The sequence below is a fragment of the Papio anubis genome, chromosome 9, assembly GCF_008728515.1.
Source record: "Papio anubis isolate 15944 chromosome 9, Panubis1.0, whole genome shotgun sequence".
NCBI classification, from domain to species: Eukaryota; Metazoa; Chordata; class Mammalia; order Primates; family Cercopithecidae; genus Papio; species Papio anubis.
In genome coordinates this window covers 108,375,424-108,447,512 of record NC_044984.1, presented here as the reverse complement: position 1 = coordinate 108,447,512, position 72,089 = coordinate 108,375,424, and the positions used below count along the sequence as shown (strand labels likewise).

The following is a 72,089-nucleotide window of genomic DNA, read 5'->3' as shown; positions in this document are numbered from 1 at the left end:
AGGAAACTGGTTCAGGCTCACCTGACCAGTCACTTCCTAACCTAAAATCCTGAACTGGGTCCTCGGAAGCATTACTTGATAACTATGGGCATGAATGTGGAAGTCTGTCTTGGAGGGAGAACAGGATGTCCATCTGTATTTCCTTAGGCATCACTCTGGGTTCCACTGTTCCTTGGTTCATTCTCATTTGCTGTAAGATTGCCCCTGTATGCAGACTTGCAGACTTGGTGGTAGCCTCCTGTCTGCAAGGCAGGCTTCTCGATGATGTCAGCACCATTCTAGGTTGCAGATTCTACCTCCTAGTGGTTAAGGGAACATCCTGTCATGACAACTGGGTCTCATCAGATGAACCTGACGTTCATGAAGTGACTCCTTGGTTAGCTATTCACGGCAAACATGTCATGAGTAACTTCCAGATGGCTCCTAGAAGGCTTTAGTGTTTGCTAATACAGAAGTATCCAGAGACCTATCCAAGGTCCATGCATGTCAGCATGAAATTCTTGCAATACCCAAGAGATTGTTCTAAGTGACATAAGACTACTCAGGACAATAAGAAAATATCTCTAGAGGCTTTTGCAAAACTGCAGCCCACAACATGCACTGGTCTCCTGGGTGACATGGGAAAGGTTGGTTTAACTTTTTAAAAACCTGTTACAGAAAACACTTAGCCATATAGAAGAGTGGCCTTAGTCCTTGAAAGTATAATGCATATCCACCTGTGACCCATGGCAAGTCGTCTTGTTTGCCTCTACCTACTCCTATTCCTGCAGCATTTTGTAGCAAATATCCAACCCCACATTTCCTAGAAACATTGTAGTATGTATGATTAAGTTTTCTGAACATAGAGATATACGATACCTTAACCATACTTAAACTGGCTCCTTTATCACTAAATAATCGTAAGTAGTCAAACTTCAAATTCAGGTGTCACAATCTTGCAAACTAAACTAGGATCAAAATTGTATCCATACTTGTTGCTGGTTGATGTGACAAGCATCCTCTAAATTGTAAGGTTTTTCACCCTGGCTACTTCCGTCTATGAAGGATGGCCAATATCCTGCGGATGGCCAAAACTCAGGCTTCCTGTGGCTCTGTTCACATGCCTCAAATGTTGATACTTCTCCCAGTTCCTAGAGAATATGATCTCAGTCACTAATGCCTCTGCAGTTAGTCTGCCAGGTAAAAGCAAGAAATGTAGCTGATATGTTAAGGATAAACTGGATACACAGACGTTGGAAACCTTGCGGTGAAGTGACCTCTACAGGCTTCTCTAATGCTTAGTCTCTAAACTCTGAAGAGCAGCTTAGAAGGCAAAACTAAGTGAGGCAGAAAGGCTGCTGTCCTAATGCTTTGAAGAGTAAAATCCTCTAGCTAGAGCCGCGAGGTTTACCTGGGCTTGCTCTAAGCCCACAGCATGTAGTTGAGAGGCTTGTAGGTAGTACCTAGTTCCAGCTCAGTGACCAGAGGGATCTGGTTTGGTCACTCTGATTGCCTGCTGAGAGTCAGGATGAAAGCCTTGGCAGACACATCATAACTGCCATGTGGAGCTCCACATCCAAAGCTCCCAAAGGGCTGAGGTTTTTCCATGCATTCCTGATTCCAGGTTCATATGCAGGGAATATGGTCAGAGGATAGTGTTGAATTTCAAGTACACAGAGGAAGGGCCATTGCAGGCTCACCTGATCGCATCCCCCAGGGACTTATTCTAATTCCTGAGAAATCCTGATCCTTTACCAGGCAAGATGATTTGGCAACTGGGGGCACGGATGTGGAAGTCTGTCTCGGAATATAGGATTCCAGCGTACATTTCCTAGGGTATCTGTGTGTGCCACTGCTGCCTGCTTGGTTCTTCCTCACCTGAACTTGGGAGATTTCCTGGGTTATGCAGACTTAGTAGAAACTTTCTTGCTTTGTCGGACAAGCTCCGTGATGGTGTCTGCACTGTCCTGGGTTAGATTCCCCACCCCTATTGGGTAAGGGGACACCTTCACAGCCAATCACTGCATCGCCTGTGTTGGGATGAGCCTGATGAATGTCTATGAAGCAACCATCCTGGGGTTACCATTGCTGGTCCTGATACACAGACTAGTCTGAAGGGTCGCCTACATGCTCACTGACACTTCCTGATTCAGAAAAACAAGGCAAAAAGCCTTTAGAGTGCCACAGTAATATCCTCACACAGGACTTCAGCATGGACTTTCTATCATACCCAAGGAACTATCCTTTCCTTGAACTAAGGGACATAATAGGACCACAGGAAAGCAAAAATACTTCTGGGGACCTGCATGAAATGGGGGGTCACAATGCACTCTGGTCTTCTGGGTGATTTGGAAAGGATCTCTGGTTTTTCTTCATGGCCTGTGATAAAATACACACAGGACCAGAAAAAAGTAACTCTAGCCCTCAAGCATGACCATGTCCTACAACTGACTCATGGTAGTCCTGTATCTTGCATGTTTCTACCCATTCCTAACCCTGCAGCATTTTTTTTCCCAGTAAACACCCAACCTTGAATGTCTTCAGGCAATCACCTTGGTATGTACGTGTGATGCTAGTCATAATTACTAGAGACACAGTACTTTCCCTCTTACACTTCTGCAAGCACTTATAGATTCAGATTATCTTAATCTACGTGTGATCCTCTTAGGCAGTTGGTCTATGTTATCCTATATTTGGATGATATAAGCCTTTCTAACTAGAACTGACTTTTACATTGTCTCTCCGCTTTTTGTTGCTTTAGAGCAAGACATCCATGTTTAACTAGTTTATCGTACTCCAGATGCTTAACTGGCCTCTTATCTGGAAGACATTGTCCACATTTGGTGGAAAGCACTTGAAGACATAAGTAGTAGGCAGTTAACTTGCCCTTCTCATAAAATGAGCAATTATGGTCATATTCATTTTTCCCTAAAAAGAAGCTCTTCTTAATGACTCTTGCCAGGTCCCTGCAGAATCAGTTTTGTGACTTCTACGGAAGTTCAGGGACTTCCACAGGAATAGGAAAGATCTGTCACTGTCCTCCATGACTACACATTGTGACATTAGCAGTTGCTGTCCTGGGGTAGGAACAACGTGTTCATGGGGATCATAGCAAGGTGAGGGCATCTGATGGAAATGATCAGTTATTCCCTTGACTTCCATGGATGAGCCTGGGAAGGGGCCAGCCAGGGTCTTCCAAACTCTGCCAGCCTTGAAGGTCTGTCAGTACTGCTTGACCCTCAGTTTCAGGCTCAAGTTCCCTATCATATCAGGTGAGATGGTAACCACACGAGAGTAACAACGAGCGTCCATCCTGAAAGCATGGTCTCTGAGGAACCAACATCCAAATCCAGCCAAACTCTGGTTATAGACTCTGTAGGTCTGGATCCTAAAAGGGACATGACTTCTCTCCTCAAACTGCACTGATGATCCTAAATCCTGGCACTCTTTCTGATCAGAATCTGCTCTTGGGGGGCATGTGTTGGTGACCTTAACTCTCTTGGTAAACCCCACAGAATTCTGCCTAAAAATAGTTTAAGTACAAGGCCACATGAGGTAAGGCTGGGAGTCCCTTGCCTGGCTTAAGCTTACTTTGATCATTCCCCACCTTCTGTTTTATAAAACATCACTTATCTGGGTAAGCTCAAGGCAACTTCAGGTCCAAATCCTGACCTTTATTTTTTTTTCTTTAAATTCTATGGTATATGTGCACAACGTGTGGGTTTGTTACATAGGTGTATACATGTGCCATGTTGGTGTGCTGCACCCGTTAACTCATCATTTACATTAGGTATATCTAATGCTATCGTTCCCCCATCCCCCTACCCCATGACAGGACCCAGTGGGTGATGTTCCCCACCCTGTGTCCAAGTGTTCTCATTGTTCAATTCTCACCTATGAGTGAGAACGTGTGGTGTTTAGTTTTCTGTCCTTGAGATAGTTTGCTCAGAATGATTGTTTCCAGCCGCATTCATGTCCTACAACCTTTTTTATGGTTGCATAGTATTCCATGGTGTATATGTGCCACATTTTCTTAATCCAGTCTATCATTGATGAACATCTGGGTTGGTTCCAAGTCTTTGCTATTGTGAATAGTGCCACAATAAACATACGTGTGCATGTGTCTTTATAGCAGCATGATTTATAATCCTTTGGGTATATGCCCAGTAATGGGATGGCTGGGTCAAATGGTATTTCTAGTTCTAGATCCTTGAGGAATCACCACACTGTCTTCCACAATGGTAGAACTAGTTTACAGTCGCACCAACAGTGTAAGTGTTCCTATTTCTCCACATCCTCTCCAGCACCTGTTTCCTGACTTTTTAATCATCACCACTCTAACTGGTGTGAGATGGTATCTCATTGTGGTTTTGATTTTCATTTCTCTGACCAGTGGTGATGAGCATTTTTTCATGTCTGTTGGCTGCATAAATGTCTTTTGAGAAGTGTCTGTTCATATCCTTTGCCCACTTTTTGATGAGGTTGGTTTTTTTTCTTAATTATTTGTAGATTCTGGATATTAGCCCTTTGTCAGATGAGGAGATTGTAAAAATTTTCTCCCATTCTGTAGGTTGCCTGTTCACTCAGATGGTAGTTTCTTTTGCTGTGCAGAAGCTCTTTAATTAGATCCCATTTGTCAATTTTGGCTTTTGTTGCCATTGCTTTTGGTGTGTTAGTCATGAAGTCCTTGCCCATGCCTATGGCCTGAATAGTATTGCCTAGGTTTTCTTCTAGGGTTTTTATGGTTTTAGGTCTAACATTTAAGTTATTAATCAATCTTGAATTAATTTTTGTATAAGGAAGGGATCCAGTTTCAGCTTTCTACATATGGCTAGCCAGTTTTCCCAGCACCATTTATTAAATAAGGAATCCTTTCCCCATTTCTTGTTTTTGTCAGGTTTGTCATAGATCAGATGGTTGTCGATGTGGTATTTCCGAGAGCTCTATTCTGTTCCATTGATTTCTCTGTTTTGGTACCATTACCATGCTGTTTTGGCTGCTGTAGTCTTGTAGTATAGTTTGAAGTCAGGTAGCATGATGCCTCCAGCTTTGTTCTTTTGGCTTAGGATTGTCTTGGCAATGTGGGCTCTTTTTTGGTTCCATATGAACTTTAAAGCAGTTTTTTCCAATTCTGTGGAGAAAGTCAATGGTAGTTTGATAGGGATGGCATTGAATCTATAAATTACCTTGGGCAGTATAGCCATCTTCATGATATTGATTCTTCCTATCCATGAGCATGGAATGTTCTTCATTTGTGTCATCTTTTATTTCATTGAGCAGTGGTTTGTAGTCCTCCTTGAGGATGTCCTTCACATCCCTTGTAAGTTGGATTCCTAGGTATTTTATTCTCTTTGAAGCAATTGTGAATGGGAGTTCACTCATGATTTGGCTCTTTTTGTTATTGGTGTATAGGAATGCTTGTGATTTTTGCACATTGATTTTGTATCCTGAGACTTTGCTGAAATTGCCTATCAGCTTAAGGAGATTTTGGGCTGAGATGATGGGTTCTCTAAATATACAAGTGTCATCTGCAAACAGGAATAATTTGACTCTTTCCCTAATTGAATACCCTTTATTTCTTTCTCCTGCCTGATTGCCCTGACCAGAACTTCTAACACTATGTTGAATAGGAGTGGTAAGAGAGGGCATCCCTGTCTTGTGCCAGTTTGCAAAGGGAATGATTCCAGTTTTTGCCCACTCAGTATGATATTAACTATGGGTTTGTCACAAATAGCTCTTATTTTGATACGTCCCATCAATACCTACGTTAGTTTTTAGCCTGAAGGGCTGCTGAATTTCGTTGAAGGCCTTTTCCACATCTACTAAGATAAACAGAACCAAAAACAAACCATATGATTATGTGATGGATTACATTTATTGATTTGCGTGTGTTGAACCAGCCTTGTGTCCCAGGGATGAAGCCAACTTGATTGTGGTGGATAAGCTGCTTGATGTGCTGCTAGATTCGGTTTGCCAATATTTTGAGGATTTTTGCATCGATGTTCATCAGGGATATTGGTCTAAAATTCTTGGTGTGTCTGCCAGGCTTTGGTATCAGGATGATGATGACCTCAAAATAGGGGGAGGATTCCCTCTTTTTCTATTCATTGGAATAGTTTCAGAAGGAATGGTACCAGCTCCTCTTTCTACCTCTGGTAGAATTTGGCTGTGAATCCATCTGGTCCTGGACTTTTTTTGGTTGGTAGGCTATTATTGCCTCAATTTCAGAACCTGTTATTGATCTATTCAGGGATTCAACTTCTTCCTGGTTTAGTCTTGTGAGGGTGTATGTGTCCAGGAATTTATCCATTTCTTCTAGATTTTCTAGTTTATTTGCATAGAGGTGTTCATAGTATTCTCTGATGGTAGTTTGTATTTCTGTGGGATTGGTGGTGGTATCCCCTTTATCATTTTTTATTGCATCTGTTTGATTCTTCTCTCTATTAGTCTTGCTAGTGGTATATCAATTTTGTTGATCTTTTCAAACAATCAGCTCCTGGATTTATTGGTTTTCTTTTTTTGAAGGTTTTTTTGTCTCTATCTCCTGCAGTTCTGCTCTGATCTTATTTCTTGCCTTCTGCTAACTTTTGAATGTGTTTGCTGTTGTTTCTCTAGTTCTTTTAATTGTGATGTTAGGGTGTCAACTTTAGATCTTTCCTACTTTCTCTTGTGGGCATTTAGTGCTATAAATTTCCCTCTATACACTGCTTTAAATGTGTCCCAGAGATTCTGGTATGTTGTCTTTGTTCTCATTGGTTTCAAAGAACATCTTTATTTCTGCCTTCATTTCATTATGTACCCAGTAGTCATTCAGGAGCAGGTTGTTCAGTTTTCATGTAGTTGAGTGGTTTTGAGTGAATTTCTTAATCCTGAGTTCTAGTTTGATTGCACTGTGGTCTGAGAGACAGTTTGTTATAATGTGTTCTTTTACATTTGCTGAGGAGTGCTTTACTTCTAACTATGTGATCAATTTTGGAATAAGTGTGATGTGCTGAGAAGAATGTATATTTGGTTGATTTGGGGTGGAGAGTTCTGTAGATGCCTATTAGGTCCGCTTGGTGCAGAGCTGAGTTCAATTCCTGGATATTCTTAACTTTCTGTCTCACTGGTCTAACATTGACGGTTGGGTATTAGTCTCCCATTATTGTGTGGAAGTCTAAGTCTCTTTATAGGCCTCCAAGGACTTGCTTTATGAATCTGGGGGCTCCTGTATTGGGTGCATATATATTTAGGATAGTTAGCTTTTGTTGAATTGATCCCTTTACCATGATGTAATGGCCTTCTTTGTGTCTTTTGATCTTTGTTGGTTTAAAGTCTGTTTTATAAGACTAGGATTGCAACCCCTGCTTTTTTTATTTTCCATTTGCTTGGTAGATCTTCCTCCCTTTATTTTGAGCCTATGTGTGTCTCTGCATGTGAGATGGGTCTCCTGAATTCAGCACACCAATGGGTCTTGACTCTTTATCCAATTTGCCAGTCTGTGTCTTTTAATTGGAGCATTTAGCCCATTTACATTTAAGGTTAATATTATGTGTGAATTTGATCCTGTCATTATGATGTTAGCTGGTTATTTTACTCGTTATTCCTAGCATCGATGGTCTTTACAATTTGGGATGTTTTTGTGGTGGCTACTACTGGTTGTTCCTTTCCATGTTTAGTGCTTTCTTCAGGAACTCTTGTAAGGCAGGCCTGGTGGTGACAAAATCTCTCGGCATTTGTCTGTAAAGGATTTTATTTCTCCTTCACTTATGAAACTTAGTTTGGCTGGATATGAAGTTCTGGGTTGAAAATTCTTTTAAGAGTGTTGAATATTGGCCCCCACTCTCCTCTGGCTTGTAGAGTTTCTGAGGATCTGCTGTTAGTCTGATGGGCTTCCCTTTGTGGGTAGCCTGACCTTTCTCTGGCTTCCCTTAACATTTTTTTCCTTCATTTCAACTTTGGTGAATCTGACAATTATGTGTCTTGGAGTTCCTCTTCTCAAGGAGTACCTTTGTGGTGGTCTCTGTATTTCCTGAATTTGAATATTGGCCTGCCTTGCTAGGTTCAGGAAGTTCTCCTGGATAATATCCTGAAGAGTGTTTTCCAACTTGGTTCCATTCTCCCCATCAGTTTCAGGTACACCACTCATAGATTCGGTCTTTTCACATAGTCCCATATTTTTTGAGGCTTTGTTTTTTTTTTTTCTCTCTAAACTTCATCTCATTTGATCTTCAATCACTGATACCTTTTCTCCCACTTAATCAAATCGGTTACTGAAGCTTGTGCATGTGTCATGTAGTTCTCATGCCAGTTTTCAGCTCCATCAGGTCATTTAAGGACTTCTCTAAACTGATTAGTTAGCCATTCGTCTAACCTTTTTGCAAGGTTTTTAGCTTCTTTGCGATGGGTTCAAACATCCTCCTTTAGCTCAGAAGTTTGCTGTTACCAATCATCTGAAGCCTTCTTCTTTCAACTTGTCAGTCATTCTCCGTTCAGTTGCTCTGTTGCTGGTGAGGAGCTGCGTTTCTTTGGAGAAGAGGTGCTCTGATTTTTAGAATTTTCAACTTTTCTGCTCTGGTTTCTCCCCATCTTTGTGGTTTATATCTACCTTTGGTCTTTGATGGTGATGCACAGATGGGGTTTTGGTGTGGATGTCCTTTCTGCTCGCTAGTTTTCCTTCTAACAGTCAGGACCCTCAGCTGCAGGTCTGTTGGAGTTTGCTGGGGGTCCACTCCAGACCCTGTTTGCCTGGGTATCACCAGTGGAGGCTGCAGAATGGAAGATGTTGCTGCCTGATCCTTTGGAAGCTTCCTCTCAGAGGGGCGCCTGGCCATATGAGGTGTCAGTTGCCACCTACTGGGAGGTGCCCTCCCCATTAGGCTACTTAGGGATCAGGGACCCCCTTGAGGATGCAATCTGTCCATTCTCAGATCTCAAACTCCATGCTGGGAGAACCACTACTCTTCAAAGCTGTCAGACAGGGATGTTTAAGTCTGCAGAAGTTTCTGCTGCCTTTTATTCAGCTATGCCCTGCCCACAGAGGTGGAGTCTACAAAGGCAGGCAGGCCTCCTTGAGCTGCAGTGGGCTCTACCTAGTTCGAGCTTCCTGGCCGCTTTTTTAAAATCTACTCAAGCCTCAGCAATGGTGGATGCCACTCCCCCAGCCTCGATGCCACCTCAGTTCAATCTCAGACTGCTGAGCTAGCAGTGAGCAAGGCTCTGTGGGCATGGGACCCTCTGAGCCAGGTGTGGGATATAATCTGGTGTGCCGTTTGCTAAGGCTGTTGGAAAAGTGCAGTATTAGGGTGGGAGTGTCCCGATTTTCCAGGTACAGTCTGTCATAGCTTCCGTTTGCTAGGAAAGGGAATTCCCTGACCCCTTGTGCTTCCTGGGTGAGGTGATGCCCCACCCTGCTCCATGGGCTGCACCCACTGTCTGACAAGCCCCTCTGAGATGAACCCGGTACCTCAGTTGGAAATGCAGAAATCACCGGTCTTCTGGGTCACTCACACTGGGAGCTGCAGACTTGAGCTGCTCCTATTCGGCCATCTTGGAACCTGACCTGCCACTGACCCAAATCCTGACCTTTTAATGTATACCCCCAGAGACTGATTCAGATATAGACCCATGCCTGTGTATTAGACAAATGAGCATAACGATTATGCCTGCTGGTGTCTGGGGCCATGGGTATCTTCAGAAGACTGAAACCTACCCAGGAGAACATGGGATGAAGCTGAGGACACCTCTGGGGCTTTGATTCTGTAGCTGATGTCTGCTCTCAGGGCTTGACTGGCCTTTCTGCTGTCCTTGCTGCTCAGACTCTGGTGGGCTCAAGCTCTATGCAGAAAAAGGACCAAAAGAACATGCCAGACAAGCCATCAAACGAGGTTCACAGCACCATTAGAACCATCCTTCCACGTGGAACCCCTAACTGGAAACATCCACTCTCAAAAGTTGACAGCTTCCACCCCATCGACAGAACTCTGCCTCCCTGTTCTTTTGCATCTTTTGACATCTCCAAGGTCATGTGCAGCCCATTCCTAGATTTGGGAGCTTCTGAATGACAGGAGATGACAATTCAGATAGTTATAGTCTTGATTCACAAGACAAAAGCTTAACTGTCACTCCTGACCATTCAGTGATACTTTTTCTGTCAAGATCCTCACCCCAAATACTATCCCCTGGAGCTCCCTCCTTTGGTAGAAACTGGGTTTTAGCTTTTGACCTAAAGCTGAAACTGTACTTACATGATTCTCTGGATTCCTCTTGGTCGTCTTGACGTTGTCTGGGAAGCCTGGGAGCATCATAGAGGCCAATAACAAGCTTTCTAAAGCAGAACTAGCTATTCCAGGTTGGATGGGGTCACATCTGGTTCACTCTCAGTCTAGAACGGTAAGCGATGAAACTTCTTGCTCTTATATCTTCAATACTCTACATCTATCTTCTGTGCTCATTAAATCCTGACCATACCCTGAAATGCAGGTGTGTCCTTAACATAGAGGCTAAGGAGCTGCAGTTGGCATCTGGGCACAGGGGAGGCAGAGGCTCAGAAGGGGTAGTATCTGCCCGAGACCCAACATGGGGAACTGAGCCTCAGGCCCCACAGTACAGAAAAAGGGCTGTCGTGGTCTTACCTGAACAGTCCCTCCGGGTCCCCTTATTTCTTAGAAATCTTAAACTTACCCCTCAGGTGAGAAGTAATTTGGCTAGTAAGGGCATGAATATTGACCTATTTGAGGGACTACGGGGCTCCTATGTACTGTGCCTCTATCACTGGGTACCATTGCTCTTTGAGTTCTCTCCCACTTGTGGAATCCACCTGTGGGTACAGAATTGGCAGAAGCTGCCTGTCAGGTCCCTTGCTTTATGGTACCACTGTTCAGGCTGCATTTCTCTGCATTGGGTAGAAGGACACCTTGTCCTTGCCACTGTGTCACCTGTATCAGATGTACCAGATGATGAATGTTCATGGACGACTATTCTGGTTTGCTTTTGCTTTGTCAGCATAAATGAAGATCACTTATGAGTAGGAGCCTCTGCCTGATGCTCTGGACAATGTCAGTAACAGCAAACAGTACTGTTTAAGGCTATATTTTCATATGGAATGTCAATATGGAACTCCTGCAACACTGGAGAGGTGCCTATTTCCTTAAAATGAATGGCATAATGGATAGGTCATAACCTTAATGAAGGCAGTAATCAGGTGCTTGTGCAAAACTAAGTGGGGTTACACTGTGCACTGGGCCACTGGGTGACCTGTAAAGGGTCCTAGGATGACTTAAAATACTGTTGTAGAAGACATCAATCATAGAACAGAAGCTCGTCCCCTCAAGTGAGCCTTACCCATGTGCACTGATTGACTCCTGGTTTTTTATCTAGTGTATGCCTCTATCAACTATATCCCTGTCTCAGTTTGAAGCAAAGAGCAGACCTCAACTTCACATGTAAATACTACGGTATAACTTTCTGATCTTAATCATAGTACCTTTTGACACATGAAAGAACTCAGCTAACCTTTTTGGTATGAAATAACCTGTAAATAGTCAAAATGTTACAAGTGTAATTCTTTTGGACGACTCTAATCAGGATCTGAATTGTCCATATCTGTGGCTGTTCCTATGATGAATGACCCTTCTAAATTGTAGTTTTCATCTTGTTTCCTGGTTATACTACTTTCTAAATGGCTGGTATCCTATAGATCTCACACCCCTACAGTGGCCCCATGTTCCTTTGTTCATGTCCCTCTAAAGATCTGTCTTCACTACCTGTTTCAGCTTTTTCCATTTGAGACTATCTTCTCCATCAAAAACTTGCAGGCTGGGTACAGTGGCTCACTCCTGGAATCCCAGTGCTTTGGGAGGCCAGAATGGGAGGATTGTTTGAGCCTAAGAGTTCATGATCAGCTTGGGCAATGTAGTTGAAATCTGTCTCCACAAAAAACACCTAGCCAGGTGTGATGGCATGCACCTGCAGCCCCAGCTACTCAGGAGGCTAAAGGAAGGAAGATCACTTGAGCCCGGGCTTGAGGCTGCCCTAAGCTATGATCATGCCATTGTACTCTAGCCTGGGCAACAGCAGGACCCTATCTAAAACTTGGAGTAACACAGGGACTCCATTTAGAACCCAGACAATGCTTTTCTATGTATTTGTGGCATTGAGTACTGAGATTAAAATAGGATGAGTCACCAGGGCACCCCCTTTGCAAAACAATGAGTTAGCAGCAGGTTCTTCAGTTGTAGCTGTGAATTTGGCTGTAACCTCAGTGCCCTTCTGACTGTCTCTTCCTTCCCTAGATCCTCAATACAGGAGGCTTACCATTAAATCTGACTCTTAATATTGAACACTTAATGGCTTTAGATTAAAGGTGAGGAAAGTGCATGTGGAAACAGGAAAGCCCAGTCTCCCTTGACACTGACCTGATCAGGTACCTGATACCTCTCAGGTGAGCCCCACTTCCAGCTGTGACCCGTGAGAGACACTTGTAGTATCACATACTCTCTTGATCCAAATATTCCTGGAGTCAAAAGACATATAACAGCTGAGGATGCTACTGTAGGGTTTCTCATTTGTTTTCCTTCTTGAAGGTAATGTCTGAGCGGCCCTCAGAATGAAGTCCCTTCCACCTGGGGTCAGGTGGGCAGCCATTAGATTAGACATCTTAGCCATCATAAGCTTTTCCAGAGGCATTGCTGAATTGCTCACCACTAGGGCTCTCCCTGAATGACCATCTCTGGATATGGGGTGTTGCTTTAAAATATGAATACTTAAATGCAATTACAACCAAATCTTTCCAGCATGGCTGGTAGTCAAAGTCTGAGCACTTCCATAAAGATCCCCATGTAGCCCATCAGAACTGGTTAGCAAGGGGTATTTTGCAATTAGTTCAATCTTACATCAAGTATCCCATCTTATTTCTGTATCTATCATGGCCCTGTCACTTGCAACTTCTCAGAGATAATGAAAGGAACTCTTCTATTCACAGCAGTCAAGATTCAAAGACTAAACTTATATTCCAACCACAGATCCCTGAAGACCAACCATTGAGGGAGGCGGGAATCTCTCTGTGGAAGAGACAGGTAAAAGAACGCTGGAATGTTCACCCCTCCCAACCATGCAAGATGTATCACCCATTCTTTGGGATGTTCATCAGACACTACCTCCCCTCCCTGTTGGTGGGTGAGTACATTAGCTCAGGTGCTAAAGTCCTTGTTAGCGTGTCAAGGCAAGGCTAACATAGGTGACACATCAGATGACTTTGACATCAATGTGAGGCTGAGGATCTTGCAGTGAAATGAGAAGCACTTAAGGCTTTTTATTGCTTGCTTCTCTAACAATCACATAAGGAAGCCTGAAAGGCCAAACCATGATAGAAGGGCCTGTCTCATTGCAGCCTCAGCTCAAAGGGGAGAACCTTTCTCATGAAAGGCAAGGTCCACCTGGGCTTGTCTGAGCCCAGAGCGGGCTGTGAGGTGAGGCCTTTGCCCAATATGCCAATCCTGGCACTGCCAGAGTCTGATCTTGGCTCATCGTGATTATGTGCTCTGAGAATCAGATGATGGGGCCTTGAAATACCACAGCTGCCCCACAGCCCCATGTATTCAAAATGCTTGGTCAATAAAAGGTCTTTTATTGTATTATCCGTATGAATGTGGTATAAACAAGGCACACTGACTTCAGTCAGGTGGGGTCTTTACCCCTAACTTGCAAGCACTTATGCCACCTACTAGGAAAGTAGGATCTTAGAAGGTCCACACCAGCTTGTCCCATCTAGTATCTCTTCCTGACCAACTAATCCCAAATACAGAATAACCTATAAGACACAACCTGGAAGATACCCAGTATCCTTCTAAGAGGTGGATAGAACCCTTCTTGGCAGGAATTCCATGGAGGTCATGGGTAGCTCCTGGCATCCTGCCTAGAGGTACATGACAGGGTGTCCCACAGCTGGGGATGCTGAGATTGCCACATTAAGCTGAACAATGTCCCTTTGTCATTCCTCCCCCTGCTTTGTGGCTACTATATAAGTGAGATTCTTTGTTTTTCCTGTTTTGTTAGATTCTGATATTGATGGAGCTTACAACCTAGCAGCTTAATTCCATAATCCAGTTCATACTTACCAAAGGCTGTCTAAAGATTTCCTTCCTGTACTCTTGATTAGCATCATGGACTCAGGGTGGCTCATGTTCTGATGGCTAAAGAAGAATCTATGACTTGGTACTGGAGAGTTCCTGGTCAAAGGATGCAGCTATTAAATGTGTTCAAGATCAGAGCGAGATGAAGGCATCTAGTGAAATGCTACTCTCATAGCTCACATGGATGAGCTGGGTGTTTGGCCAGCCTAGATTTCCAAAACTGAGTTGAGCCAGCATTAATCAGGCTTTGGCATTGTCTGATCTTCTGTCTAGGCTCTCCCTTTGCCCTATGGCATCAGGTATGGTGGCAACCACATCAGAGTTGCACTAAGCATCCATCCTGAGACTGGTTACTGAGAAACTGGCTCTAAAAACCTAGTCTCAAACTCCTGTTGACCCTACAGGCCTCGATCTGAAAGGGCCATCGCTTTCTCTCTCCAGTCTGTACCTGGGCTACGATTCTATGGTCTGGCATTCATATGCAGGAAACCTTGCTTTGCACTAGCAAGAATAAGTCTCAATGACCTCGGCATTATTCCTCAGTAACATCAGGGAATTTCTCCATAGGAATAAGCTTCCCTCGAATATGAGGCCATATAGGGTGAGGCTGGGTATCCCTTGTCTGACTCAGCTTCAACCGATTGGTGACATCAGACACCGTCATTCCCCAACTGGTATTCTTCAAAACTTTTATCTGGGTGAACTATGATGTATAAGCCAGAAATACCATATTCTGTCTCTAAGGATCATATTACAGACAAGTGTCTGTTTGCTATAGACAGCCTGGCATGTGTCCAGGTCCACTGGTTTCTTGGGTTGCTTGGGCTCTTGAACACTGGAACAACTTGCTCCTTAAGGAGATAATTGGGATAGCTGTGAAGACACCTGGGTTTCCACATGGCTGGTACAGATGTGAACTCACAAGTCTTGACTATCCCCTTCAGTCCTCCATGTTCATCCTTGGTGTCAGCTCCTGAAGCTGTATGTATTAGGTTGGTACAAAAGTAATTGCAAGTTTTGTCATAACTTTCAATGGCAAAACCCACAATTGCTTTTGTACCAACTTAATACTTATATGACCAAGAGACTCAGTCCAGACATGTAACGGGATAGAAAGAGGTCCATGGGACACAGATAATCTTTCCACATCGAATTCCCAATACAGGGAGCCTGGGAACCTCTGCCTAAGGGTACAGTTTCCTCTTCACATTGAAAGAGACTCTGCCTTCTGTGTCTCTATAGTCAGACCTCCAAGGTCACAAGCAGTCCTGTGGCTTTACCCATGTTTGGAAGTGGAGCTGCTAAACTAATAGGTTATGACACAGCAGACACAGGTCTTCCATCCCCTGCAGGCCAGTGAATTCTCACCTGCCATCATGGCCACTGAGGCAACCAAGAGTTTTCTCTAAAGAACGGAAACTAGGAGACAAAGTTGAGGGACTTGGAAAAAGAACTTGCCTCAAGGGAACAGAACTGCCTGTCCTATGGCCTAGGTTTTGACTTAATCTGTAAAGTTATTTTACATCCCAGGCTTCTGTCTTCCTTGATTTCTTCCTGGATCCTGGAGAAAGCCTTGGAAGCCCAATGGGAAGCCAAGAAGGAACTTTTAGGCCAATCAAAACTGGATGATGAGTGGGAGTTATGGCTCATGACCATCAAGCTTAAAGTGTAGGGAATGAAGTATCTTACATTCCTCTCCCTGCTTGTTAACTCCTGACCATCTTGTCAAAAACACAGCTGTGTGCTTAGTAAAAAGGCCAATGAGGAACTACACTTGTCATCTGAGTGCAAGCAGAGGTAGTGTCTGCCTGAGACTCCAGCAGGGGAAACTGAGCCTCAGGCCCTGGAGTCCAAAAAAATGCTGCAGACTCATCTGACTGGTTCAGAAAGATCTCTTTGCAGCTCCCTCAGAATCTGAACTCCTTCCATAGGTAAGAGTTAGCAAATAGGGGAGTGAATGTGGAAATCTGTCACGGGAGTGCAGGGCTCCAGTGTACACTTCCTAGGGTGTCCTTGTGGGTGCCGTTGTTTCTTGGTTCTTCACCTGGACTCTGGAGTCTTCACTGGGTAAGTAGACTTCATGGAAACTTTCCAGTTTTGTCAGGCAAGCAGCTTGCTGGTGTCAGCACTGTTCTGGATTAGATTTCCTACCCTCGTTGAATAGGGGAATACCTCTTCACAGCCACTGTTGCTTGTGTCAACGGACCTGGTGCTGAATGTCAGTGAAGTACTCATCCTAGGTTTGACACTGCTGCTCCCAATGTAAATGCAGACTTCTTGTAATGAGTGGGAACCTCTAGCTGGCCCTTTGGGCACTGATTAGCAAAACCTTCAGAATAATGAAATACATGTAGAAAATATTCACTGGGGACTTGCACAAAACTACGTGGGCTACAGGGCACACTGGTCTTTTGAGTGGCTTGGTGTAAGGGTCTCTAGTTAGCTCTTAACCTGTTACAGAAAAAGCCAGAATATCTTTAGCCTTCAAGCATGACCCATGTTCTACAACTGACTCAGGCAAGTCTTACATGCTTCCCCCCACTGCTATTCCAGTGGCATTTTTGCAAACACTTGACCTCAAATTTCATAGGAACACATATGTATGTGTGATGTCTCAAGTTACTAAAGATAACACATTGATGAAAATAACCCCATTATAATTAAACCTATGGGTCCTCAAACTTCCAATTCTCAAACATCAGAACTCTTGACTACACAAATGATCCAAGTGTCATAACATTTGTGGCTAGTCAGTATCACAAGTGTCCTTTAAACCATGGGGTTTTTTTTTTTTTATCCCGGTCCTATTCCTTCTGTGAAGGATGGTTAGCAACATGTAGATATGCACAGCTCAGAGGCTTCCTGCTCCTCTGTTCACATGTCCTTCCAAAAGTTCTGTCTCCCAGCCGTGAATAATGGAGGATGAATACTGCCTCATACTATTTCCTCCAACCTCCAGAGAAATATGTGATCTTAATTACCACTTAATGCCTCTGTGGCTATTCTAAGGCAAAGTGAGAGAAGTAGCTGACATGTAAAAAGATGAACTAGATTGAGATTGGAAGCCTTGCAACGAAACAAAGTTCTCAATAGGTTTTTCTAGTCTGTCCTTAGCTTCTCTAAGAATTCTAGAAGGTAAAGCCAGGTGACAGCAAAAAGGCTGCTGTCCTGATAAGGGTTCAGCTCAGAGGAGGGCCTCACTCTTCAAGGTCCATCTGGGCTGGCTTCTGAGCCCAGAGCAGCCAGGCAGGGGAGGCCTATGGTAGTGTCAGGGTTTGTGTATCGGTCAGAGGCGTCTGGCTTCTGTCACTTTGTGGTCTGAGTCAGTGGATAATGGAGACCTGGGAGACATATCCCAACTGCCCCATGGGGCCCCGTTTGACTTTATTAGTCAATAAAGGGTCTGTTCCCGTTCTGTACACATAAGATGTTGTAAGCGGGGGACACTGATTTCAGGTAGAGTCTTCATCTTCATGCCCTCTAAGCATTTCTGCCACCTACCAGGAAGGTAGGATCTTACAGGTGGTCTGTACTAGCTCTCCCAACCATGTCTTTACATTTTTTATGACCAGTTAACCCAGAATGATGGATAACCTGCAGGACTCTGACCGTGGACTCCTCACTGGTTCCTTGAGTGCAGGCCCTGGTAGAATGCTTTTTGGCAAGAAGTCAACGAAGATGAGGAGCTCTTGGGTGTCCTTTCTGGAGGTGATCTTTCCTCTATCATGGTAGTTCTCCATTTTTGTCTATTGAGGGGGATAAATGTATGAGATCCTTGGTTTCCTATCTACTTCACTGATGTATGTAATCTAAAATCATCCACCTAGAAACCCCATCTATAGATGTTAGAAAAAATCTCCGCTCATGAAGAAAATTTCTAGGTTTCTATTCCTGGAAAACACTATAGACTTATAAATTGTTTTTAATGTGTTGTGATTTTTGACTTCTAAGTTAGCCTATGTTTGGCAGATGTTCCCTTAACTGGAACTTGGTTAACTTGATCCGAAGCCCTATATATTTCATTGCTTTAGGGTGAAACATCCATGCTTATCTAGCATTTTTCCTTCCCTGGAGGATAAATTAGCCCCTTGCCTAAAAGGCATTTTATTACACTTGAGCATTCAAAGAATACATAGATGCTAGCTGAGTTCACTGTTCCAGACAGTAAGTTTGCCCTTTTATTATAACTTTTTATATTTTTACTAAAACTGTTTCCCTAAGAAAATATTCCTACCCAAGAGTATAAGTTTTGGGCAACAGTTGCCATGTTCCTGCAGAATCAATGGTTCTGTCACTTCCCAAGAAGCTCGAGGACTGAAGGCCAAGAGGGAAGAATCTTACTGTCCTGACTTCAAATTGTAGCATTGGCAGTCCCTATACTTAAGGGCTGATGCTGAATGTGTTCATGACAAAATGAGGACCTCTAGTGAAACAATCATTCTTACCACTTCCATGGATAAGCCTGGGAATTGCCCAGCCAGGTTTTCCTAAACTGTCAGCCTTAATTGAGGCTCTAGCACCAATGCTTGGCCTCTTAGTTCTAGGTTCTAGTGTTAACCTATAACCTCAGGTGAGGTGACCATACCAGTGCATCCATCCTGAGTGTGGTCTCTTGGATGGACATCTACATTCCAGCCCAAATCTCTAGTAATGGACTTTGTAGGTATGGATCTGAAGGGGACATGGCCTTCTGAGACTAAGATGATTCTAAAACATGGTACTGATATCTTCCCAACTGGAATCTGCTCCTGTAGGCAAGTCAGTGACCTTAACTCTAACTAGGTAAAACTCATGGAATTTCTCCCTGAAAGTTTTGTTTCTCAAAGACAAGCCCATATGTAGGAGGAAATCTTGAGGGTTCCTTACCTGACTTTGGCTCATGAGCCAGCTGTTCATACTATTCCACCACTTATGTCTATTCCTCACCTTCTGATCTTAACCTCATTTGGGTGAGCTCATGGCAACTTCAGAGCTGGAAACAAGATGTGTAACATGCCCCGACAACTGATCCAGGTATAGATTTGTGTTTGTGTATCGCTCAAGTGAGTATGACCTCTTCTGTGTCTGGTATCTGGGGCTGCCATCTCCTGAATGTTGGGAGAACCTGCTTGTGGAGACCATGGGATGGAATAGAGGACACCCAAGGCTTTGATTCTCCAGTTGCTCACATGTGTGTATGCTGGGCTTGACTGGCCCTTCACTATCCTTGATGTACATCCTTGGGGATTCAGATTTTAGTGTAGTTCTAGCCATGTGTGTACCCAAGGAATCAGTTATTCCAGAAAAGGAATGGAACAGGAGGTCCAAGACCACTGGAACTATCCTTCCGCATGGAATCCCTAATTGGGAAGAGAACCTAGGAACATGGATGCCCACAGGTTGAAGGTTCCTACCCCAGTGACTGAACTCTGCCTCCCTCTGAGTCATCTTGTGACCTCCAAGGTATAAGCCATCTCATGGCCTTTCCTAGACTTGGAGTGAATGCTCCTGACTGACGTCTGAGGTACATACAGGTTCCGACTTACTGCCAGACAGACGAAGCTAAGCTACCACGTGTGGCCACTGAGGTGTTATTTCCTTTCTCATGTAACTGGGAAGGAGGCTCTGGGAGATGCACAATACTGGGGTTGAGAAGGACTTGGACAACAAGGGTTCATCTTGGGTAGAAGGAAGTATACACCTATTATGTTCTAGGCTTTGACTCAGAACAGCTGTTAAAGCTACTCTTACACACTTCTCTGGGTTCTTGCTCATTCTTGGCCCTCTTAGCTCTGTCAGAAGCCTGGGAAAGGCCAAAAAAGCTTGCTCAGGAGGAACCATGTTGCTCCAGGTTGGAGGGAGTCATGACTTATGGTTCTTGGTATACTACTAGAAGGATAAGCAGTGAACACTTAACTGCGTTTACACAAATTCTCAGCATCTAATTTCTCCCTGCAGACTAAAATCCTGACCGTGTCTTCAGAGAAATGCAGTTCTATCAATGCCAAAACTGGCAAGAAACTGCCCTTGGCATCTTGGGATGAGAGGAGTCTGAGGCTCTAACATGGTAAACTGAACCTCAGGACCCCAACGGTGTGGAGGGGAAGAGCAGCCACAGGCTCATTTAACTTGTCCTCTGCCCCTTACAGTTTTATGAGAATCTCAACGTGTTTCTCAGATGAAGTACTTTGTGACAGCTGGGGGTATGATGGAAATCTGTCTTGGCAGGATACACTTTCCTTTATAGGTTAACAGCAGATTTAATCAGCAGAAACCTCACAAGCCAGAAGGAATTGGGGCCCTATCTTTAACCTCCTGAAACAAAATTCTCAGCCAAGAATTTTGTATCCAGCAAAACTAAGCTTCATAAAAGAACGAGAGTCTTTTTCAGATAAATGCTGAGAGAATTCACCACTACCAAGCCAGCACTACAAAAACAAAAACAAAAACAAACCAAAAAATCCCACCCTATACCTAGGAAAGGCCACAAAGCTGCTTCTGATCTTGGGGATGCCACAAGAAGATTCCAGAGAAAAGGGAGGAAGCGTTCTGCCAATAGGGCAGTATCCCTCAACCTTGGAACTAAGGGGATCCCTAGAGGACTAGACATTCCCAGGCTCTTACCAAATGAGAATGACACTTGTGGCAAGTATAGGTTTTTTGTTCCCTCTAAGGCAAGAGAAGTCTCAGCCATCACCTCCACCACCAGACACGTAAGAGTTTTCTTTTCCTGAAGGATGGGGATCTGGGAGACAATATTTAAGTTGGCAGGGACTTGTAGCAAGAGTTTACTGTCCGGATCTGCACGCCCCGGCCATAGCGAATAATAATTGACGATTAAAAACGCCTGAGCTTTATTCATTTCCACCTTACACCTCCTCCCTATCTTTGCCTTTTCCCCTGTATTAATACCTCATAAAAGATGGCGCTCTTCCTGCTGCTTCTTCACCCATTTTTCCCGCGCCCGCGAAAATTGCTACCTGACAGCGCAGGCGCCACATGACGTTCGACCAGAGAAACCAATACCTATCTGGCCACACCCTCCGCAATGAGATCATTTTCGCCTTGGCCCAACCCCTTCCCCTCCAAGTGTATATAAGGCACTGCATTACCGCCATTAAAGGAGAGACTTGATCAGAGCACTGTCTTGTCTCCATTTCTCGTGTCTCTTGTTCCCCAAATTCCCACTCCCTCCTCCAGGGCCTGCAGTGACGATCCTGCGGGCCGGGATAGTTTACTTAGCTGGAACAAGCATGTATTATCTAGGTTTTGACTTAATCTGGTAAAGCTGTTATTGTATGCTTTTCCTGGCTTATCCCTTTCTTGGTCTTCCTGGCTCCGTGGTGGGAGGCTGGGAGCCTCAGAGGAGAAGCCAGTAAACTTTCAGGTAAGACAGCAGCTATACCAAGTTAGAGGGAGTTATGATTTCTAGAAGTGTAAGGGATAGAACTTTACATCCTCAAATCCTTGCTTACTGAATCCTGAATGTAGTTTGAGCAACATGCAGCTGTGCTCTGAATGAAGAGGCTATGAAGGAACTATGCTTGGCATCTTTGCACAGGGAGGCTGAGGCTTAGAAGGGCAGAGGGAAATAAGCATCTCTCTGAGATCCCAACCTGGGAAACTGAACCTCAGACCCCATGGTACAGAGAAGAGCAGTTGCAGGGTCACCTGACCAGTCGCCCGGGGTTCCCCTTCCAGTTCCTGAGAAATTCTGAACTCACTTCTTGGGTAAAGATCTGACAACTGGAAGCATAAACATGTAAATCTGTCTTGGAATGCAGAGCTCTTAGAATGGGTGCCATTGTTCCTTGGTGAGTTCTCCCTGACCTTGACTCTCACATCTACCTGCAGGTACAGACTTGGTGGGAGCCTCCTGCCATGTAGGACAGGCCTATTTCTGGTGTCTACACTGGTGCTGAGTTGCAAGTTCCCTTCTGGATAGGGGAACACTGTCATTGCCACTGGGTTACATCAACTAGAAAATGACCCAATGGTGAATGTTACTGAAGTCACCATTCTTGGTTTATCTCAACTACTCCATGTATATACAGATCCCCTCGTGATTAGTGGGGCCTTGTGTTGATATAATGGAAACTTTCTATTGAAAAACATAAGGCATTCAGAATTCTGATCAACATAATATTTTATATAGAAAGGAAACTCTTGTGACAATAATTATGGCTGGACCACGTGGCATGTGCCTCTAGAGATGTTGTATTAGTCTGTTTTCACATCGCTGATAGACATACCCGAGACTGAGTAATCTACAAAGAAAGAGGTTTAATTGACTCTCACAGTTCCACATGGCTGGGGAGGCCTCACAATCATGGTGGGAGGCAAGGAGGAATAAAGGTATGTCTTACCTGAAAGCAGGCAAGAGAAGAATGAGAACCAAATGAAGGGGATTGAACCCTTTATAAAACTAGCAGATCTCATGAGAACTCATTGCCATGAGAACAGTATAGGGGAAACCAACCCCATGATTCAAATATCTCTACCTGGTTCCACTCTTGACACATGGGGTTATTAAAATTCAAGGTGAGATTTGTGTGGGGACACAGCCAAACCATATCAAATCCCTTACAAAAGTACCCAACACTATCTGGAAGTATGAAGACATACCCAGGCAAGTGTTCCACGTTGTACTGTATAAGATCCCTTACCCGAAGTATCCTCCCAAAAGTCTCAATCTTCCATTTTCCCCCATCATGCATCGTTCTGAAGTAAACAATTTGTACGCATGCTTATAAACAGAGCCATGCTGAGTTCTTTTTCAAGGCAATGAAACACTTCATGGTGAAACTTATCCCATGAAACTGACAAATTGCTTAAATCCACTTAGTCTCTGAAATGGCCCTAAGGTCATACAGCAAGAATTAATCTAAAACTTAAGAACTTGTTCAAATTACCACAAACTCAAGATCTACACCTGCTTTTCAGCTCAGCTCAGTGAGAAAGTACACTCCAACATGAGACAGCCAAGAGCAAGGGACTCCCCTGCACCCACCCAACTCCCATTTAGAGGACTACTTTTCATGGAGGGGCAGAACATAAGGATTTCTTGTCCTGCTTCTAGCCTACCTGTTGCTGAGGCTAATCCCATGTGTGCTTGGCTGGAGGGTGGAGCTCTTGTCTTCTATCCAGCTCCCATTTATGGGATAGAGGCTCTATCTTGGGCTAGGTGTTGAGAATACTAGGGTTCACAAGGCAGGGGTTTCATACCAAGAGGCAAGGTAAGGAAACCTGGAGTTGTTCTTCACCTTTCATCAAGCTCTCCTAAAAAGGGATGTCTGGGCTTCCCATTGTTATCCCTAGCACTAGTCACAGCTTGCATTTTTCCTTAGTGTGGAGAGAAATAGAACAACAGAGCTCCAATCCCCCCTCAAAAGAACTGACTTCATATGCAGTGGTGTGGAGAAGGTTCAGGCCAAAGGCCACTCGCAAGCACTGTGGAGGCTATGGGAAAAGGGGCATATTAGACACTAATAGCTTCACTGAAGATACAGGCTAACCTGGAGAGCTAGCTCTGAGAAAAACCAGAAGACAGCTGAAGGAAGCCCTCTTGGGGTGGGAACTTGCTTCAAACACTGCATGTAGATAACTAGAAGACAGATCAATCGTGCTTGAAGCAAGGAGGGTTTAGGTACTTGATCAAGTTTTGGATAAACCCAACCAGTTGCATCTCCAAGGAGATGTCTACTACAAAACCGACCATCTTGATTCAGATTAAGTCAAGAACTCAGAAGAGGTAGAATCACTGAGGTTGCTGCTATAGGATTTCTGGTCTTGTCCCCTTGCTTATACCTATGCTTATCAAACCTCTGGAGTAAAGGTTTTGGCTCAACTCCTAGAAACCAATAGGTAGAGGCCATAAGTTCTTGTTACTGTTGTAAGCTTTCCAGAGGCATTGCTAAACTGTTTACCACTTCAATTTTCCCGGATGTCTTTTGCCCATTTCTTACAAAGGTTACGAAGGGTAAACTTTGGAAACACGTTTGTCTTCATAGTCTCCACCAAATCTATTTCTGTTGGCTCTCAAATAAGAGTTGACATAAACTTCTTAAATGCCTGTGTTTCATGATGGGAAAGCAGACTGGTTGGCCATGGAAGCTTTGGGATTAGAGAAACTTGACACTAAGGAAGAACAGCTTTGTTTTCTGATGGTCTTATTGCCTCCTGGAAAAGGAGATCAAGGACTCTATCCTGTTTACATTTCTTAAACCTATTATCCTGATGTACCAACTTATGGATTCTTGGAGATCAGTAAGGGGATTACTCTGGAATGAAAGAAGCAGGGAAATGCTGGAATGTCCCCTTCTCCGAAGATGAAGAAACTTCTCTTGTGGGACCTCTAAGAACAGCTAACATGAGCCCTGATTCTTCTAGTCCTTCCAAATTTATGGTAGTGCAGTTACTATCTAATGTTTTTGTGGTTACCAGGCCAAAGAATGTGAACTAGAGCTGACTTAGCATGAAATGGACTAGCTTCATAATCTGAGTTTAGAAGCATTACAGCAAAACTAGAAGCACTCAACAGGCTACTTTAGTTATCTCTCCAGAAATAATTGAAGTAGCAGCTTGGAAGGTAAGATGTTAATAGAAAGCAGCTTTCTTAATGGACCACTATTTCAATTGGGTACTCTTCTTTATTAAACGAAGTGTACCTGGACTTGTTTCTGAGCCCAGAACAAAGTCTGAAGCTTGTGTGTGGTGCCAGGTTTTCAGCAACTGATGGGAAGGGTTCAGTTTCTCACTTCATGTTCATCGCCAGCTCCATCTGCATGACAGCTTGGGCTGCCCTGTAGGTCTCTCACATCAAAACGTCCCCATCACTCAAGGTGCTGAACACCACCTGTGAACTTGCCTTTCTCCATATGTTCTGACAATCAATCCCACATGGAGGGTATATTATAGATAGCATTTTCTTTTGAGTGGTGTCATGTCCAAGCACTTCTACAGGTCCAGAAGTTAGGACCTTAATATTTACACTAGCCCCTTCCATGCTTCTGTCACATTCTTATGACCAACTAATCCAGAATGTGCAATAACTCAAGATGTCTAACCTGGACTTTTTAAAGTTACTGGTGGTTGACTAAGTGTGACCTCTTGGTAACATCCCTCATGGGGAGTGGGTGTTTAAGGCATCATCTAGACACACAAGAAGCCCCACTATTGATGAGACAGAGGTTGATAATATAGTTTAACCCCTATCCATTGGAAAGCTGGCTTTTTCCTTTTCTTATGTCTGGGATGAATCTTGAGCCTATGGTTTACCTAGTATTTTACCTATTTTCTATAATATTGAAGCTACTTTTAAATAAAATTGACTTGACTTAGATATTGTCATCTTCAAGAAGGCTGGAAGTCCTTAATCCTAGCCAAAGATGGCTTCAGGAAAGACTAATGCCAAAGTATATGCTTGGCATGAATATGGATATGTCTTAAAAAGGGTAGGGCTCCAATCTACATTTCCTTGGGCATCCTTTGGTTGCTATTCCTCAGTAACTCATCCTTCACATTGACTCCAGAATCGATCTGCAAGTGCAGACGTGGTATGAGCTTCCATCCAGGCTTCACTGGGCAGGCCCCTTGATGATATCAGCACTGTCCTGGGTTGCAGCTTTCCCCTCCCATTGAGTAGGGGAATGCTCTGTCACCGCCATGGGGTCACTTGTGCCAGAAGTCTAATGGTGAATGTCAAAGTGACCAAGTTTGGTGTCAACTTCCCTGATATTGACTCAGTGTCAAGCACAAGAGCCTCCCATTTGCCTATGGATATCCTCTTAGCCAAAATGAAAACAAAATCATTCAGATCTTCTCAAGGTGAGATTTCAGTAAAATAAGTTTTACAACTCCCTAGAAATACTTCTCCTTGAACCAAGGAAGGAAACAGCTGTCTGAAGTCCCCAAGAATGTTTACCTTTCCTGTAGTCCCTGAACCTATGTAAACCAAAACTGTCCTGGCCTTTCAGGTGGCCTGGAAGTTTTGTTTAAACTTAAGTCCCCAGACATGTCAAACTCTAGACAGTAGTTACAACTTTCAAATGCCCACAATCAGCAATTACCATTCGTGGCTAATCTTGTTTCATATGTGCCCCCACCTACTTTTTCTGAGTCGTTTGAAGCCAATGTTAACCCTCAACCTATTCAGATATCTCTAAAGGATTTTTAACCATCATGTAATACTTCAATACCTAAAAAGAAGCTTAACCAGTTTCTTTATCACTAGATATAACCCATCAGTTTCCAAACTTCAAAGTGTCATGCATGTCATGACTTGATTTGAATCCTGATTAAAATAAAGTCAAATCCTGATTCAAATAACCTTAAAACATAGTTGGTTGTTACATCTTTTTTCCTTTTGCTACCTTATCTAGTAAGTTGCTACATCTTAAACTGCAGGTTTCTTTTTCTTCCCATCACATACTTCTCAAAGATGGCTGATTGTCCCACACACTTGTCCCACTTTGTATATCTTATTGCATGCCCATGCTATCATCTAAGTTTATTCTACTTAAAAACCTGATTTACACTTGCAGAATAAACAGGTCTATCTTTCTCTAACTTTCCTTCTGAGAGCACCTTTATCCTGGGTCTTGGAGCAGGAATCACTATGGGGGGTATCAATTCAGAACCCAGAGAAGGTAAAGTTGGTTATTCTCCCATGTCTGTGTGGCACTGAGCATTAGGCTTAGGATAAGCACTCATCAATCACTGGGGCCAACCCTGAACAGATCTGTGACCTTGTTGAAGATGCTGCAGTGGCAACTGAATCTGGTTGTAGCCTCACCTGAGTGCCTTCATGGCTACTTCTATAAGGTTCCTTCTCTATGGAATCTTATCACTAAATCAGATTTCTGAACATCGACAGCACAAATGTTGTCCTTAGTTTGGGGAGTGAAGGACTGCATGTGGGTAACTTCTACAGAAATCTTTCCCTTGATGCTGGGTTGGTCTGGTTACTTGAAAGGTTTTAGGTGAACCAATAACTATCTCCATGGAGACCTGTATCATGTAACACAGGCCATATTGAGCCAAATACTGACTTAACCTCTCAGGCCACTACTGTAGGACTTCAGCACTTTTGCCTTTTCTTGAAGGCAATGTCCGCAGACCTTTGGACTGAAGGGTTCACAAGAAATTTGGTGAAGGATTAAACCAAGAGTCCTTGCTGTTGTCTTAAGCCTTTCTAGAGGCATTGCTGAACTACTCTTAAGTTTCTTCCTGAATGACTTTCTTGCCCATCTCTAACATGGCGGGGGATTACTTTGAGGACATACATTGGCAATCTCTACATCTGCCTGTCTGTTGGTCTCAACTAACATAGCTGACACCATCTCTTAAAACACCGTGTTGACTCATGGGGAGGCAGACTGCTTGGCTATGGGGATTATAGCACTAGAAACCTAACACTTCGAGCAGTCCTGTCTTATGGTCCTAGAGCTACATGAAGGGAGACAGAATTATTCTGTTAACTTAAGTATCTTAAAGGCCCAGTTTCCCTCAAGTTCTCAGTGTAAATTCCTAAACACAAATTAGGGTGGATCTTATAGAAGGATCCAAGGAAACTTTGGAATGTCCACTTGGCCCAATGATGGAGGAAGGAAAAAGTCTAAAACTACCTGAGCCACGTTTTGATTTCTTCTGTCCTTTGAAATACTTTGAACTCCAGTCTGCTTAGAAGGATGTCTTTGGGGGTACACTTCCTATCATAATGAGAATGTAGCTCACATATTGGATAAAGTAGAATATATTCCCTGATGTGGTTAGAAATCTTGCAATGAAATTAAAAGCACATTTTCCTAAATTAAGAAACCTAAGTAGCATCCTAGAAAGTAATGTGCCAATAGAAGGGCCGCTACTACTTTTTTCAGATCTGCTTTAATAACCAGTGCCACCAGAAAATAACCAATACTCCCTTGTCAGTAACATGTTCAAGTTGACCAACTATTTGTAAACCTTCTTGTATACAAGTACAGGTGTCTTTTACACTACAGTCATGGGGCTCAGGTGACTGCTATAGCAATGACCAGTGTCTACCTCTCCAGAATAAGCAGGGCATAGGAAACCCTTAAGTGGTAATGGGGGAATAGCAGACCCAAATAGCCAACTTTAAGGACCACCTTCCTGATCTCCACTCAAAAGGAGATCCTTATTTCTAACCAGATTACTCACCTCGATCCTGGTTCTTGGTGAGTAGGACGGTTTTCTCTAGAAAAACATAGTTACGTGTGGTTGACTTGTTTTTATACTTAAACATAAAAATCTAAATGAAAACCCAAGCAATAAGATTTTTTTTTTAGAAGAGAGATCAACCAGCTTATACTCTGAACCTTGCCTTCAGGCAAGGACATTATGATAGGACTTTTTAGACCTTAGAAGCATTTTAGACCTTAGAAGCAGACCTCAAAACAATCTCATTCCCCTACTGCCTTTTCATTGCCTTTCTCTCCCCAAGGCAGGAATCTTCCCCTGCTTTCCTGTCTTGGAGTTAGCCATAAAAGAAATCGTCAGACCTACATTGTCTGATCTGTAGGTCACAAGACCCCATCTGAGAAGGGGTCCTGCCCCACACTTTGGAGGAAGGAATGCTACAGAGACGTTGGGAAGAATTGGAAGAGTTAGGCCTTGCTGAGTTTCCCTGCTCAGATAATCTTTATAATCTCATTAGGAGACACAATCACATTTCTACATGGTTGTCCATCACACCCATCTCATGTCTCCAAGAGGACCAGATTGGGGGAGCTTTTAGACAGCTGAACATGTGGAGTTCCCTGGAAAGTGTCCCAGGGGGAGGGCATGGCAGCTTCATACCTCTTCTGCCATGCTTAGTCTATGTGTGTCTGCTTCCTTTGTAATCTTTATAAAAGAAACATAAGTTTCCCTGAGTTCCCCAAGGTGCTCTAGCAAATTCACTGAACCCAGTTCGTGGTAGATCCCAACTGAAGGCTAGTCAGTTCTGAAGGCCCAGACTTGTGCCTGGTGGGAAGGAGTGGGGACAGTCTTTTGGGACTGAGTTTTCAATCTGGATGGGATGCCATCTCCAAGTGGATAGTGTCAATTTAAATTGGATCCTCAGCTGATATCCACTGTAGGACTGAATACTTGGAGAAACCCCTACACACTTGGTTACAGAAGTCTTTTGGGATAAGTATTGAATTAGAAGTGTTTTCCCCAACAGAGGCATTTAGACTTGAGCATGGGAAACACAGTAAGAGATCAAGGGCATTTTCTTCAATCTCTAGTTCTTTTTCCTTAACCTGAATGAATTTCTACTGAATGGAAAGTATGACCTCTTAAGAAATAGAACTTCCAAGATAAATCCTAACCTAATCATCAGACCCTCCCCTTTCATCAACCTCAAAAATCCTCCAGATATACCTGTCTGGATAGCTACATCTGGGCAAACATACCTGATTCCATGGAAGCAGGGGTCACTTTTTTCACCCCCATCATCACTAAAAATCACTAGCAAGCTTCAGTGATTAGAGGAAAAAGGTGAACGTGAGATAAAAACATGTTCCCTCCATCCTGGCCAGCTAAAGCAGGAGTTAATAACTGGGTATGAAAAACAGACTTTGACATTCTACCTTTTACCTAACAGCTACTAGGACAATTGGAAGAGTCAAGAGTAGGATGAAGTGGGAAGACTTTGAAAGGTGGTCCACTTAGCTTCATTATGGAAGGGCTCAATGCTAGCTTCATTGACATGTGTAAATGAAGACTTGTGTCACTGAAGAGCTCACAGATGTGACCACAGATGGTCTTCAGTTAATATGGGGAAGCTGGCCCCATGGGTGACCATGCCAGCAGGGAAGTTAATGGCTGTGGGTTTTGTGAATCTGGCTAGGCATTTGGTATTGTCCAGGACCATCTTGGGATCATAAACCTGAATAGGGCACTGATATCAGTGGCTTAGTCTTTCAATGGCTGCCTCAATGTATTTCAGCCTTCTCTTGCATGGCCTTGGTGCTGAACTTGGGATAACCTTCTGCACAATTCTAGTTACCAAGAATAACCACCTTTGATCCTAATCTATTGCTCCAAAGTATTCACACAATGCAGGATGAAATGGACTACCCTGAGAGGATCTCACTATGTCAATTGTTCCACATTTCTCTATCAAATTCCCACTGGGCTTTCCTGACCTTGGCATGCATCCTCACCATCCTGATGCCCATATATAGACTTCGTAGTGAGCCTCCTTGATATTCCTGCTGCAGTACGTCTACTTTTAAACTGCAGCAATATGAACCTTGGGACCCAGGGAAGTCATTGGAAAGCAAACTGAAGGGATGCCCATCTGCTATGAGAAACATATTCCTGTTCCATTCCAAATCAGGGATGCTGGTTGTTCACCATGTCTCTACCTATTTACAGGTGTGCCTTAAACTGATCTTTTATAGATTTTGGGGTATGCTTAGACTTCACAGAACACCAGCTGGCTCCTTGTAGGGGTCCTTGTAGGAAGAGTCCCAAAATGGCAGCAGGGATGAGATGTCACTGTTACAGGCTTCAGATTGAAAAGCACTAGAGCCATAAACTCCACTCACTCTACACACTTGGGCCCACTGTGCTGGGAGTGGACCTTACAGCATGATCCTCTTCTGATACCATCAATCCAAACATACATGGCTTGAACTCTCCCACTGTCTTAGTCCATTTTGGCTGCTATACCAGGATGTTTCAGACTGGGTGACTTAAGACAACTTCTCGTACAGTTCTGGAGACTAGGAAATCTAATGCCAAGGAACCAGATCCAATTGTATGAGAGCTGCTCTGATTCCAAGATGCTGCCCTGTTGCTGTGTCGTCACTCAGTGGACAGAGCAAAAGAGCCAAATCTTGTATGAAGCCCCACTTATGAGGCCCTGAGGCCCCATGACCAAATTGCCTCTTAAAGGCTTTACCTCTTAATACTATCACACACTGTCCTTAAGTTTCAATACCCAAATCTTAAATGGGATACAAACTACAGCACCCACCCTGAATTAGGAACACGTTACTTGTTTGACCCGTCTGTTCAAGTGGAAACTTGAGGTGGCCATGGTGGAAGGTGTTCTAGATGGCAAAAGTGAGGAGAAGCAGCCTGGTATGTTCCTCAGTACTCTATTTCCCTCCCATCTTCAGCTCTTGAAGGGCTGCTATCTAATGAAGCTGCATTCTACCATGTCTCATCTAAGTGCCTTTCTCAAAAGCAAGATTCATTTGGGCATATTCCTGTGTCTAGAGCAGACAGGTAAAGACTAGGGCAGTATCTACTCTTCACTGATTGGCAGGAAAGGTCTGGTCTTGATACTACTTGATCACCAGCTCTGAGACAGCTGTTTTTTGGAGCCCCCATATTGAGGAGTGTCATGCTCATTAGGAGACACTATAGACTCATGGGGAAAGGTACCCTCCAGGTTATATGAGGTTTAGAGGAGGTGTTAGGGCAAGTGTGGCATCTGCTTGCAGGTGGGGGTCTCCACCTTGTTCCCTTCTAAGGCTTGAGACTACATGTATGGATTGGAAAGCAGGATCTTAAAGGAGACTGATAGAATACTACCCCCACATGGTTTTTTCTAAGACTTAAGTTTTTGAAGAATCCAAAGTCATATCAACTTGACACACTGAAATTGTCTCCTTGTTTTGGTTGAGCTTATCCAACACCAATATAGTACTCCTACCAGAGGGCCTTTCTAGAAGCAATGCATCAGGTTATCTTGTCGTAAGTTATACCAAATTTGGTTAGGAGGAGCACTTTCAAGCTTGGCTGTGCTCTCAATGTTTCTCTTCAAGCACTTTTCTCATAATTTTATTCACCTTAGACTACCATTTTTGAAGCTGTCCTGGTTCCTTTATATAAGATAATAACTTTTGGAAATGAGGACCTGAATATTAAATATAATAGGAAGTTCTATAATTCTGTTCGAAATGCACATTGTCAATAGCAGAAAACCAGAAATACGTGAAATGGTAGTTCTTAGCTATGGTGAAGGAAACCTACATCAAGTCTTTCCAATCTTTTTAATCTTCAGTTCCAAGTATAACATCTAATATTGTTGGCTGATGGAAAGAAATCTGGCTTTCAGATTTCTATACTGACAGAAGTCTTAGGACCTGGAGAAGATGCCAGCTCCAAAATATGCTTGTGGTAATCATGGCAAGGTGACAAATTCCAGAAATATGGTCAGGTATTCCTTCTGCAGCCTCCTGGAATGGTCCAGGATTTTCCCAGCATTCATTTAAGCTGAGTAATCCTGAGCAGAGGACTCTCCATCCTGCAGTGTTTTGGCTTCCAATTCCAGCCTCAAATGTCACCTAAAGTGATAAGGCAAAACACCAAGCCATACTAGCTCTGGCTATTACAAATCTGGAAGTTATGAACACACAGCAATTGTTCATTCCCAGCTAAACCCTCTTATGTCATGGTCTCTGTAGCTCAGGTCTGGAACTAGGTCTTTGCTACTCAAACTTCATGATTTATCCTGAAGAACCATTCCTGTTGAAAGAATCAAGCTGAAGGATGAGTAAGAATGCTTTGTAATTCTGCAGTGCCTCACATCCACTACCCAGTATGGTCAGAAGCGCTTCCCTATGTTTTTTTCCCTAGAGGTGTAGACTAAATGAAGCATATGACATTATCACTTCTCCCTTCCAAAATACAGCTCTAGGTTCCTTGACTTAGGATCCAGTGTCTCCTTTGGGAGGGTCAATCCATCTGAAGTCTTAAACTTGCACACTTATTTCCCTACCTTCTACTCTTGTTCACTTTGACCACAGGTGGTTTTGCTTGAACTTAGGTCTAGAAACTAGATTATCTTGATTTTGGGTCAGTTAACCACAGAATCAAATACTAGTTCATTCAAAATGTGTGACTCTTTGCGTCTGTTGCTTCAGTATTGGCCACTGGGCATCTGATACCCCAATTGGACCTCAGGGAAAAATCCCTGAACTGGGCTGAGGGAGCAGTTGTTGACTGTCAATTCTACCGTAATCTAAGAGTGACTTAAACCCAAAGCAGTGGTCAGTCTCTTCTTGAGCCTGTAAACTTCTTGGAAAGTCTATAGACAATAGGGGTAGGTGAGGAAGGTGCCTGTGAGAAGATTGTCTCCAACATTGCCAGTGGGAAACACATGCCCTTTATCTGCCTAGGCACTTGTCATTTTCATTGGGGACAGATTATAAAACCTGGGAACTTCAATTCTGGAAACTTCTCAGAGGTCTTCGGTGTGACCTCTTGAGACAGTTACCAATAACTGTTAAAGTTGGTGTTGGCTCCATTCTGGAACAATTTAACTTATTATGTCATTGTCCTTAGAATTTTGCTTTGTTTTTGTCTAGATTATCATAAAAGCAAAGAAGGACAGTTACCTGGGGGGGAAAAAAGTCTGTTTCCAAATGGTGGAAGACAGTACTTATAAGGAGAGTTATTGGCCATGTGGTCAGGGAGTCTGATCATATGGAGCTTTGAGCAAGTCAGGATGTTGTCTGAGAACCCTTTGGAAGCCACTGGAAACCAGGAACTTGTTTGGTGTTGGAAGTCTGACTTGTAGAAACTCACGTTTGGTTGTTTTATTATACTTTAAGTTCTGAGATACATGCAGAAAGTGCAGGTTTGTTACATAGGTATACATGTGCCATGGTCGTTTGCTGCACCCAACAACCCATCATCTACATTAGGTATTTCTCCTAATGCTATCCCTACCCCAGTCCCCCGCCCTCCCCCACAGGCCCCAGTGTGATGTTCCCCTCCCTGTGTCCATGTGTTCTCATTGTTCAATTCCCACTTATAAGAACATGTGGTGTTTGGCTTCCTGTTTCTGTGTTAGTTTGCTGAGAATGATGGTTTCCGGATTCATCCATGTCCCTGCGAAGGACATAAACTCATCATTTTTTATGGCTACATAGTATTCTGCATTGTACATGTGCCACATTTTCTTTATCCCGTCTATCATTGAGGGGCATTTGGGTTGGTTCTTTGCTATTGTGAACAGTGCCGCAATAAACATACACGTGCATGTGTTTTTATAGAATATTTATAATCCTTTGGGTATATACCAAGTAATGGTATTTCTGGTTCTAGATCCTTGAGTCACCACACTGTCTTCCACAATGGTTGAACTAATTTACACTCCACCAACATTGTAAAAACATTTCTTATTTCTCCACATGCTCTCCAGCATCTGTTTCCTGACTTTTTAATGACTGCCATTCTAACTGGTATGAGATGGAATATCATTGTGGTTGGTTTTGATTTGCATGTCTCTAATGACCAGTGATGAGCTTTTTTTCATGTTTGGCCACATAAATGTCATCTTTGGAGAAGTATCTGTTCATATCCTTCATGTTCTTTTTGATGGGGTTTTTCTTGTAAATTTGAGTTCCTTGTAGATTCTGGATATTAGCCCTTTGTCAGATTAAAGACTTAAATATAAGACCTAAAAACCATAAAAACCCTAGAAGAAAACCTAGGCAGTACCATTCAGAACATAGGCATGGGCAAAGACTTCATGACTAAAATGCCAAAAGCAATGGCAATGAAAGCCAAAATTGACAAATGGGATCTAATTAAGCAGCTTCTGCACAGCTAAAGAAACTATCATCAGAGTGAACAGGTAACCTACAGAATGGGAGAAAATTTTTGCAATCTATCCATCTGACAAAGGAACTCATGTTTTAACAACTCGGCTCTAAGAACACTCAGGCTTATATAAAAACCATATGCTAGAGGTTTTTGCCCTTATTTAGTCACCAGTAGCTGAGACCCAGCAAGAGATTAGGATTCTCAGGCTGGTTTCAGAAGAGGGTTTTGTCAGAGCTGGACTCTCGAATACAGACTTTCTTGAGATAGCAGGTAAATTTTCAGGGCATCCTCCATTTACCTAATAAATAACTTTCTGGCACTTGAAGCCAGGAAATTCACAGAAGGATATTAATGGGCAAAGCCAACTGGCACCTATGTGTTGTTCCCAACTGGGGTAGGGACTTGACAAGGCCACATCTTAGCCCAAATTAATCTGGGCTCCATGCTGGGACTGCTGCTTCCCAATAAGGGGAAAAAGATCAAATTTTCAGTAGATGTCAGCTTAGACTGAGTATCTGCCTGGTCTTCACAATATTAAAGCTATTCTGAAAGACTAGAAAGAACTGCTAATGCCATCACTGGATCCAAATCAAGACCTATCCATATTCTCACTGCAGATAATCCAATAGAATCACAGAAGAACTTTGTTACTCAGAAAATAAATGCTTACTATAGATCTATTCTAGATGCTTCCCATGCTCTTAAGCTATAAACTGGCTGGTATGAAAATCCCACTTCTAGAAACTTAAGCTTAGGGCTTAGAATCTGGTGTCACATGATACATGTGAAAGAACCAGGATTTGCACCTGAGTTCAACTTCCAAGGCCTGTTCTCTCCTTTTGACTGAGATTTCCCTGGCTAATAGGAATCTAGAAACCAGCAAGAAGTTTTTGTACTGAAATTATGTTCCAGTGGCTATAGGCTTACACCTACTTATTTCAGCAGCTGCAGAAAACGATTCTCGTGTTTCTGGGATTTTGTCTGTGGTATCTCCAAAACACAAACTCTTGGAGAGACCCTTCTAATGATAGGGATGGGGGCAGAGAAATTCTAGGCAGAAAAGGGGTAGGTCTGCAACAAAACCCCACCTGTAAGCTGAAAGACCTGAAACTATGGCCCAAAGGGGGAACTTTTGTCCCTGTTTTCCAGCTTGAATGTTGCCTTTTCCTAAACTACCCATGACCTGCCCTGCCCCCATCCTGTGCCTATAAATATCCCAGACTCAGCTGGCAGAGACAAGTAGCTGGACATCAGGGACTATGGCCAGACATCAGAAGTGGCTTGGTTTCAGGGGGATAGCTTGATGGCATAGCTTCAGAGAAGAATCCAGCCAGAGACAGCCAGATTCCAGGGGAAGATTACCAACCCACCCCATCCCTTTTTCAGCTCCCCTTAGGGGTGTGAGCCAGTTTCATTGGCAATAAAATCCCCTGCATTTACCATCCATCAATTCACTCATGCAACCTCATTTTTCCTGGATGTCAGATGAGCTCAGAGCCACCAGTGTAGATACAGAAAGCTGTCAGCTGGCCCTTTGCCCTCTCTGGCAGAGGGCAGCTGCCTTATGTGAAAGAGTGGAGGGCCCATTGAGCTGTTAAAACTTGACCTTCCGCAGACAGCAGAGCTAAAAGAGCACTGTAACACACCCTCTGGGGCTTCAGAAGTCACAGGCACTCTGCCTGGATGCTGCTGCGGGGCCTGAGCCAAGTTCTCTCCTGCCAGTCAGTGCTCAAAAGTGCTCGCTCTGGCTCCTGCACCCTCTCACCTGCACTCCTCCTCCTCCCATGAGGGGTGGAATGCAGTGAGTCTGAGTGACTGGAGTGTGATCCTGCCCACACCAAGGCTGCCAGTCAATTCCAGTGCTCATGCACTTCAGTCCCCACCTTGTTCACTTGCATGCTCCTTCCTTCGAGGAGTTGTGGCAGACTGAGTAAACAAGGCACCCCTGTTGTGAGTCCCACGAAGGGGTCAGGGAAGTATCCTGCTTCAATAACAGTGACCTAGGGAGGAAAGTCCTCATAGTCACTCTAAGCAATGGTAGACCCAACCTTGAGTTCAAATTACTGATGAGAACTTAACACTCACGGAGCCCAGTTTGATAGGCAAGACTCATGGGTGAGACTCTTAGTAACTTGCCAAGATTGAGCCTATATGTTAGGAGTTGAAAAGAAATTGGTGGTTGAATCAAAAACCTGAGTCTCATTCAAAGCTTTCCATTATCGCTTATCCTTTTACCTTTAGTTTCAACAGTCACTTCAATACAAAACAGACAAAAGAAGCATACAAATGTGGCAAAACAACCAAAAGCTATCACAACAACTGGAACTGTGGTGATATTTTGGCACCCAAACTGCTTTTAAATGTCCTGTGTCTCCGTAAGCCTGCTGCAGTTCTTGGTATCATTCTTAGATCCACCAAACCTTGCCCCAGTCATCTTCTGACAAACATCCTGACCTTGCCTACTCAATTGTGTAGTCACTCCTGTTTGGTAACTGTATATACAAATCTTTATTGGAAAACTTCAAAAATCACTTAAGCTGCCAATCCAGCAACATCCTTTGGGATCTGGGAGGACTGTGTTGCATTCTGCTTCAGATTAATTCAGTGGAGAACTCTGCAGAGGAAGTCTTACCTGTGGATTTCGGGGAGTGATGTCCTATTGCAACAGTCTTGAGCAAAATTTAGATGACCTGTGAGAGCTCTTAGAAACAACCAAACTCAAGGGCAGCTGAACTTGCTTTGGGAAGATACCTAAGAACAACTGCCCGTCTTCCTCCAGGGGGCTCAATCTCACAGGCAGCTCATGCCTGGTGTCCAGGGCCATGGCGAACATCTTGTATTGTTCCTTAAAGCAGTCAGCTACTGCCTCAAAGGGGCTGAGCATCTTGATTTGGTGGCTGAGGTTGTCTGCCAGCTCCCACTGACCCTAGCTGAGGCCTCTGTGCTTCAGCTTTTTTCTACATACTGCTCTGCTTTTGAGCTAAGCAAGACTGTTCTTCTTTACAGTCAGCAGAGTCGATAGTAATTGGGACTCTTCTATCACTTTGAACAAACGGGTTCTCTGAGGGGCAAAAACGATGTGGACTTGGTTTCAACATTGTCTTTTCTAACTGGAGTCTTTCTGACCACACTTACCATGAATGGCTGAGCCAGGTCGAGGGAGTGGGGGCTGGGCTGTGCCCTAGACTGCAGGTTAGCCTTTCTGAACCCACTGCTATCAGCTCTGCTTTCCTGGAACATGTTGTATTTCCTTTTGCCTTCAGATAGCTTCCCACTCTGTGGTGCTTTTGTGTGGTATTTCTTTTTTAGGCAGAGTCTGTTGCCCAGGCTGGAATGCAATGGCATGCTTACTGAGCCTCAACCTCCGAAGCTCAAGTCATGCTCACCTAAGCCTCTTGAGAAGCTGAGACTGCAGGCATACACACACCTATGCCTGGCTAACTTTAGATGGTCTTTAGCATATCAGGTGCAGAAGACTTTTGTGTTCTTATACTGCAAGTATCAAGACTCAACTACTTTCCACTTTATACTCTTTTCACTTTCATTTTAGCACCACTAGGATCATTGGGACAAGCTGCAGAAGGCTACCAGCTTCCCGAGAAATACAACTTCCTGCCTCCTACTCCAAGTAGCAGGGACCTCTACCGCCTCACTTGTGGGTTGGGCCATATTGCAGAGCTGTGAGAGGAACGGCCATGGGCTAAATGGGTGCGTCCCCCCACCCTAAGATGTCTTATAGAGAATGTAGTGCTGAACTTCATTCAGTTCATCTGTCTTGAATTTCAGAGACATCAGTCTTGGTCAGTGTATTCTTGCTCATCAACTCTTAAGAACTTATCTAGAATATGAATCGGAGGTGGCCTGTAAATGAGAAGTTTGGAAAGAATCTTTTGACCCAAGATGACACCAGCCTTTACTGAATGGGGCCTTCTCTTCTACTGAGTCCATGTAGAAGACATGGACAAGACCTAACTGCTCTTGTGCATGTGAGACTATCAGCAGTGTTCAGGCAAAGAGCCATGAGTTTTCATAACTCAGAACTAGATGCTGTAGCCTTTTCAACCATGAATAGGAAATCTTAACAGTTGAGTCCTCAAATAGAGGTTCTTGTTTTGTGCTATCCTACAAAATCTCAGGAGACGTCAATGTCTCTGGGACTTATGTTGAAGCCACGTGGCATGATAGGCTCTGGTTGCCTAAAATAGATTTGGATTGACACTCTGACTAATGCCTTCATGAGTGCCAAAGTAATGAGACTACTGTGGTCAAGACATTAAAATGATTTCCTTCACCTAAAAAAAAAAAAAAAAAAAAAAAAAAACCATTCCTTGAAATTGCCAAAGGTATGCCTTAGTAGTGTTTCTCAGAAACAAATAGGCTGGATATTGTGGCTCATGCCTGGTGATCAGTGCTTTAAGAGGTTGAGGTGAGAGGATCACTTAAGACCAGGAATTTGAGACCAGCCTGGGCAGTGTAGTAAGACCGCATCTCTACAAAACACACACATGTTCAAAAATGCCAGTGTAGGCTGGAAGCAGTGGCTCATGCCTGTAATCCCACCACTTTGGGAGGTCGAGCCAAATGGGTCACCTTGAGATTGGGAGTTCAACACCAGCCTGGCCAACATGGCAAAACCCTATGTCGACTAAAAATACAAAAATTATCTGGGCGTGGTGGCACATGCCTGTGATCTCAGTTCCTCACAACGCTGAGGCAGGAGAATTGCTTGAACCCAGGAGGCAGTTTGTAGTGATCTGAGATTGTGCCACTGCACTCCAGCCTGGGCAACAGAGGGAGACTGTCTGGGGGAAAAAAAAAAAAAAAATCAGTGTAGACAGTAAAAGGCAATAGTATATTCTTGTGGTTAAGTACCCCTCTCATTGAAACCTAAGGCCCAGCTTAGCCTTTTCCAGAGCAGGCAGTTGAGCAGGATTGGTGGCAATGCCTAGGCCTCACCAGCTGGCAGGAAGGGGGCCCAAGTTTCCCTTTCCTAGAATGAGAGGCTTTGAAGGAGCAGAGTCCTGGCTGGAACTCCAGTTACTCAGTGGAGTCTCTATGTGCAGAATAGTTCGAGCCTTCACAGGAACCCCAAAGCCTACAGGGAAAAGCAAACCCAAATTCCAGGTACTGCATAAGGTGAGTCCAGGAATGCTTCCTGTCTTCAGGAGGGAGCTCAGCACCTGGATTCTCTCCATGCCCTTGGACCACTTGCTCCTGTCCAAGTCTGTAATCAAGTCAAGATTTGTGATGGGTGGTGTATCAGTTTATTAGGAGTCAACATCTGTGAAAAGGGTGTGAAAGTACCAAGTGGTGGCCCCAATGACTCCTGCAAACTCCAGACACCCTTTTCCATGCCCTCATGATATAACAACTCATGCCTCATAACCAGATTTGGCTGCCCCTGCAGGTATAACTCCTGCCTGCCAGTCTACTGGCAGAAACCTGGTCACTGCTATGGGTTGAACATCCCTTATTCAAAATGCTTGGGAACAGAAGTATCTTCAGGGTATTTTGGATTTGAGTATTTGCATTCACATGAGAGATCTTGGGTGGGACAAGTCTAAAAACAATTTCATGTACACCTTCACCTAAAGGTTACTTTATATTTGTGCTTGAAACAAAGTTTATACCAAACCATCAAAGTAAAGGTGTCACTATCTCAGCCACCCATATGGACAACCTATAGTTTAGCATCACCATCATTCTTGACTTTGAGTTTATATGCCACTGATAAGCAATCACTTGCTTATTTAATAGTAAAAAGACATACAACTAATGCAATGAAAAGTGCATGGGGTAACTACGCCCAGTAGCACCACCAGAATACCTGCATCAGCTATTAAACAGAAGTGGGCTTTCAGTCTACCTATGATGCTGTTTTTGATTAAAAAGTTACACTGTATTTTCTTTACATGAGAAAACATCAAGCAGTTGAAGGACCAGGAAATGGGCCCTTTAGCAGTGAGACATTCTGCTGAATGGGTTTTTAATGCTTCCTCCAGCGTCATCCACCTCATTTTAAACCATCATTTAAACCATCACTTTTACTGATAAAATGAGACTGATACAATTTAAGAACATACTCTGCTCTAGTTTTTAAGCCCATCACACACTTAACCCTTAACCGTGTCATCTGTAGGTACCACTTCTATACTATTTTGCTGTTTCCACAATCACCTTGATTCAGAGCCATTTCCGCTATTTCCCCAGCAATGAACAACTTTCTAAAAGTCAGCATCCATTTTTTCCAGCTTACTAATGGACTCTGAAGACATATCTTTTGCATATGTAAGGGTCACTTCCTGCACGAAAATTCTTCAAAGTCATTACCTTGTTCACCACTGAACATAATTGCAGCCCAGAGGTTGTATGTTCAGGCACACACTGATCACTGTTCCAAGCACTGACAACAGCATATAAGCATTTGCTATGCTGGGTTCCTTTTGAAAACCTACACCCATACTTCTGTTAACAGCGGCTAGCATGCTGTTCAAAGTGTTCATTTACTGGTCTAAGGCTTATCCTAGTCATGTGGCTGAATTCAACTGTGTTGTGAAAGTACATGGCATAAACACTTTTTAATAACTTCAGCTGGAAGATAAACAGAACAATTCTCAAGGAATAACAATCTCAGTGTTGTCATCCAGTCTAGCTTCCCTGCAGTGAGTATGAGTTACTGACACAAAACGATAAACAGGGGAAGATGTCCCTAAATTACTCCCTTTTGTTAGCACAATAATGGACTTGTAGGAAACTCAGTGAGGACACAAGCTTTTGCCAGTCATAACAAGTTTACACTATGTCTTCATTAGCACATCCCGGCATAGTTACTGTCCTTGGCATCCTCAATTTCTATAGGCTGTCCCATCAGCTGTAGTCTTTCTGGGGCAATAATGATAAAACAGTATTTTGTCAGAATCATAGACTTTCACCAGAAGTGACCTTGGCAGAATGACTAAGGAATTTCTTCACTGCTTCGTGATCAGATGTCTTTATTGCCACAAATGTTTGAAAACTTATTGTCATGTCTTTTAAACTGCTGTGATCAGCCTGTTGAATATTAAGTTCCCCCTAATTTTCAGTCCATGGTGATCTCTGCTTGTTTCATAATTAGCACAGCATTGAGTGACATGTGTTCACTGCCATGCGGACAGATCTACTCTCAAACACGATTACCCTCACTTACAGCTTTATTTAATGTTTTCCTACTATCCACTACTTTCAGCATGAATTTCACTAGCTTATTTTTTTTTGTCAGGTCACATAGTGGTCATTCCATATGGTGGTCAATATATACTCTTCTGTAAGATGCTTCACACTAACTGCTGTTCAGTTTCTCCAACAGCTTGGCTTCTGTGCTATAGATAAACATAAATGCTGCCTTTTTATCACTGTTATCCACAGGGCTGTCTATAGGACTTGACCCTTCTGGTATCTCTCTCTACCAGAGCTTAGTGCCAAGACCAGCTCAGTCAGGGAGACCCTAACCCAGCAGTGCTAGAGGAATTAAAGACACACACATAGAAATATAGAGGTGTGAAGTGGAAAATCAAGGGGTCTCACAGCCTTCTGAGCTGAATCCCTGAACAGAAAGAACCCCACCACGTATTTAGTAACAGCAAACCGGTCATTAGCATTGTTTCTATAGATGCAAGTGCTAAAAGAAGTATCCCTTATGGAAATGAAGGGATGGTCAAATTAAAAGAATAGGTTCTTCTGGTGGCTTGCAGCAGGGTATGTCTTAAGGCACAGATCCTCATGCTATTTTGTTTGTGGCTTAAGAATGCCTTTAAGCAGTTTTCTGCCCTGGGCGGGCCAGATATTCCTTACCCTCATTGGCATAAACCCACAACTTTCCAGCGTGGGCGTTATGGCCATCATGAACATGTCACAATGATGCAGATATTTTGTTTTGGGGCCAGTTTATGGCCAGATTTTGTTATCCTGCTCCCAACATGTGCTGATTTTAAATCGATAAAAAGCAAGGGCAGCTTTGTCTGATGAGGTTACTTCTTGCAGGTGTCAGGATCACATCTGCAGACTATACAAGACAGACAACACAGATTAAAAGCACAATCGTCACTGAAATCGGAGCTTCCAAGTGTTTTCATCCATTTTAATGGGTTACTAGATAATTTGTCTGCAGCTCTTTTAAGCACTCCAGTTCCTGGCATTAAGGTCAGGTGTGCCTGGGATGCTTTAAATATTTGTTCTTTAAGTTTGCAATATCCAAAGACAAGTTTTTAGTCTTTCTAGATGCTTTGTTATTCTTTCCCTAATTTTGATCTTAAGAGCTACTAATAGTTTCCACAAATCCTTATGTTGTTTAGCTCCTACAGTGGGCCATATCATTAGGCTGAGGTGCCACTATGCTGCCATGGTTATCACTTCTACCAGTTGACCATTTTGTTCAGATCAGCTGAACATAGTGTGGCCGTGGCATGCAGACTGAGATGTGCAATTCAAGCTAAACATCCCCTTAAGGGACCAATCAATAATGATTCCATAGGAATCGTTGTGCAGCACCTCTGCCTGTTCTGCAATGCAATCTTCCTAAATGAGTATGTTCATTTTTTCTAACTGGGTCCGATCCTGTCTACAAACAGGTTTTTGAGGGTAGTATGCCTCAATTATAGGAGCAGATTTATTATGGTAAATACTGAGATCAGAAAGCATGTGTAACTGTCACAGTGATTAAATCCAGGCATTATTACCAGCCAAGATTGACAAATATATCCAATACGTATAATTGTTCTGTGTCAGCTCTCATTGAAGAAATATTCACGGCAATGGTGATAACCACTATCATAGCTATCATTAAATTATTTATTGTGACTGGTGGTCCTGCTTTCCTCAGGTTTTCTTCCACCATCTGTGACAGCTTCTTGTTCTGTTCCCAGGTGGGTGGTTGTGTTTGGGTGTTGCTTGTGACAGTTGGGGTCCTCTTCAGCATCCATCTCAACATGGCTGCAACCAGGGGGTCCTTGGGATCCTCTAGAAATCTCTTCCTCGGCATCTGGCTCATGATAAGGTTTCAGGTGTCTTGATGGTATCCAAATCAGCTGTTGATTTTGGCCTGGAGAAACACAAGCATAACCTCTACCCCAAGTTATTTTACCTATTTCCCAACTTTTTGTTGTTGGATCTCTACCAAATCAGTTGTTCTACTTCTGTCTTTGCAGCTGGTTTCTGTAGATGTTGTTCAACTGCTGGTAACATCTGGCCTTTGGGCAGGCTCAAAAAATTTAATAATGCTAGATTCAGTTGCATCTGTGGGGTTCCATATTCTATTTCCCCCCTTTCTGCTTTTGCAACTGCTGTTTTAGGGAAAGTTTCATTCTTTCCACTATGGCTTTTCCTTGAATTATATGGGATACCAGTAATGTGTTAAATATTCCACATAGAGAAAAATGTAGCTAGATCTTGGCTAGTATAGCCTGGGGCATTATCTGTGTTAATAGAAGCTGGAATGCCCATTACCACAAAACACTGCAAAAGATGACATTTAACACAGGCAAAAGGCTCTCCTATTTGGCACATAGCCCCAAGTGAGAAAAGGTGTCCACACATGTACACAAGCTAGTCTCCCAAACAAGGATGTCTCCTTGGCAAATGTGACATTTTCCAAGGAGAGTTAGGTTCCAATCCTCAAGGATTAATGCCGGTAAAAGATGAATGTACCACTTGGCAAGTTGGGCATCGCTGGATAAGTTTTAGCTTCTTTCCAGGTAATGCTGTATCTACGTTTGAGACTAGAGGCATTAACATGGGTTAAATTGTGAAAGTGTCTAGCATTAGATATTGCATTAGCAACTAGGTGATCAGCCATTTGATTCCCTTCGGTTAAAGATCCTGGAAGGGGGGTGTATGAGCCCTAATGTGAGTGATGGGAAAAGGATGCATTTTACTCCTAACTGCTGTTTGCAATTGGGTGAATAATGTCATCAGTTTTCTATCTGTATGAAATCGTAATCGAGCATTTTCGATTAACTGGAATGAACCACATATGAAGAATCAGAAATCACATTAATAGGCTATCAAAAGCATTCAATACCTCAGTTACTGCTACAAGCTCTGCTTTTTGAGCTGAAGTATAGGACGTCTGGAAAACTTTACCTTTTGATTCAGAATAAGATGATTTACCATTATAGACCCATCTGTAAAACAATGAAAATGCTTAGCAGGCTGCAGGTTGTTTACCACAGGAATTGTAAATGCAAACCATTTACAGTCTTCCTCAGCTACAGGGATAGTAAAGAAACAGTCTTTTAAATCTGACTATTAAAGGCCATTTTTTTTTTTGGAGGGGGGGAATTATAGCAGGAGAAGGCAATCCTGGCTGTAATGCTCCCATAGGTTGTATAACTGAATTGATGGCTCTTAAGTCAGTTAACATTCTCCATTTACCTGATTTTTTTTCTTGCAAAAACGAATTCCACAGGGAAAATGTTGGAGCTATGTGCCCATTTTCTAATTGTTCAGTAACTAATTTCTCTAAAGCCTCCAGTTTCTCTTAGCTGCCATTGTTCTATCCAAATTGGCTTATTTGTTAACCATTTTAAAGGTATAGGTTCTGGAGGCTTAACAATGGCCACCATTAAAAATTATTTCCTAATCTTTAGCAGGAACTTTGTTTTTCTGCTTGAAGCAGTTCTTGCAAACGTTGCAAATTTTTTCTAGTCCCATACCAGGGACATACCCCATTTCATGCATTGTATGTTGACTTTGAGGGCTACATAATTGTTCTAGAATTAGAACTTGTGCTCCCCATTGTTGTAATCTCTTCCCCATAAATTTATAGGTACAGAAGTTATAATTGGTTGACTAGTCCCAGGTTGTCCATTGGGCCCTTCACAATGCAAAATATAACTACTTTGATATACTTTAGGGGCTTTACCAACTCCAGCTATGTTACATTGAGCAGGCTGAATTGGCCATGCAGATGGCCAGTGCTGTAAAAGAAATGATTGAAATGTCCGCTCCTGTATCTACCAAACCTTTTAAATTTCTTTCCCTGAATAGTTATTTCACAGGTAGGATGTTTATCAGTAATTTGATTTACCCAATAAGCTGCTTTGCCTTGCTTCTTTGTGCTTCCAAATCCTCCTGTTTTAATTTCACTTTTTCCCATTCCCACATACGGCACAACGAGGAGCTATGCTATGCACTCTCCTGGCTCTGCTTTCCAAGGAACAGAAGTAGATACAACAATTTGAATTTCCCCATTGTAATCTGAATCAATGACTCCTGTATGTATTTGTACCCCTTTTAAACTTCAACTAGACTTTCCTAAAAGTAATCCTATTGTCCCTGCTGGCAAGGGTCCACAGACTCTTGTTTGGGACCTTTTGCAGGGGTTCCCCAGGCAGAAGGCTCACAGTTTTTGTGCAGCATAAATCTGCAGCACTACTGGCTGTGGCAGGGGAAGACATTGTACAGGGGTGAGGGAATGGCCTGAGCTGGAAATGCCCCAGTTTAGAACAGGGCCCGGGACGGGACCCTCATGGTGTTTCCCGAAATCAGGTTCCCTTCTTTATCAAACTTAGAGTGACACTGATTAGCCCATGTTTTCCTTTTTTACATTTTGGACATATTTTAGGATCAGCAGTTTTCTTTTCTGGCAGCCTGACTCGCTAATTTTTTTCTACATTCTTTTTTAGTATGACCATGCTTCCCACAGTTAAAACAAGCTCCAGGAAATGGTGTATTTCCTTTATCCACTCTCAGTTCTGCCAATGCCTGTGCTAGCAGAGTAGCTTTATGCAGATTACCTCTGATACCATCACAGGCCTTGATATAATCAACTAAATGTGCTTTCCCTCTAACAGGTCACAGAGCAGCCTGGCAATCAGGATTAGCATTGTCAAAAGCTAATAACTGCAACACTATAGTCTGTGCAGCTGAATCTGCAATGATCTTTTTAAGAGACTCCTGTAACTGAGTTATAGAATCAACGTATGATTCTCTTGATCGCTGTTTTATAGCAGTAAAGGAAGGATATTGTTCTCCACCTGAAGTGATTTTTTTTCCCCAAGTTCAAATGCACACTCCTCTAAGCAGTTCTATGGCATCGTCCTGCATGACCAGTTGTGCATCTAAACCAGCCCAGCCGCCCACCCCCAAAAGTTGGTCTGCAGTTACGTTAATTTGAGGTTGAGCCTGGGCGTTGCAAGCAGCCTGAATGGAAGCTTCATCTGGCCACCAAGTTGTAAGTTGTAAGAACTGAACAGGAGTTAGACAAGCTGGAGTAAGAGCATCCCAGTCAGTAGGAATCATCTGGCTGGAAACAGCAACATTCTTTAACAGTCCCATTACAAAAGCAGAACCTAGTCCATACTGACTTATAGCTTGTTTAAATTCTTTGAGTAATTTACAGCTACATTTGAGCCTTTTCCTTTTAATATTTCCCTGTTGGTATGGTGGGTATATTCTAACAGGGAACTTTCAAGCCTCTGTATCACCCTCTCTTCTAGCTTGCTGAATTCCTGCCTGAATAGAACTAAGAACGGTTGCTCGAGGTGCTGCTCGAACAGTCACTGGCAACTACTTTTCATCCAGTGTCCTCCAGGAAAGAAAGATCTGGAGGGTCTTTTTATTCAAAATGAGGGGGTATAGAAGGGTAGTGATGAACTTCTCCCTCCTTTGCTGCTTTAGCTGGCAAATAAACATGCTCTGTAACCTCTTCTGTTACTTCACTATACTCGCCTTCCTCCTCATCAGTGTGAAAAAGTTCCAAGGTGGAAAGAACCATACCCCACACTTGTCCCATTGTTACCCTGATGCTTCCAAGCTCCCCCTCTTACCACAGGGATTGCTTTAAGAGTACTCGGGTGTCCTCCAGCTAGTTCCAAGTTCTCCAGCCGTCACTCCGGCGACTCTTCGACCTGGATTTGAGCCCCCATGATGGACGCCACTTGCCGAGACCAGTCCAGTTGGGGAGACCCTAACCCAATGGTGCTAGAGGAATTAAAGACACAAGCAGAAATATAGAGGTGTGAAGTGGGAAATCAGGGGTCTCACAGCCTTCAGAGCTGAGATCCTTAACGAGGGTACCCGCGTGTTGAAGTAGCAACAAGCCGGTCATTAGCTTGTTGTTTCTGCATAGATACTAAACTAACTAAAAGTATCCTCTATGGAAATGAAGAGATGGGCGAATTAAAAGGAATAGGTTCGCTAGTTAGCACCTTGGGAGCATGTCATAGGCACAGATCCTCATGCTATTTGTTTGTGGCCAAGAATGCCTTTTAAGCAGGTTTCTGCCCTGGAAGTGGGCCAGATATTATTCCTTACCCTCATTGGCATAAACCCACAACTTTCCAGCGTGGGCGTTATGGCCATCATGAACATGTCACAATGATGCAGATATTTTGTTTTGGGGCCGGTTGCTTGAAAGCCAGATTTTCAGGAGGGGCTGCTCCAAACATAGAAGAATAATCTTTGCATAACTCTCGTCCCCATGTAGGGCATTGTGGGAAATCTGCCATTGGTGTGCCCAGCCTGCACACATGCCATCTTGTTACCCTTTGTGGGCATGCTTGTATGGGGGAAATCTACATGTGCAGAAAAGATGTATCCCAGATAAAGGGGCCTGGGGGAAGGTCTTTCCCCTCTTTGGAACACAAATGGTGTGCCTGTGTTTTGACTGACCTGACACATGTGATCAGATGCACAATTTTCAACTTGCATAAGGTCAGTACTCAGTTGTGGATTATGTAACATCTTAGGTTGCCCAGCCTACACGTGCTTGGTAACTTTGAATTTGACATCAAATGCTCTTAGCATATATTAGAAATCTCTCCTACCTTACTCTAGAACCAGGACCTCTTACTTAGCAGAACCTAAGCTTGTAGGCATGGGGAGCACAAATTCTGCTAGTAGGTTCCTGGAAGAGAACATAATGAGTCACCCCAACTCACACCCATAGTTCCTAGACCCCTAGATAACACATAGGAATAGAAGGAATATAGAGCTATAGACTCTAGTTGGAAACTTGACAGAATAGAAACATAGCTTTATATTAAACAGCAAGTTGCTCTGAGAAGAGCATAATGTACTATTGCAGAAAAAGTGATCGCTTCCTTGAATCGTATTTTCTATAGTTACTAGTGCTTAAGTCTCTTAATGCCGAGAGCCCATGATGTGACCAGCCTGATTTCCTGATGTTGAGGGCCAGCCTCATGAGAAGTCTGCATCTGGTTTTTGTCTTTTCCAGGCTCAAGGAGTATCTGAAAATGACCTGGCCTGCCGCCTCACCTAATCAAAGAACTGTGACAAATGTAAAAGATAGGCAGGGGGAGGTGACCATTTGATGGTTCTGGTCTGCCCTGAGATGTTTATCTGTAATAACAACACCAAAACCTTGACTACTCAAGTATATAGGATGACCCTACGACTGAACATGGGTTAAAAACACCTTCAAATGACCTCTACTTTATTTCCCAATTTGGTTGAAGTGGCATCCCTCCAAAAAGTTTTATGATTCTTCATGAGGAGCCAAGTGGTGTCAAACCTAGTTACTCTGGGATAGGTGTTAGGGATGAACTCAATGGATGGGACTTAGGGTCAAATTCCTATGCACTCAAACTTCATGTTGGCTATGTCTTTTTATGATGGGGGCTTTGGGCAACTGTTCTCAATGTGTCTGTGAGCCTGCTATTTAGTTGGATACAGAGCTCCAGAACTTTAATCCTGGTCTGGCTGTACTGACTAGCTTGCCCAACAACCTGTTTCACTTGAGTCCATGGCCTCTAGAATTTTCTAAAACTCCAATTAGTTGAGGTAGATATAAAAAGAATGAACAATCAGTCTTTACAGTAAGACTGCTGGCTCCTCATTCCCTTGTTAATCAAGGTACTGGTATCTCTGAAGGCCATATTGTAACCTACTGAGTTGAACATGACCACCAAAAAGCAAAACCTAAGGATATTTAAAGCTGGAACCATCTTTACATTTTCAAACGAATACATGCAGAAATACTATGACCATCTGAAAAATGACCCTCTGAGTTCAGATGGCAGGTTGTGAGCTTGGTCATTCTAATTTTCTAAAGTTAGAATGACTCCAAGAAGACAATTTAAATGTTTTGTTTCTGCTTTTGCACTTCAAGGGAGTGCTTTTCTCATACTTCAAGGCCCAGCTGGGCTTATTCTTATGCCAAAAATAGATTGCAAACCAGGGCTTTATTAGTGAGTCTTACTTTCACCAGCTGCAAGAAGGGGCCAAGGTTTTTCCTTGGTGTATCTGATCTAAAGATCAGATTAACCTCTTGTAACCAGGAACTTCACCCGGAACAATGTTAGTTACTAAAATATGATCTTAGACCCTGTTTGAGTATTCTATGCCATTGACTTTATTTCAGAATTATAAGCCTAAAGGAAAAACACTTCATAACTTAAGGAGAAAATGACAACTGTCCTGCTAACCACTGCTTTTAAATCACTTGCTTTCACTTTTGTGTGCAGTTTTGAACCACAGATAAGAATTTCTCAGGCAGTAAACCGTTCTAAGCCAGGGGATTTGGGAGTCTCGGGTTCTGAGGTGGGCATCACTAGGACCTTATTGGTCTGAGTTCATTCTCCAAAAACCTGGAGAGACAGGTATATAACAATTTAGAGGGACACTGGTAACAAGAGTCTGCTAGGTTGTACAGGTCTCAGATTCGTTGGCCTATCACTGCCTGGGAGTCTGCTTGCATGAAAATAACAAAGACCATCAGATTGATTACACTGTGAGCCTATAGACCTAAAATGTATCCAACAGCTGAGATCTAATCAAGGAGTTAAGTTTATCCTTTATACCTGAGAGTCTAAGAGCCGTTTAGTAAATAGCTACCAAAAACCTGCCCATCTTTATCCTACCATTCTTTAAGCAAGTACATAACAGTAATACTGCAGTGATAGTGACCACTGGTCAGACTAGAAAGTCTTAACGACCAACAGCTACCCCCAAGAGGGATTTTTCAAAACACTTGAGAAAAGTATAGGCCTCTCCTGGCCAAAATGGAATTACAGGGTTAGATTTATCTTCCTGCCTGAAACAACTAAAAACAGATAAAACGTGAAGAGTCTGAAAACTGTTCTATCAAGAGCACAAGACTGATGCCTAAGAGGGGAAATAAACAAGGTGACCCTGTAACTTGCCCAGTTTACTGGCTGGAGAGTATCTAGAATGCAGCCCAGGCACAGGCAACACAGCCTAGCAATCTCCCTGAGTTGAATTCTGGCTGGCCCAGGTAGCTAGAATTAGCAGGGCAGAATGCTGGAGGAGACAGCCACACACAGAACACCCCAGACAACCATGGAGGGTCCTCCTTGAACCTTCAGCTGAATGCTGAGCTCCAGATGCATGTGAAGAAACTACCTTAGGCCAGGGAAGAGCTACCCAAAGGGACTTTAAAGGAAATGATCCTTGGAACTCACATAGCACTTGAAATTTTATTCTTAGCATCTAGAATAGAAACCTAACTCATGGGACACAGGACAAAGTACTCAAAGGTGTTGCCTCAGTAATGGAATAAGTCCTGGACTAGAGGCTATCCTAATCCTGATAAAACCTAAAAGCAAGGCTCAAAAGAATCTAGCTGACCAGGTAACTATCTTAGAATAAGGTATAAGAATAATTCTAGAAATACAAAAATATCCAAAGTCACAATTTCGGGTATCCAATCAAATGTCCAGGCATATGGAGAATCAAGAAAATACAACTCCTGACTGGGTGTGTTGGCTCATGCCTGTAATCCCAACACTTTGGGAGGATGAGGCAGATGAATTGCTTGAGGCTGGGAGTTTGAGACCAGCCCAAGCCAACATATTGAGACCTCATTTCTCCAAAACTTTTAAAACTTAGCTGGGCCTGGTGTTATGTGCCTATAGCCCAGCTACTCGGTCCGAGGCAGGAGGGTTGCTTGAGCCCAAGAATTTAGGGTCACAGAGAGCTATGATTGTACCACTGGCACCCCAGCCTGGATGACAGAATGAAACCTCATCTCTAAATTTTATAAAAGTACAACGCATCAATAAACAGGTCTAGAAATTATAACTAGAACAGGGACACTCAAACAGATACCTACATCCCATATGTTCGAGAAAGATGTTAAATGGAAGCATGAAAGATTTGAAAGACTAGTCTAGTGGCTTAAGCAAAGCTAGAAGGTATAGCTTACTCATACCCAGGCTCTATGATATGCCCTGCTCCTAGGCTACAAACCTGTGTGGCATATTACTGAATACCATAGGCAACTGTAACACAACAGTATTTTCATCTTAAAGTATAGTAAAAATAGGGTGTAAAGAATAAAGTATGCTTGTACAGGGCACTTACCATGAATGGTGCCTGCAGGACTGGAAGCTGCTGTGAGTCAGTGAATGTAAAGACCTAGGATGATACTGTACACTCTGTAGACTTCATAAACATCATATACTTAAGCTACACTAGCTTCATAAAACTTTAGTACCAAATTATCTTTAACTTAAACTCTTTAACTGTAACTGAAATTTTGGTAATAATTAGCTCAAAACACTGTAGAAACATATAGAATGTCTTTATCCTTATTCTATAAGCTTGTTTCTATTTACTCTTTAGACCTTTAAGCTAAGATGTAAGCACACAAAGTAGCCTTGGCCTACATAGGGTCAGGATCACCAATAGCACTGTTCCTTACCTCTACACCTTGTCCCACTAGATCTTCAGAGGCAGTAACACGGATGGGGTTGTCATCTCCTGTGATAACAATGCGTCCTTCTGGAATGCCTCCCAAAGGACCTGCCCATGACTGTCTTAGTTAACTTGATATGTAGAAAGAAATAAATAGTAGATAAACCAGTAAGCAGTCACTGAAGTATCATGTATTGTACATAACTGTATGCTATACTTTCATGACTGGCAGTATATTAGGTTTCTTTTCATCACCATTGTTGCAAACAGGAGTAATGCATTGCACTACAACATGACAGCTATGGCATCACTAGGCAACAGGAATTTTCAGCTCCACTAATCTTGTGGGAACACCATCTTATACACTGTGGCACGTGGCTATAATTGGAGTCCCCAAAGGGTGGGGGAGGGACAAAAACATGGCCAAATGTTCCAAATTTCATAAACCATAGACCCACAGATCCCAGGAGTTCAGTGAACTTCAAGAAACATGAATTGTTGCTTGTTTTTAAGCAATCTTATTTAAAATGTTGTCCACTGTCTTCTGGCTTGAATTGCTTCTAAAGAAATGTTTCTCATTCTTCTATACATTGCCCTTTTAAAATTCCCTTAACTAAGGTATACTATAAGGTACTGAGAAAACCTGACAACATACTTATTCCTAGTGCATCTTACACAAAAGCAAAAGAATTCTTTCAGCTTCTGTTTTTCCCTCTTTTATCATTGGCAGACTTCTATGATGGTATAAGAAATGCTAAAGAAATTGAGGTAGGAGGGAAAAAAATGCCAAGTAAATCCCCAGAAATAGTAAATATGTAGGTCAAGACTTACTTTAAAGATAACTCAGTTTAAAGAAACAACGTATCACAGGGTTTATAACATGTAGAAGTAAATTGACTATAGCACAAAGTCTGGGAGAAGAGAGAAGTATAGCTTCTTGTATGTGAAGTGGCATATTCAAGGTAGACTGGGAGTTTAAGCATATACTGTAAGCCCTAAAGCAACCAAAACAGTTATAGCTAAAAAGTAGACAAAGGAGATAGAAGAATAAAAGCAGGCAGAAAAAACAAATTACACAAAAATAGATGGTATACTTAAATCCAAACATGAGAGAAATATGACCCAAATAGCACTACTAAAGTGCATGGATTTTCAAAGTTCATAAAAATAAGTTTCTTGGAGGCAGCCTATGGTTGGGTCTTTGTCCAAAGACACAAAAGGTCAATGATGGGAAGATATACCACGCTAACATAGGTCAGAAGAAAGCTGGAGTGGTTATGTCAATATCAAAACGCCTTGGAGCAAGGAGTGTTACCAGGCATGAAGCCACTCCATAATGACAGTAAGAATTAGACTAGATATCTATCTAAATGTACAACTCTTAGTAACAATGACTTAGAATTCTAACTCTCCAATTTGGAGTTGATATACTCAATTCCCTTTCACTACTGCTTACAAGCTGTAGCTGCAGAACCTTTTCCAGTGTGTCAGAGCTGAGGTTGGAGCAGCTAACAGAACCAGGTAGTGTAACAAAAATGCTATATTAAATTGAATAAGCTAGGCTTTGGTTAAGCACCTTGCCTTTTAAACACAAAAGAGCAAACTGAACACTTGGCCTATTAGTGACATTAAGGAAAAAAAAATGTACAAATATGAGAAATTCTCAAGACAACACAAATGGACAGCAAACACAAGGAAATGCGTGTTCTTATATAAAACATTGGATACATTTGCCACACTGGTTTAAAAAAATGCAGGCAGCCAGGCACAGTGGCTCACACCTTTAATCTCAGCACTTTGGAAGGCCAAGGGAGGCGGATCACTTTGAGGTCAGGAGTTTGAGACCAGCCTGACCAACATGGAGAAACCCATCTCTACTAAAAATATAAAAAATTAGGTGGGTGTGGTGGTGCATGCCTCTAATCCCAGCTACTCGGGAGGCTGTGGCAGGAGAATTGCTCAAACCTGGGAGGCAGAGGTTGCGGTGAGCTGAGATTGCCCCATTGCACTCCAGCCTGGGCAACAAGAGCAAAACTCTGCCTCGAAAAAAAATCCAGGCTGTCAAGAATGGGGAGAGGCATCACCTACCAAGGAATATGAAGAACTGTTTATCCTTAAACAGGGATAGCAAATCTTTAGGAATAGATACCAGGGTCTTTCGTCCTTCCTGGTTACACATTATATATACTTACCAAAACGTATGTAGTTCTTTAGAAATTGAGATTGTGCTGTTTCCAGGCCAAAATTAGGAACCCACTGTGTTGGGATCTCCAAACTCTACCCAGTGTCAATGATTCACAAGTAGGACTCACAGTACAGCCATATGGCTGCACTGATGGCTATTACTTACACAATGAAAGATCCGAAGCACAATCAGCTAAGAGAAAAGGCACTGGGGCAAGGTCTGGAAGAAAATACAAGCTTGAGTGCCCTCTCACAGTGTGGTCACCCAGCACAGGCTTAACTCCCCAGCTATGAGTACAACTCATGATGTGTCGTCTTCTGCCAGGGAAGCCTGTTAGAAACTCAGCACCTAAGGTTTTAATTGAGGTCTAGCCACAATAGGCATCCTCTGCTTTAGTACCTATTCAAATTCCAAATGCCAAGAAAAGGTGTTCATATTGTTTGCACAAGTGACTTGGGCACAATGAATTATTCTCAACAGGGAGTGGTGGGAACCCGCACACAACCCAAGTTCAAGTGAGTGTCCTGCTATAGTAACACTCTTCTATGCACCTACCTTGCCAGATTGGGCCATTTCCCTTTCTCTGCATCCTTGGAGTCCTTTTGCTGAGAATCTGTTCATTGAAACTTGTCTTTTGGATGTTTTGATGATGTTCCGTTGTGAATTCTGGGTTCTACAAATAGAAATCTCACAGGAGCCCATTATAGAAGTCTCCAGGATTGGGATTATGATTCACTTTGTAGTGTAAGTTGTCAAGGAGGCACCTACTTGGGATAGTGTTCATCTTAGTTCTCAAGTCATGCTGGAAGAATGGGCAACATGGCTCTGCCACACAACCTCTCAGTAGCGTGAAATTTCCTAGCAGAAATATACTTCTAGCAAAGCTGTATGCTTGTAGCAGAGCCTGAATGAATTGTAAGAATTGGTAGATCTAGTCAATGAGCGTGATCCTAGGCTGGAATCGGTTTTTGAGGAATTTGGCATGTTGGTTCCATGCATGGTAAATGGTCAAGAGGTACTTCGTAGATCCTATTGGGAAAAGGCTGAATAACAAATCTCAGAATTGAGAGGACTGTCAGCTTGTGAAGATGTGACTATGGTAGGAGAGATCCACATTTGAGCTTTCATGTGAATATTGCCTCTGTTTCTGTTCTGAAGCTGGTACTATAAGCATGCAGAGTAACTCTTGGTGCTGTCCTGTGGACCTAGTTGTCCTAGAGAAGATCCTGTTCAGACAAATAACACAGGCAAACACTTGGCTACTGAGGTCTTTCCACAAAGAAGGGAATCACACTGAACTTTTTCCCTGAGATGTGCCCTTCAAGCCAGTGGCCCAGAGAGAAGTTCTAAGGGATGACAGGCACAGTCCTCAGACTCTGAAACATAGCTGGAGACTGACTTGTTCAAATCCAGAATCCTTGGCTATGAGGATCCCTGTAAGGACAGATGTGCCACCATACTTGTTAGATTCTTATTCTTCATTCATAGGAACTCATACCTCTAGGCATGTTCAGCACTGAAGCCAGTTCTAAGTTCTAGTTTCCAAAGAACAAGTTTATGGTCTCTAAACCCTGCTCTGTCAATGTCTCAATCTGCCGGCTTTGCTGTTACCTGTGTCCCTTTGATGTGGACCTATGCATCTTAGGATTTCCAGGCTGGGCCTGGACTCTTTCCTCACCTGTGTTATGCATGATAACAGAAGCCAATAAAGCCCACTGAGTCCCCAGAGGAAAAGCATGGTGCAGGACTGCAGTCAATGACCATTTCACCAAGTTTTTATTTACCAGAGGCTGACTAAAGATGCCAAGGGAACTGAGTTCTCATTTCCCAGCTTGGTATCCTTTTTGTGGGGAGCTAGCTCTGACACTACTCAGCAATGTCCTCCCCCTCAGGGAGCAGCATGAAATCCTAGAGAGTCTGTGCCAAGCTTCTGCTGGCCAGCCTTTGACAAGTCTGACTCTTCTCATTGCTGAACATCCAAATAGCAAGCAACAAAATGATCTTCACTCCCATAGAGAGCACAGCTCTCCAATAGTCCTATGAGTGTACCCTCAGACCAAGAGGTTTCTTGGGCTGGAATAATCTTCTGACCTATACTTAAGATCAAAATGAAGATGGTTATATGTTCCATTATGGCTGCTGCAAATGTCAAATGTGTTTAAATTTACATGCATCTCTTCGAATTTATCCTTGAAAGTGGGATATGGACTCCCGCTATCCAAAGTTTTAGACGGGGAAAATGTAATCCCAGCCAATCTAAAAACCCCAGTCAATTTCCCCCATATGTCACTAAAACCCTCTTAAAAACCCATGACAATCTAAGGAACTCCAAATAAGCATTGTTTTCCTAAATAACATTTAATGACCTAATTATGTATCTGTGTACAGTACACAATGGTGCTATAGGCAGGATAGCATGAATTATGACTTCTTTCTATACCACAATAAAGTACTACCAAAAGAGATGGTGTAAATGCAAATGCTAGCATACTTCAAAGTAAAACTGGGCTTCATCAGTGGAATGTTTAGTCACTTTGTCCTTCAAGTTTAAGGGGAATTAGAGTTCACTAGAAAACGGATGGGAAAATTGACCAAGAGTCAACCACCTCTGAAGTCAAGGAATGGTGTACAGTCCTGTGGCCCGAGGTAGATGAATTTGGCCTACCATCTGAAGCCATAGAACAAGAGTCAGAGTATGTTGTCTTCCCTCTGTTTGCAATTATGTGGCTTGAGACTTTGTATGTTCTTGCAAGTGAGCATAAGAGAAGCATTGTATTCAAACCTGCAGTCATGACTGCGGTTCAAGTATTTTAAAGGCTTGGCATTATCTAGCCTATTTTGCTAATGAGAAGTATCAAACTGAATGTGTTTTTCAGTGGCAATTTCTTGGCCCTTGCTAATGAGAGTGGGTTTAGTTGACAATAAACGTTAAACAGTCACTATTTAAAATTCTGCAGTCTCAGAAGCTTTTGTGGGTATAGTATAATTCTCTAGAAATAGGGAGCTAGACCTTGCTTAAATAATTCTTGATTCCTGGGTCCTCATAGAGACAGAAGGAACAGAAATAAAAACCTTAGGTATAGGGACTTCAAGTTCTAGTCATCCCTATGTGAATGCAGTGGAATTCTACCGAGATACTCCTGAGACTATACAACCAAGTTCTTAGTAGTGGGGTCCTTCACCTGAGTGAGCTTAGCCCCCTCCGTGGAAACCTGGGCTGTCTTCTGTCCTGTGAGGCTCTGGAATGGCCCTCAGTGCGTCTGAAAGTAGATTTCTAAGCAAAATGCTCTCTGGCTCTACCCAAAGGCCTTTACAGGATGAATTACTGGGATTAGTGTGGTCAACTTGATTTTGCCAAAGGGGCATGAATGTAAGCCCTCACTGGGGAGGGTCTGCCCTTCTCTGAGAACTTGTAACAATGTCATTTCTCATAAGGACATCTCCACTTCAATCTGATACATGAAGTTGTCTTTCTTTCCTTGGATCTGATTCCTGAACCTGTCCTTGTGGACCAAAGCTCTTATATCCCGGTCAAGTGGGAAGAAAGAAGCTTTGAGTCCCAGTTACTTCAGGCAATGGTGTTCTGTCCTTCATCAGGAAGTCTACTGGCCTGTGAGCTGACCTTCTCATAATAGTTAACTCACCTTGTGTCTATCTTCTCACTAAACACCATCTGCATGGAATCCCCCATGCAAATACCTTGATCAGGATCCTAACTGGAGATAGAATCCATCTCTGATTACTCATAGGCACGGGCAGGGTTGAGGGAACCAACAAGAGACGTTGGTGCATCTCTCAGGACTTCATGACCACCCAATCCCTCCCAGAGCTGAGAGGACAGGGGAAGTAACCAGTGCTCTTGGGCCTGACTGAGCTATTATGGAAGCCGAAGTCAAAGGGAAGTGGCCCCTGGCTGGGGAGAAGGCAACTGACTAACCTCCTTTCACTTGTCCCTCCATCACCTGCTGGTGCCTCCCATTGACCATATCTGCTCACTCTCTTGCCCTGTCTTCCAGGTGAAGACAAACAGGTGATCCTCTCTGAGCACAGGACATAGTAAAGTTCTCAGGGAAGGGCCAACCCTCTAAAGATGTCATTTCTTACAAGAACATATCCACTTCAATCTGATACATGAAGTTGTCTTTCTCTCCTTGGATCTGATTCCCGAACACTGTCCTTGTGGACCGAAGCTCCTATATCCTGATCAAGTGGGAAGAAGGAAGCTTTGAGTCCCAATTACTTCATGGAATGGTGTTCTGTCCTTCATCAGGAAGTCTACTGGCCTGTGAGCTGACCTTCTCATAATAGTCAACTCACCTTGTGTCTATCTTCCATCTATACACCATCTGCATGGGATCCCCCATACAAATACCTCGATCAGGATCCTAACTGGAGACAGAATCAGTCTGATTACGCAAAGGCATGAGAAGGAGTTGAGAGAACCAACAAGAGAAGTTGGTGTGTCCCTCTGCTGTCTCAGGACTTCATGACCACTCCACCCTTCCCAGAGCTGAGAGGATGGGGGAAGTAACCAGTGCTCCTGGTAACAGGCTTCTGGAATCCTCCTGACTGAGCTGTTGTCATGGAAGCTGAAGTCATAAAGAGAAGTAGTCCCTGGCTGGGGAGAAGGCAACTGACTACCCAACCTCCTCCACTTTCTATCACCTGCTGGTGCCTCTCATTGACTACATCTACTTGCTCTTGTCCTGTCTTCCAGGTGAAGACAAGCAGGTGATCCTCTCTGAACACAGGACAGAGTGAAGTTCTCAGGGAAAGGCTGACCCTCCAAAGATGTCCTTGTAAGAAATGACATCTCCACTTGGATACATGAAGCTACTTCTCTCCTTGGATCTGATTCCTGAATACTGTCACCATGTACCAAAGCTCTTATATCCTGGTCGAGTTGGAAGAGGGAAGCTCGAGTCCCAGTTACTTCATGCAATGGTGTTCTGTGTATCAGGAAGTCTACTGGCCTGTAAGCTGACCTTCTCATAGTCAACTCGCCTTCTGTCCATACACCATTTGCGGGGAATCCCCCATACAAATAACACTATCAGGATCCTAACTGGAGATAGAATCCATCTGATTACCCATATGCATGGGCAGGGTTGAGGGAATTAACAAGAAGTTGGCATGTCCCTGTGTCTCAGGGCTTCATGACCACCCCAACCCTCCCAGAGCTGAGAGGACACAGAAGTAACCTGTGCTCCTGGGCCTGACTGAGCCGTTATCTTGGAAGCTAAAGTCATAAAAGGAAGTGGCCCCTGGCTGGAGAGAAGGCAACTGACTAACCTCCCCCCACTTGTCTTTCCATCACCTGCTGGTGCCTCTCATTGACTATGTCTACTCATTCTCTTGCCCTGTCTTCCAGGTGAAGACAAACAGGTAATCCTCTCTGAGCACAGGACAGAGTGAAAAATGATAGACTAGATCTCTGGAGGCAAACCAAATAATCAGCACACCCAGTCAGAGATCCTGCTGTGAGCCTATTTTGGGCCTATGTTCAACTATAAACTTGAGGACTGACTCTTTCTAGTATCAGAAATGTATGTGATCCTCCCTACCATTGGAACCCGTTGCACTAGGTTGGCCCCTGCATACTTAGAGCCTCTGTTTTTACTGTGGTCTTCCTGCCTGACTTATTCATAAGGAGATTCCCTCCACACTGCCTGATACAGTTGTCCTATCCAATCTCGCCACCATTGCTGCCATCATTGGTACTCTCCTGCTGGGGCCTCTTCCTGCTTAAGTTCTTTTCTGTTCTGCCTCTGTGACTGCCATCGACTCTATACCTCCTGTCCCCACTGCTACATTACAGCCCATTGCTGACAAGAGATAAAAAATTAAGTGATATTCTCAATGCAATGAGAATATTCCTGGTTTTTCTCAGTTCTCACTGGAACGTAGTTCTCCGACTATTCTCTGTACAATGAAAGTTGCATGCGAGAAGGCGAAACTATGGCTTAATAGGCTGAAGGTGCAGGGATCTGAACTCAATTCTGGGACGGCTACTTCATTAACAGAAATTAGCATCTTGGAAGTATCTCCTATCCCTAGGGCTTGTTCTTCATGGGTACGGAAGATGCTTGGGAGTTCTCTCTACGTTCCTTGGGTTCTTTGCCATTTTTACAGCCACTGGCTCCCAAGACAAGACTTGTAGAGAATAGATGTAGCTGTTAAGCTCAGTTTAACTTTAAAATGGGCCTAGCACTTGTTTTAAAAGAGGTAGAGATGGGATTTGAACCTAGATTTATTTAGGTCCATAGTTAAGAGCAAACTGTTGGGCATCAATAGCATATATGATGGAAATGAAACATGGAAATGAGGACAGGATTACCCTTCATTCTAGTTAGCAATCATCATCTACTAATCCAAAGGACCTTGGGTTGCAGCCAATTCTGGCTCCATGTGCTGGGATCATCCCCTATCAGGTAGTTTAAAACCTCATAAAAGAATAGACGTACTAGGTGAGATTGCTCTGCATGTAGGAGGCAAGCTTATGGGACACGCTTCTGGAAAGCAGATCATAAGCTAATCAACATAGGGCAACTTGCGTAATTATGGCTATACTTGAGGGTTCACTTTGAAATTCATCATGTTCTACACTAATCTATACTTTCCTCTATGTGTATGATTTACTGTAAAGCTAAAGATCCTATAATTTCTCCTAGTGGGAACTCTGCTCAATCCTCTCATGATACTGCTAAAATAAAATGCAGAGCTTGTCAGCTGAGTAGCATAGGGGATAAGACCTCACATACTACCTCCATTTCATGCTACTAACAATTTGGAATTGATTTTTCCTCTTCCCAGGTCAGCTAACTTGGGAAAAGGGTGATGCAAGAAGTAATGTGTCCACCCTAAACAGCTTGACTCTGTTCTCTTCCTTCCACCCGGCAAATCCCTCAGCTTAAGGCTCTTCCCTGAGGATGACCATGGCACTTCCAGCTGCAGGTCTGGGGTGGCTGCTCATCTCTTGAACCACTTTCCTCCCAGGTAGGTACCAGGTATCTAGCTCAGGTCTCCAGACACTGCCTCTGTTGGTAAGGCCATAAGTCAGAGGGGTCCCATGATGGGGTCAGACCTGGTCAGCCTGTTGATGGAATTAGAGTAATACCTGGGGGTATGGGGTGTTTGTATTAGTTTTGGCTCTGGAGCTGAAGGAAGAATGCTAGCATTTAGCATCTTGATATATTCAGCGCCAGCACATCCTGGGACAGCAATTACATTTCAAGGATTCCTCAGGAGGGCCTGGGGTTGAGCTCCCTGGGAAGGTGTGGCTACCTGAGCAGGTTTGTCCTACCTGATGTGGGAGGTTAGGGCGGGGGGTGGGGCATGGGGCATGAAATCAACGGGATGGAGGGAGGCTTGGCATAAGGCTACAACTGGTGTTGCATTTGAAACCTTTTATACACACTTGTGCATACTCAGATCCCTTGTGTACTGTACCCCACCACCCTGATTTCTCCCCGGGAACTACATTGATTTGTGCTAGCAACTGCTTACTGGAGGACCCAGCTTAGAGTGGACACTTTCTCCAGATGTTAGGTGGAGCCCGTGTAGGATTAAAGGAGAGGAAGCAGACAAGGAGAGCCTCAGGTCATTATGCAGATATAAGGTCTGAAGCCCCAATGATGTGCTCCAAAGACTGCTCAAAGCTGTGCTGCATTGGGCAGAAATGGCCAGGCACTACTACCTCTACCATGCTCAGTCATCAGCTGGATTTGCCTGGGGACACCACAGTGGCAAGTGCTGCGATGGATCCCAAAGGCACTGCAGCTATCTGCCATCCTACAGCTGAATGCCAAGGCTTGCCTTGAAAAGCAATTCAAGCAGCCCATCTCTAGGGCTGTCACATATGGAGCTCTTTAACCCATCCTTCCCCCTCTGAATGCTGGGAGAAGCTAAATGCTGGCAGTCTTCCTCCAGCTTCAAATCTAATTAAGTTCACTGGAGAATCTGGGCAATGCCTCCAGATAACATTCCTACTTCCAGCCTGGACAGTGTCACATAGTAGTAGCCCTCCTACAAATCTGTGGTGTTAATAGCAGTCATAATGTTATAAACAAAATTTTGGTGCCACAAAATAAATATCACTCGAATATTAAATTTTCTTTTTAATCCTCAGCAAGGCAATTTACTTCTAGAGAAGGGTGTGCCCTCACAGATGGAGCAGTGGTGAAGCCCACACTTGGACAAGGGAGGGGAAGGGGTTCTTATCCCTGACACGCATAGCCCCTGCTGCTGTGTCATTGCCCTATTGGCTAGGGTTAGACTGCACAGGCTAAACTAATTCTGATGGGTTAATTTAAAGAGTGACAGGGTGAGTGGTTTAGTGGGAAAAATGGTTATGGCAGAGAAGGAAATCGGAATGAGTCAGGGTGGAGAGACGGGGGGCGGTAACCCAGAATGAGCCAGGGTGGAGAGACCGGGGCCGTCTCCAACCCAAAAGATTGCTTTACAATGAAGTTAAGTTTTAAAGTAAAATGCGAAGAATTGAACATACTGACATTCTTTGAAGAGAAATTTAGAACTCATATCTAACAGCCCCTCCTCTTGCATTTCCTTACAGCTCTTTCTCTCCAAACTTCTTTAACATGTCTTGGCTTAGTTGTTCTGCTTGATTTTCCAAAAGTTTCTCTGGATAAGGTGGAAGATAGTTAAGGGAGGTTTTAGTAAGTGCCGTTTCTATGAGCCTCTGCACTAACCCACTGATACATGGTATGACGCAACACCCAACAAGAATAAGTATATCTATTACGACTGTGAGGGAGGTAAAAATTGAGGGTATTATTCCTTTCCATTTACCAAACCGCTTTTCTAGCAATCCTGGAGATGTGTCATTTACCCCTGAGTTGCTGGCTAAACTCATTGGATAGAGCAGTCAGACCTTGCAATGCCTTTGTTATACTTCCATTAGGGGTGGTGGTGTTTGGGATGAAGGTGCAACATTGAGTTTTAATCATGATGCAAAATCCTCCTCTTTCTGATAATAGCACGCCAAGCTTATCCTATTTTCCCAAGAAATCTGGCTAATAGCCCCTAATTGCTCAGCTATTCCTTTAACAGCAACTCTAGTGTAGTTAATTGCTGTTGGTTGTAATAGATGTAGTTTATCAAATCTAAATTTTTGTTACCCACCAAAATATTGACTCAAATCCTGCAGTTATTTGATTTCCCACGTATGAGTGAGAACATGCGGTGTTTGGTTTTCTGTTCTTGAGATAGTTTGCTGAGAATGATGGTTTCCAGCTGCATCCATGTACCTACAAAGGACACAAACTCATCCTTTTTTATGGCTGCATAGTATTCCATGGTGTATATGTGCCATATTTTCTTAATCCAGTCTGTCACTGATGGACATTTGGGTTGATTCCAAGTCTTTGCTATTGTGAATAGTGCTGCAATAAACATACAGGTGGGTGCATGTGTCTTTATAGCAGCATGATTTATAATCCTTTGGGTATATCCCCAGTAATGTGATGGCTGGGTCAAATGGTATTTCTAGTTCTAGATCCTTGAGGAATTGCCACACTGTTTTCCACAATGGTTGAACTAGTTTACAGTCCCACCAACAGTGTAAAAGTGTTCCTATTTCTCCGCACCCTCTCCAGCACCTGTTGTTTCCTGATTTTTTAATGATTGCCATTCTAACTGGTGTGAGATGGTATCTCATTGTGGTTTTGATTTGCATTTCTCTGGCGAGTGGTGACGAGCATTTTTTCATGTGTCTATTGGCTGTATGAATGTCTTTTGAGAAGTGTCTGTTCATATCCTTTGCCCACTTTTTGATGGGGTTGTTTTTTTCTTGTAAATTTGAGTTCTTTGTAGGTTCTGGATATTAGCTCCTTGTCAGATGAGTAGATTGCAAAAATTTTCTCCCATTCTGTAGGTTGCCTGTTCACTCTGATGGTAGTTTCTTTAGCTGTGCAGAAGCTCTTTAGTTTAATTAGATCCCATTTGTCAATTTTGGCTTTTGTTGCTGTTGCTTTTGGTGTTTTAGACATGAAGTCCTTGCCCATGCCTATGTCCTGAATGGTATTACATAGGTTTTCTTCTAGGGTTTTTATGGTTTTAAGTCTAACATTTAAGGCTTTAATCCATCTTGAATTAATTTTCGTATAAGGAGTAAGGAAAGGATCCAGTTTCAGCTTTCTACTTATGGCTAGCCAATTTTCCCAGCACCATTTATTAAATAGGGAATCCTTTCCCCATTTCCTGTTTTTGTCAGGTTTGTCAAAGATCAGATGGCTGTAGATGTGTGGTATTATTTCTGAGGGCTCTGTTTTGTTCCATTGGTCTATATCTCTGTTTTGATACCAGTACCATGCTGTTTTGGTTACTGTAATCTTGTAGTATAGTCTGAAGTCAGGTAGAATGATGCCTCCAGCTTTGTTCTTTTGGCTTAGGAATGTCTTGGCAATGTGTGGTCTTTTTTGTTCCATATGAACCTTAAAGCAGTTTTTTCCAATTCTGTGAAGAAAGTCATTGGTAATTTAATGGGGATGGCATTGAATCTATAAATTACCTTGGGCAGTGTGGCCATTTTCACAATACTGATTCTTCCTATCCATGAGCATGGTATGTTCTTCCATTTGTATCATCTTTTATTTCACTGAGCAGTGGTTTGTAGTTCTCCTTGAAGAGGTCCTTTACATCCCTTGTAAGTTGGATTCCCAGGTATTTCATTCTTTGAAGCTATTGTGAATGGAAGTTCATTCATGATTTGGCTCTGTTTGTCTGTTACTGGTGTATAAGAATGCTTGTGATTTTGCACACTGATTTTGTATCCCGAGACTTTGCTGAAGTTGCTTAACAGCTTAAGGAGATTTTGGGCTGAGATGATGGGGTTTTCTAAATATACAACCATGTCATCTGCAAACAGGGACAATTTGACTTCTTTTCCTAACTGAAGACCCTTTATTTATTTCTCTTGCCTGATTGCCCTAGCCAGAACTTCCAACACTGTATTGAATAGGAGTGAGAGAGGGCGGCATCCCTGTCTTTGCCAGTTTTCAAAGGGAATGCTTCCAGTTTTTGCCCATTCAGTGTGATATTGGCTGTGGGTTTGTCATAAATAGCTCTTATTTTGAGATGTTCCATCAATACCGAATTTTTTGAGCGTTTTTAGCATGAAGGGCTGTTGAATTTTGTCAAAGGCCTTTTCTGCATCTATTGAGATAATCATGTGGTTTTTGTCTTTGGTTCTGTTTATATGCTGGATTGTATTTATTGATTTGCATATGTTGAACCAGCCTTGCATCCCAGGGATGAAGCCCACTTGATCATGGTGGATAAGCTTTTTGATGTGCTGCTGGATTTGGTTTGCCAGTATTTTACTGAGGATTTTTTACATCGATGTTCATTAGGTATATTGGTCTAAAATTCTTTTTTGTTGTCTCTGCCAGGTTTTGGTATGAGGATGATGTTGGCCTCATAAAAAGAGTTAGGGAGGATTCCCTCTTTTTCTATTGATTGGAAAAGTTTCAGAAGGAATGGTACCAACTCCTCCTTGTACCTCTGGTAGAATTCGGCTGTGAATCCGTCTGGTCCTGGACTTTTTTTTGGCTATTATTGCCTCAATTTCAGAGCCTGCTATTGGTCTATTCAGGGATTCAACTTCTTCCTGGTTTAGTCTTGGGACAGTGTAAGTGTCCAGGAAATTATCCATTTCCTCTACGTTTTCTAGTTTATTTGTGTAGAGGTGTTTATAATATTCTCTGATGGTAGTTTGTATTTCTGTGGGGTCAGTGGTGATATCCCCTTATTTTTTATTGTGTCTGTTTGATTCTTCTCTCTTTTCTTCTTTATTAGTCTTGCTAGTGGTCTATCAATTTTGTTGATCTTTTCAAAAAAACAGCTCCTGGATTCATTTCTTTTTTTTTGGAGGGGGTTTTGTGTGTCTCCTTCAGTTCTGCTCTGATCTTAGTTATTTCTTGCCTTCTGCTAGCTTTTGAATGTGTTTGCTCTTGCTTCTCTAGTTCTTTTAATTGTGATGTTAGGGTGTTAATTTTAGATCTTTCCTGCTTTCTCTTATGGGCATTTAGTGCTATAAATTTCCCCCTACACACTGCTTTAAATGTGTCCCAGAGATTCTGGTATGTTGTATCTTTGTTCTCATTGGTTTCAAAGAACATCTTTATTTCTGCCTTCATTTCATTATGTACCCAGTAGTCATTCAGGAGCAGGTTGTGCAGTTTTCATGTAGTTGAGTGGTTTTCATTGAGTTTCTTAGTCCTGAGTTCTAGTTGGATTGTACTGTGGTCTGAGAGACAGTTTGTTATAATTTCTGTTCTTTTACATTTGCTGAGGAGTGCTTTACTTCCAACTGTGTGGTCAATTTTGGAATAAGTGTGATGTGGTGCTGAGAAGAATGTATATTCTGTTGATTTGGGGTGGAGAGTTCTGTAGATGTCTATTAGGTCCACTTGGTGCAGAGTTGAGTTCAATTCCTGAATATCCTTGTTAACTTTCTGTCTCGTTGATCTGTCTAATGTTGACAGTGGGGTGTTAAAGTCTCCCATTATTATTGTGTGGAAGTCTAAGTCTCTTTGTAGGTCTCTAAGGACTTGCTTTATGAATCTGGGTGCTCCTGTATTGGGTGCATATATATTTAGGATAGTTAGCTCTTCCTGACTAATTGATCCCTTTACCATGATGTAATGGCCTTCTTTGTCTCTTTTGATCTTTGATGGTTTAAAGTCTGTTTTATCAGAGACTAGGATTGCAACCCCTGGTTTTTTGTTTTGTTTTGTTTTCCCTTTGCTTGGTAAATCTTCCTCCATCCCTATATTTTGAGCCTATGTGTGTCTCTGCATGTGAGATGGGTCTCCTGAATACAGCAAACTGATGGGTCTTGACTCGATCCAATTTGCCAGTCTGTGTCTTTTAATTGGACCATTTAGTCCATTTACATTTAAGGTTAATATTGTTATGTGTGAACTTGATCCTGTCATTATGATATTAGCTGGTTATTTTGCTTGTTAGTTGATGCATTTCTTCCTAGCATCAATGGACTTTACATTTTGACACGTTTTTGCAATGGCTGGTACCTATTGTTCCTTTCCATGTTTAGTGCTTCCTTCAGGATCTCTTGTAGGGCAGGCCTGGTGGTGACAAAATCTCTAAGCATTTGCTTGTCTGTAAAGGATTTTATTTCTCCACTTATGAAGCTTAGTTTGGCTGGATATGAAATTCTGGGTTAAATTCTTTTCTTTAAGAATGTTGAATATTGGCCCCCACTCTCTTCTGGCTTGTAGAGTTTCTGCTGAGAGATCTGCTGTTAGTCTGATGGGCTTCCCTTTGGGTAACCCGACCTTTCTCTCTGGCTGCCCTTAACATTTTTTCCTTCGTTTCAACTTTGGTGAATCTGACAATTATGTGTCTTAGAGTTGCTCTTCTCGAGGAGTATCTTTGTGGCGTTCCCTTTATTTCCTGAATTTGAATGTTGGCATGCCTTACTAGGTTGGGGAAGTTCTCCTGGATGATATCCTGTAGAGTGTTTTCCACCTTGGTTCCATTTTCCCTGTCACTTTCAGGCACATCAATCAGATGTAGATTTGGTCTTTTCACATAATCCCATATTTCTTGAAGGCTTTGTTCTTTTCTTTTTACTCTTTTATCTCTACATTTCTCTTCTTGCTTCATTTCATTCATTTAATCTTCAATCACTGAGAATCTTTCTTCCAGTTGATCGAGTCAGTTACTGAAGCTTGTGTATTTGTCATGTAGTTCTCATGTCATGGTTTTCATCTCTATCAGTTCTTTTAAGGTCTTCTCTGCATTGATTATTCTAGTTATCCATTCTTCCATTCTTTTTTCAAGGCTTTTAGTTTCTTTGGGCTGGTTATGTAGTTCCTCCTTTAACTCTGTTTGATGGACTGAAGCCTTCTCTTAACTCATCAAAGTCATTCTCCATCCAGCTTTGTTCCATTGCTGGCGATGAGCTGTGTTCCTTTGGAGGGGGAGATGCACTCTGATTTTTTGAATTTCTAGCTTTTCTGCACTGCTTTTTCCCCATCTTTGTGGTTTTATCTGCCTTTGGTCTTTGATGATGGTGACGTACTGATGGTGTTTTGGTGTGGGTGTTCTTTCTGTTTGTTAGTTTTCCTTCTAACAGTCAGGACCCTCAGCTGCAGGTCTGTTGGAGTTTGCTTGAGGTCCACTCCAGACCCTGTTTGCCTGGGTATCTGCAGCGGAGGCTGCAGAAGATAGAATATTGCTGAACAGCAAGTGTTGCTGTCTGATTCTTGCTCTGGAAGCTTCCACTCAGGGTGTACCCAGCTGTGTGAGGTGTGATGTGTCGGTCTGCACCTCATGGGGGATGTCTCCCAGTTAGGCTACTCAGGGGTCAGGGACCCACTTGAGCAGGCAGTCTGTCCATTCTCAGATCTCAACCTCCGTGCTGGGAGAACCACTGCTCCCCAAAGCTGTCAGACACAGACTTTTACATCTGCAGAGGTTTCTGCTGCTTTTGTTTAGCCATGACCTGTGCCCAGAGGTGGAGTCTACAGAGGCAGGCAGGCCTCCTTGAGCTGCCATGGACTCCACCCAATTCGAGCTTTCTGGAGACTTTGTTTATTTACTTAAGCCTCAGCAATGGCGGGTGCCCCTCCCCCAACCTCACTGCCACCTTGCAGTTAGATCTCCGACTGCTGTGCTAGCAATGAGGAAGGCTCCGTGGGCGTGGGACCCTCTGGGCCAAGTGTGGAATATAATCTCCTGATGTGCCGTTTGCTAAGACCCTTGGTAAAGCACAGTATTAAGGTGGGAGTTACCTGATTTTCCAGGTGTTGTGTGTCTCAATTTCCCTTGGCTAGGAAAAGGAATTCCCTTCCCCATTGTGCTTCCCAGGTGAGGCAATGCCTCGCCCTGCTTCAGCTCTCACTGGTCAGGCTACACCCGTGGACCAGCATAAACTGTCCAACATGCCCCAGTGAGATGAACCTGGTACCTCAGTTGAAAACGCAGAAATCACCCATCTTCTGTGTCACTCGTGCTGGGAGCTGGAGGCTGGAGCTGTTCCTATTCCGCCATCTTGGGTGCCACCATCTATTCAGGCCCTATTCTTTGCTTGCCTGCGCTTACTGAGTGGCCTAAATATTTAACTTTGGGCTCTACATACTGAAGCTTTCTTTTTGAACTCATAGCCCCTCAAACTGCAGATGGTTAAGAATGTGTGTAGAGAAGTAAATTACTTTCTCTATATCTTCACTAGCTATAAGAATGTCGTTCACATACTGGAGAAGGCAGATTCGTTCTGGGATGACAACTTTTTCTAAAATACTTCTAAAATTTGGCCAAAAAGATTGGGGGAGTCTGTGAACCCTTGGGGCAAGACTGTCCATCAATATTGTTGTTTCTGCCCTGAGTGGGGATCATCCCAATCAAAAGCAAATATATCTCAGCTATCTTCAGCCAGGGGACATGTCCAAAAACATTCTTCAAATCTATTACAGTAAACCATTGATTATATGGAACCTTGCTGAGAAATGGTGTAAGGACTGGGGACAATGGGTGGGTAGTCTGGACTATTTGGTTAATAGCTCTAAGGTCCTGTACTAACCAGTATGACCTGTCTGATTTCTTGACTGGCAATATTGGGGTGTTTAAGAGGACATACAGGGCTCGAGAAGCCCATCCTTAATAAAGCCTTCAATTATAGGTTTCAACCCTATCCTACCTTCTAGGGGAATTACGGTATTGCTTCCTTCTTACTACTTCTCCAGGGATTTTTAGCTTGTTGTGGATGGGAGGGACTTGGAGTTTCCCTCAGTTTCCTTCTTTGGACCAGACATTAGGATTAATATATTTTTCATCTGCAGTGGTGAGTAGGTTTAATGAGATGAGGAATCCTTTCAGGCTGACTTGTAGATCTATCCCTAACTTTAACATTAAATCCCTCCCCAATAAATTAGTTCTTGCTTCAGGGATTAACAAGAACAGAATATGGGTCGACAGATCCTGGTATCTAACTTCTGTGCTTTCTAAAATTTTTGCTCTAAATCCTTCCTCTTTTACCCCATGAGACTAAAAGTTCCTCTGAGGAGGAGACATTAGATGGGGGGGGGGCGGTGGGGAACAGAGGAGCAAGTGTCCCCTGAATCAGCTAAAAGAGGTGACAAGCTAATGTTTAGGTCCCACCTCCAAATTTATCAAGGGCTTCTGGTGGGACTCAAGATAAAAGAGCCATAGTCCCTGACTAACCCCCCCCCCCCACCCTATTTTTCCTCAAAAGTCATGAGTGGAAGGGCTTCTTTCTCCTTTCTTAGTTCAGGACATCCTCTCTTGAACTGGCCTGTTCTTCCACATCTATAGCACCTATCTTGTCCTTCCTCCCTCTTAGTTCTGGGATTCCTTAACCCTATTCCCCCATACTCTTTAGGGGTCCTGGTAGATGAGAACCTTGGTCCTCTAGATGGAGGCTGGGGTCCTTTAAAAGAGGGTTTGGACCCTTTATAGTTTCTGGCTCCGTGGAAACTGTCTAGAAGTACCTGGGTTTGGAGCCATTGGTTGGAAGGTGGAAAACATGTTTTGTCTTATTTTTCTTTGTTCCTTTCCACATACTTTCTGAGCTTCCTTGAGAAGCTCTAATTGTCTATCTTTTGTAACTTATTTGAAATGTCTGGCTAACTTTTAGTGACAAATTGGAGTTCTAACATTCCTTGCCGAAGGAGATTATCCAAATTGAGGCCTGCATACTGCCTCACTTGCTCCCTCAGTCTGTCTAGGAATCTTATAGGCCCTTCATCCTTTTCCTGTTATATATCAAATGCTTTAGAAAGATTTCAAGTTTGGGGTACTGATTCCCGATATTCCTTTTATTATCTCCCTTAGGTCCTGCATATTTTCCTGTTGATCTGCATTGTTGTTGTCCCACCATGGGTCTTGGGCAGGGAATTTCTGGTCCATAGTAGGAACATTTTCACCAGAGGGTACTCATGTTCCCAAACTACCATAGCAGCCCTACGAATCATTCTCCTTTCTTCCCCTGAAAAGAGGATGCCCAAGATGGACGTTAACTTGATCCAAGTGTATAAATTAGGTCCTAAGAATTGGTCAATTTGGTCTGCCACTCCATAAGAGTCATCTAGTAGTGGTTTAAGCTCCTTTTTAAAATTCCAGATTTCTGAACTGGTTAAGGGAGCATTTACAAAGCTAACGGCCGCCCCCTCCTTATGGTACCTCTTTCAAAGGGAAGAGGGTCTGGGCTGACCCCTTAGGTATGGAGGGAAATGGGAAATTCAGAATATCTTTTATACATTGTGCTACCCTCACGGTGGAGTCCTCTTGGAGAGGGGTATTTAGGTTGGGAGGGAACAGGCTGGTGGGGCAGTAATTCCCAAGAGTCAGGGTTATAAGGAGGATGTGGGATTTTGGGATGGGATCTGAGGTGGCAGTGGCTGTCTGAGGGGAAAGATTGGGGACACTGAGTGGGGGAAGATAGTCTAGGGGATCCCACGTGCTGAAGTCTTTCAGCATGAGAGCTGGCTCCTCTGACTTCTCACTTTGAGGTGCCAGATTGGGTTCTTCCCTATTTGTTTTTAAGGGAAAAAGGAAGGCAGGTCCTTGCCTCCAGCAAAGGGAATAGCCTAGTTCTTCTTGAGACACTG

General features: G+C 43.1%; 2 long non-coding RNA genes across 9 annotated transcripts; one reads left to right on the top strand and one right to left on the bottom strand.

Annotated features, from left to right (window-relative positions):
• Window positions 1-43,262: 43,262 nt before the first annotated feature.
• On the bottom strand, window positions 43,263-59,014 carry LOC103876075. Of its 6 annotated transcripts, none has more exons than XR_001892992.3 (6): window positions 58,795-59,012; window positions 55,033-55,911; window positions 52,300-52,423; window positions 47,444-47,597; window positions 44,695-44,797; window positions 43,263-43,716 (listed from the first exon to the last, which is right to left on the bottom strand). It is a non-coding gene; the product is annotated as an uncharacterized LOC103876075 (long non-coding RNA). The 6 variants fall into 6 exon arrangements; XR_001892993.3 differs by having other exon boundaries at window positions 44,757-44,797; window positions 58,795-59,011; XR_001892998.3 differs by lacking the exon at window positions 43,263-43,716 and adding an exon at window positions 48,443-48,522 and having other exon boundaries at window positions 43,723-44,797; window positions 58,795-59,014.
• A 163-nt stretch (window positions 59,015-59,177) lies between these two features.
• LOC103876076 lies at window positions 59,178-63,692 on the top strand. 3 transcript variants are annotated; one of them, XR_002515867.2, is made up of 4 exons: window positions 59,178-59,452; window positions 59,849-60,023; window positions 61,291-61,473; window positions 62,019-63,692. It is a non-coding gene; the product is annotated as an uncharacterized LOC103876076 (long non-coding RNA). The 3 variants fall into 3 exon arrangements; XR_635154.4 differs by having other exon boundaries at window positions 59,178-60,023; XR_004176209.1 differs by lacking the exon at window positions 62,019-63,692 and adding an exon at window positions 61,909-62,008 and having other exon boundaries at window positions 59,178-60,023.
• The last annotated feature ends 8,397 nt before the right edge of the window (window positions 63,693-72,089 follow it).